General features: G+C 38.3%; 2 protein-coding genes across 2 annotated transcripts in view; both read left to right on the plus strand.

Moving 5' to 3' along the window:
• The window catches only part of LOC105446221 (uncharacterized protein K02A2.6-like), a 4,059-nt gene extending 2,745 nt beyond the window's left edge, over positions 1–1,314 (plus strand). Inside the window, exon 1 of the mRNA XM_011682743.2 lies at positions 1–1,314. This exon is cut by the window's left edge and continues 2,745 nt beyond it. Within this exon, the coding sequence (XP_011681045.2) occupies positions 1–1,314 (1,314 nt within the window).
• Positions 1,315–28,812: 27,498 nt separating this feature from the next.
• On the plus strand, positions 28,813–60,160 carry LOC115921142. Its single transcript, XM_030978271.1, has 6 exons — positions 28,813–29,000; positions 44,888–45,174; positions 49,726–51,440; positions 55,747–55,902; positions 57,457–57,621; positions 59,681–60,160. The coding sequence occupies exons 1-6, from the start codon at positions 28,846–28,848 to the stop codon at positions 59,858–59,860; spliced, it is 2,658 nt and encodes an 885-aa protein (XP_030834131.1). The 5' UTR covers positions 28,813–28,845; the 3' UTR covers positions 59,861–60,160.
• The last annotated feature ends 788 nt before the right edge of the window (positions 60,161–60,948 follow it).

A 60,948-nucleotide genomic window follows, 5' to 3' on the forward strand; every position in this document is an offset into this window, starting at 1 on the left:
CGGAGAGCTACGGACACTGATAGGGTGTTGCCAAAGGTTAGATTCTTTGTTCAGAATGGATGGCCTTGCAGGGACGAGATCTCACCAGAGTTGCAGGTTTGGCTGAGGAAGAAAGATGAGATGACAGTAGAAAGTGGTTGCTTGCTTTGGGGAATTCGTGTGATCAATCCAGATGGTTTGCAGCAACATATTTTGGAAGAGCTCCATAGAGGCCATCAGGGGATGGTGAGGATGAAGAGTCTTGCCAGAATGCATGTCTATTGGCCAGGTCTAGATCAGGATATTGAACGCTTAGTACAGGCTTGTTCATCTTGCCAAGCCATGCAGACCTTACCACCAGCAGCACCGGTGAATCCATGGGCATGGCCATCCCAGCCATGGCATAGAGTGCATGTTGATTTTGCTGGACCATTTCTGGACCAGATGTTTTTGCTAGTCGTAGACGCTCACAGTAAATGGCCAGAGGTCATTCCCATGAGGTCTACAACAGCAGCGAATACCATTCGGGTGTTGAGGTGTTTGTTTTCTAGATATGGCCTTCCCCATGAAGTGGTATCTGATAATGGACCACAATTTGTTGCAGAGGAGTTTGCTGTGTTTTTGAAGAAGAATGGCATCAAGCACATCAAGTCAGCAGTGAAGCACCCAGCTTCGAACGGCGAAGTTGAACGTTTTGTTCAGACCTTTAAGAAGGCTATGAAGAAAGCCAAACCGGATGGGGGTGATGTACAGCTGAAGTTAGCTAGGTTCTTGTTGTCATACAGGACCACTCCTCATGTGGTGACCCAAGAAACACCGTCAAAGATGTTCATGGGACGAGACTTGAGGACACGGCTGAGTCAAGTGAGACCAGATTTAGGCTTAAAACTACAGCAGAAGCGAGCTCCGAAGAAAGAGAGAGTGAGAAGCTTTGAGGTTGGTGAACGAGTGAGAGTGTTAGATTTTCGGATTCATTCTGAAAGATGGTCAGAAGGTATGGTGACCAGAGTCCTTGGTCCAGTGACTTATCAAGTAGTGGTAGATGGTATTCGGTGGAAGAGGCATGTCGACCAGATAAGAAGGATGTCGCAGTGTGTAGATTCAATGGCAGAGCCACTCAGACAAACGGTACCGAACACAGACATATACAATGACAGAGACACCATCACAAGAGCCTTGACAGACGAAGACATACCAAACACACACACATCTCAGTCACCTAAGAAAATACCCCAGACCCAAGACAAAAGTCACACAGAACAACAGCAACACACAGAGCAAAACCTCCGTCGTTCAAAACGTCACATCAGTAAACCAGATAGGTTGGATTTGTAAAAAACTAAAACACACAATGTGTAACAGTTCTTGTTGCATGTCATAATGTTATTGATAAGATGAGATCAGAGTAATATGTTGGGATATGAGGATTATGATCAATACTGTTTGGTAATTTGTACAAATTGTACATTAAAAAAGAAAAGAAATGCATCTGTGATGCATAGTTTGACGTTTTAAGATGAAAAGTAATTTTGTTGTTATGAAATCATCTATGTTTTTTTTTTTTTTATAATACGGAGTCAGAATAAGTATGTTACATAGTCAGATCAGAGCCTAAGGGGTGAATGTTCAGTAAACAGTGTTTATACATTTTCACAGTCAAGGAACCAAGCATAAGTTAAAAAAAAAAAAAAAAAAAAAAGCAACAACAGCAACAAACAAAAAAAAAAAAAAAACTTGTAGGATAAGGATTTTTTTTTTTGTGAAGAAATTCAAACCGCCTCTTTATTTGTTGTTATTGATCGATACCGGATAACGATATATCTATGCAAACTGGCAAATACATGTATACTGGAATATCACATGTGATGATACTGTTACAAAGAAAATTTGAAATTTTGTGCGGAAGGAGAGGAGATGTGGTATAGCGCCACCTTGTGTTAATAAAACGTGCAGAGATATGACTCCCAAACCTGGACCATTGTGTTATCTTTGTTGTGTCCAAAGTGTTCTAAATGATGTACAGACACGACAATTACCAGTCATTCTTTTTGGACAAGATATTCCTCATATTTGTCCGAACGATTTCATACAATGTTTACCTCTTTATCACTATTAATAACGGAATGAGCGTCTGTTTAAGGCGTATGCGCGAGTTTTGTAATACATAGCACATATTGGCAAAAACATGCCTATACAAAATCCATTATAGCTCTTTTGTTGGAAAGGAACCCTCATTTTGTTTTTATATTTAGATAGAGTATAAGTCGGAGATATGATTTCATGTCTCATTTGGCCATTAAGTATATTTTGACATAATCATATTGACCTTGGAACTCAAAATACGAATTAGCATATTATGACATCAGCATATTTACGGAAAATTAATGTATCTCTGCAAATATTGATCCATTTTCTTCTAAATTTTGATATGTTGTAGCTGAGACAATTTTTCACAAGATTATTATCAATATTTGTTCATTTTGATGACGTCATTATGGTGAAAATTGCGATTAAAGGCGACATATGTCAGATTTTCGCTTAATATGCGTGTTATGCCTATGGGAGGTGATTGATACTACATTCCGGTCTAGACTTGTTCATTATGTTGCGTATGTAGTGCGTCGAAATATCAGTTCAATGATTGGTAGGCTCTGCAATCAGGCGAAATTTTGAGCTTGTTTAGTAAATTAATAGTTTAATCATATAACAATTCTCTATCGAATATCTGAAGGGGGCGCTATACCACTTTTAATCATGGTCATCGTCATTAAAAACCAAAAAAGTATGCATTCAATATATCTGCTTAAATTCGTTTATTATCTGTTAAAAATTATATACACTTAAAATATTGTATCAAACCATATTATGTTCATGAAAATGTATGATTTAAAAAAAAAAAAGATGCAGAAACCAATAAATCAAATTAAATCAAATCAAATCAAATATCGTCATTATCGTATTAATGAATATTATCATTAGATCATCATCATCACACTTTCATGATACAAAAATAGCTACGTATCACCTAATTCGTCAAAGTGACGAATTAAAGTCTAGTTTTCTTTGTATTAATGATAAATTTCCTATTTTCTCCTTAAGAATCTTATTTCTCCACACCAGCATCCAAGTTAGATTAATAGTAATATGTTTTTGTGTGGATGCACTTATATAGAGTAATTTTTTCTCCAGTTAAATCATGAAAAATGTGAATTTTAATAAACTATTTAGGCCTATATAAAAATCAATAATTATGAATATACAATATTCAGAAAATAGTATAAATTCTTCAAAGTTCATAAAAGATTTTGTGAAATGTCATGCACGCAAAATGATACAAACCATATAACCTGGGCAGAGGCAGTGGGAAAATCAAGTTTTGGGGAATAAAAAGGGAAATTAATGGGATTAAACTATATAAATCAATTGATAAATAGTGAGGACATGACGTCACAAACTGATAACCATCTTGGCAATTTGTGTTGTGATTCTCATTGTTCCATAGTTTTACATACTTTTTCAAAAATTCATAACTTTCTTATTAGTTATCCGATTTTGCTCAAACTTTTTGTGATTGGTTTGTCAGATTTTTTTGCTTTTATTGAAAGTAACTTATTTTTTTAGTGGACTTGTCCTTTAAACACGTAGCGGACAAGTAGCTCACTAACGCTGATTTAGTTAAGTAGTTAGACTTACAGGCGCGGATCCAGGATTTTCCAATAGGGGGGGGGGGGGGCCGGAAATTTGAAAATTGCGCAGACCATTTTTTCAACTCAACATACCAATACTGACAAGGTCATATTAGAAGCACGATACCGGTAGAATTTTTGACAGTTCATGGGGGGGGGGGGGGGGGCTATAGCCTCTTGCCCGGAAAGTAATTTTCTAGTTTCACAATTCGATAGTTAGCGAAGCGAGCGAGCAACAATAATTTGTGAAAGTGTTATTTATCACCAAAATAAACGAGAAAAGATATCAAAAACTCATATTCGGGCAGCTCGCTGTCCCCCCCCCCCCCCTCCATTACGCGCGAAGCGCGGAAGCTTTGACCCTTCATTAATTGTTACTAGAAAAGGAAGACGATTTGTTGTACCATTCTCGACTCTTAATCCTTGTCTGAATTCAGTTTCCTCCCGCCCGCGCAAAGCGCGGAAGCTTTGGCTTTTCAAAGATTTGGCCTTTCATTAATTATTAGAGAAAGAAGAAGATTTGTTGTACCATTCTCGACTCTTATTACTTGACTGAATTCAGCCCCCCCCCCCTTCCCGCGCGAAGCACGGAAACTTAGGCTTTTCATAGTTTAATGAAATTATTAGAGAAAGACGATTCGTTGTTCCATTTTCGACTCTTAATCCTTCTCTGAATTGAGTGCCCCTCCCGCGCAAAGCGCGGAAGCTTTGACGTTTCATTAAATTATTAGAGAAAAAAGACGATTCGTAACTCTTAATCCTTGTCTGAATTGAGTTCCCCCCCCCCTCCCGCGCGAAACGCGGAAGCTTTGTCGTTTCATTAAATTATAAGGGGAAAGGAGACGATTCTTTGTACCATTCTCGACTCTTAATCCTTGTCTGAATTCAGTTTTTCCCCGCCCGCGCGTAGCGCGTAAGCTTTGACGGTTCATTACATTATTAGAGGAAGAAGACTAATCGTTGTACCATTCTCGTCTCTTAATCCTTGTTTGAATTCAGTTTTTCCCCTCCCGCGCGAAGCGCGGAAGCTTTGACGTTTCATTGAATTATTAGAGAAAGAAGATGATTCGTTGTTCCTGATTCTCGACTCTAAATCCTTGGCTGAATTCAGTTTTTCCCCGCCCGCGCGTAGTGTGTAAACTTCTGACGTTTCATTAAATTATTAGACAAAGAAGACGATTCATTTTACCATTCCTTGTCTGATTTCAGTTGCCCCCCTCCCGAGCGAAGCGCGGAAGCTTTGACATTACATTAAATTATTAGAGAAAGAAGACGATTCGTTGTACCGTACTCGACTTGTCAGATTTTTTTTTTCTTTGTCTGCTCCTTTTTCGTCCTATGTCCTCTTCCTGCCCCTACCGCCCCTGGCTACGCGCCTGCTTTAAAGGGAAACTGAAACAATCATGATTGTGATAGCACACAATTAGGTTAGTAGAAATGAAAGGGAGAAAAGATCTATTACACTAACCATGGATAAATCACGGCCGGGAGCGTCATATCATAGTTTTGTGTTATCGGGCGAGGGCCGGGGCGTAGCAACCAAGCAAGATTTTGCAATGTTGAAATTATGCATTCAAGAAAATTCCGCAATATTTCTTTCTAGCTATATTTCTAAATTTCCTTGGGGACGTGTCTCCCTATCGGGCCCAGGATTGCCGCCCCTGTCCATGATTACTACCAACATGAGTTCAAATACAAACACGAGCGAGTTGGTATGAGCTGAATCCAAATGAAGGGCAAAATAAGAGTAATGAAGCGGCCCAACCGTTAATTTAAAATTTGACTGTTGAGTATATAGCTTCTATTTAAAAGACATCCAAAATATTGTGCCCTTTTCAAATTTATCACTAAAGAGTGATGACCTTTGTAGCGCAGGGGCTGTTTTTTACGTTTAACTTTGAATCCGCGGCTCGAGATTTTATGCGGCCGGCCCGGCCCCCTCTATTCAATAACGTTTGCCAAACCTTCTGGAATGACCCCAAATCTCCCGATTACAGTTCTCCCTTATTCGTCGTTACTGTCACTTAGCGCCATTTCCTTGTCTTTCCCTTTCTCACCGAATCCCCCCCCCCCCCACCCACTTACTATAGAGTACGCACATGTATGTTCCCTCTCTTTGAAAGCACCCCTCTATCTACGGTGTAAGTCAGTACGGGCCGGATTTTTGTGTATTACGTACGGGCCGGACTTTGTTGCGTGAAAAGTAATTACTCTTTATCGGAAATTTTGGGAACGCATATTCGGTCCCTCCGACCCCGGAGTGGGAGGGAGGGGGAGGGGGGGGGGGGGGGAGTTGGGCTTTCTTCTTTATCTTTTCTTTTCTCTTTTCTCTTCTCTTCATTTTTCTTTTCCCTTCTCCTTTCTTTTCTCTTCTCCTTTTTTTCTTCTCCTCTTCTCCTTTTTTTTCTCTTCTTTTCTTCCTCTTTTTTTCTTCCTTTTTTTTTGCACCGCCAATAGGGGGGGGGGGGGGGGCCACGGCCGTTTCGCCCCCCCCCCCTGGATCCGCCACTGGACTTATGACGGTTTCGAGGAGCGGGCCCCTAGTTTTTTGGTACAAAATGTAATCGGTACAAAGTCATTTTGTAACATTGAATTCGGTAAAAATGATTTTGCATCAAAATGAATTCGGTACAAATCATTTTGTAACAAAATAAATTCAGTACATTTTTTAACAAAATGAATTCGGTACAAATTTTGTAACAAAATGGATTCGGTACAAATCATTTTGTAACAAAAATGAATTCGGTAAAAATGATTTTGTAACAAAATGAATTCGGTACAAATCATTTTGTGTTTTTAATAAAATAAATATGGAACGAATCATTTTTTAACAAAATGATTTCGGTACAAATCATTTTGGTACAATTGATTTTGTTACAAATGTTTTTAACAAAATAAAAATAAAATAATAATTGGTTTTAGTTCATTTTCTACCAAAATCAAATCGGTACAAATAATTTTGTAACAAAATTAATACGGTACCGGTACACATTTTGTAACAAAAATGAGGTGATTTTATACAGAAAAACGAGGGTAACACTTGGCGCCCCATAACTTTATACCGAAAAACTAGGCCAACACTTGGCACGCCATAAGCCTACGCCATTTTTGGTCAGAAATGTGGACGTATAAGCCACGCCAACTCGCTTTTGGGTTTGATTCAATGATTAATCTTACTCAATTGTAAGATCTTTCCTCAGTTGTAGTAGATTTAGATTCAATTTTATCTACAACATGCTGTCTTTTTAAACCTGATTAGACTGAAAGTGATACAACGCAAACAAGGTAAGTGACATTCTACTCTAGTCTGTTAACAAAAAATTGTTCCTTGTTCCTGTAAATATGTCTCAGATCCTCATTACGCCGTAGATAACTTCACACAGGCGCGCGCCCGTTGCGACATCATCGGATGCACTTTAATCGATTCATGCACTTGACTTGTATTAGGGTGTCTGATCGCGCACCCGATGTTGTGTGCTAAAATTCTTCCCATAGAGATTACACGCATCCCTATGCAGCCTACGTGCATTGCGCGACCATGCAAAAAAAGTCAATTTTTTTTTTTCAAATCGAGATTCAAACCTTTATCAGTTGTGATCCTGAAGGTGATAATCAATGAATGAGGTGTCATATGAAAGAGCAGGTGAATTCCAATATTTCCAAAGGGGCGTAGCCCCCGAAATTCTAAAAATATCTTGGTCAAAACAGCAATTTAAACATTGTGTCCTGGCTAACTCTGAGGTTTGTCACTTTTGAGATATGACGCCCCGATCGATAAGTAGTCCCAGTCCTAAGGAACAATTCTATGTGATTATATTTTCGCTAGCCCCCAGGGATCACAACTGATAACAGTTTAAAAATACCCTTCTCGCTATTTGGTGGATCAGCTAATTAGGGGGCGTGCGCTCCGCTCAGTCCAAACCATGGTTACATCGCGTAACATCTCCGCGCACGAACGAAACCCCAAATTCAAGTGACTGAAATTATGGTTGGAAATTCCCTCGATAAACCCGGAAGTGAATACACGTTATAGTCAATGGCAATATCGCGGAGACAACGTGCGTTGTCTCCGCGATATTGCCATTGACTATAACGTGCATTCACTTCCGGGTTTATTGTGCGACGAACGCCAACCATACTAGTCAATCGCACATGTCGCGGAGACAGCGTAGCTCAAGCTGCAAGTCGCGGATTGGCTTAGCAGCATGCGTACGATATGCATACGCTTGCATATCGCGCGATACAGCTGTTTGGCTAAATTTAGCAAAACAACATCACTCTGCGTGGACGTCTTTTTCGACGATTTTGACCAAAATGATATGAATATACCAGCGTGTTGGAGGGGCTGTAACTTTTGATAGAAACATCGGTGAGACTTGAAATTTGAAATGTATTATTCTGATAACATTTTTTATTCAAATATCAAACAAAAATGGTGAAAAACGATCCCAAATTGAAAATTGAAAAATCGTTCAGACACCCTACTTGTATTGTGCAGCGGTTTGCCGTGAAACCTGTGAAAAAGTGTAGGCTATAGGCTAGACCGAAAGCTTCAGTCTCTCTAATCGTCGGTTGTTCCACTGAGATTACGTCTGGCTCCACTAGACCTCCGATTATAGATAGAGACTGAAGTCTGGGGACCTCTTTCTGTGAGGCACTGTACGGAACAAATGGTTCGGTTCGACCGGACCGCGATGAATGAGATATGCAACGAGATTTTCACTCTTTACATCCTCATAACTGCTGCAATTATAGAGTAAAGGAGCCGGTAATCGGCCAGCTCCAGTTTTCGGCCGATTGGTTGGATGCAAGGTAAAATCACTCTAAAATACATCGCATAATAGCATAACCCATATCCCACACATACCATACCATGCCAGTGTCACTGAAGAACCACATTTGCAATGGAAAATATATCCTAAAATATCACATTTTAGCGATGTAATCGCCGGTCCTGCTACCCAAATCTGAAAAATCGAGTATCTTACGCGTGTCTGTAAGAAATATGGGTACCATAAAATGAGCTTTATTTCAAGTATTTTTCAGATTTAGACCCCGATTTTGTGCTAGTCGCAAGCTCAAAAGTATCTCATCGCATGTATTAAATCAATGCAGCCGCACACCGCGACGCACACACGATATCTCTGTCTAATTCAGATTCCAACTTCCGATCACCGCTGTGCCTGTCTTCGGCCAGGCGAGCACCAGGGAGCTCCGGCGTGGGATACCTGCTCCGCCCGCTTGTGCTGTACATCAGCGCGGAAACGCACGGCGCGCGCGAGCGCTTCCTATTGACTTTGTACATGCGGCCGTAAACTGAAACGCTCGGCCGATAACTGGCTCCAAAACAGTGAAAATTGAAATGAATATTGTCATGGCAATTCGTGATTTTTTTATGGGATTCTTTTTTTGTTTAAATAATAATATTTGCTTCATGATTTGAACAAGAAATGATAATAAATAGGAAGTAAAGAGTCCTAAAAATAGGATTTTGTCTTAAGTGGCCGAAAACGGGCTCTTTTACTCTAACACAAATTAAAAATAACATATAGGCCTATATAGCTTATTTGACTTACGATAGCTTGCTCATTTAGATCCTAAATTAATGATTAATCCGAGAAAGTCTCGTAGTCAACATTATCCGTCTTGGTGTTAGTTGATGAATATTCATTTTTTCTTTTCGAACGTCCAATAGCTACCGTAGCTCGTACGAGTAAGCCCAGCTTGACCAACGAACTCCCACGAAACGAGTGCTCTGATTGGCCATTTGGCTATGTTTTGGTAGGTTGACCCGGAAATATTTTGGCCGCCGGGTCATATAGCCCTATGTTCCGAGTGCATGAACGTTCGGAGATACAAATTGGATAATTCATATAAGTAAGTCCGTAAATTATCCATTTAATATTGAGTTATCAAATTTTGATAACTGTAATTAGGACAAATGACATACTGACCTAATTTACATCTGATTTAGAAATCAGGAAATTAGATCTAAATAAAGAAAATCGGGGAGAAAATGTCGTGGACGAAAATATGCACATATAGGCCTATAGCCACCCCCACGGTACGAGATCTCTGGGTTGCCATCTGTATTGGGGAATGACAACAAATGTCAGTTTTATTAAATAAATGACCCAAATCAGATGGTTATTGCTGTCTAGCTATAGGCCTACTAATATCAACGTTTATCCAAAAAATACTCCAAAAATAATAAGAAAATTGACACGAAACAGGTAATAAACATAACGAATTTGAACTCATGATCTTTATTTGGACATTTAATGAATCAATATTTAGGCCTAGACCTAGCCCTAGAATCTATCTAGAGACTAGAGTCTAGATCTAGGCCTAGACCCTTTTTTTCTAGTAGGGTAGCGCGCCCAGTATTCGGTCCATTCCCAGTATTCGGTCAGACAGCCGTTTCAACAGCTGTTACAATTTAAAAAATAATTTATGAACCACGAAACTTGCACAAATCAAGCAGCTGAACAACTTTTCTTAGATCTAACTCTCAAAATTAAATCAGATTTAGGGCCCCGGAAAGATCTCCAACTTAGCTCGAAATTGGTCAGTGTCGCACAACTTTCTGCACTTCCGCGTTCTGTTAGCACATGGGCTAACATGCATAGCCATACATGTATGTAGAAGTCTATTGCGAAACAACTACGTGTGCTATCGCCATGAATTTAGTATGTGTGTGAAGAGAATCACTTCCGTGTTCACTCCATCGCAGCGAATTTGCAAATGACGCACCTGCCGTGCAAGAGGTATTAATACGGTGTCTGATCGCGCACCCGATGTTGTGTGCTAAAATACTTTTCATAGAGATTGCACGCGTCCCTATGCAGTCTATGTGCATTGCGCGACCATGAAAATTGGTCAATGATTTTATGAAAAAATTGAAATTGAAACCTTTGGGGCTTGTGAGGTGTCATATGAAAGAGTAGGTTTTTCTCTATATTCCCCAAAGGGGCGCACCCCCGAAATTCTAAAAATATCTTGGTCAAAACAGCGATTTAAATGTTGTTTGCATCCTAGCTCCAAAATTTGCCACTTTCCTGAGCTGCGCCTCCCGGGTTTATGTCCGGCTAGACGTAAGGAAAAAATGTATGCACTTATTTTTTCGCTAGCCCCAAGAGATCACTCGCCCCAACAGTTTAAAAATACCCTTCCCACATTTTTTGAATCAGCTAATTAGGGAGGCGTGAGCTCCGCTCAGTCCAAACCATGGTTACATCGCGTAACATGTGCGCTTACAGTGAATGAAAGTATGGATGGCCGTTCGCACCATAGACCCCCGGAAGTGAATACACGTTATAGTCAATGGCACATATCGCGGAGACAGCGTGGCTCAAGCTGCAATTCACGCTATGCATACGCTTGCACATCGCGCGATACAGCTGTTTGGCTAAATTTAGCAAAACAACATAACTCTGCGTGTTCGCTTTTTCGTCGATTCTGAGCAAAATCCTATGAATATTGCAGCGTTTCGGAGGGGCTGTATCTTTTGATAGAAACATCAGTGAGACTTGAAATTTGAAATGTAGTTTTCTGATTACATTTTTAATTCAAATATCAAACAAAAATGGTGAAAAACGATCCCAAATTAAAAATTGAAAAATCGTTCACACACCCATTTATACAATACCCTTGCCATGCGATATCGCTCGTCCAGTATTCGGTCAATGCATTGACATTCAGTGCTTTATCGCGCAATCGTGTGAAAATAGTGCGCAAATACACTTCACTCCTTGGCAACGGAGATACCACGCACAAGCCTTTTATTAACCGGGCGCCGGGCGATTTTTACCCTACGGTCCCTGACTTTTGGCGCCCGGTAAGACGGGGAAAATGAGTACCGGGCGCCGTTCATTTTTTATTTCTGGCGCCCGGTCTGGGAGAATTAACATTTTCTGTTTCATAAACTTCCACATGTCTAGCACTAAATGTTCACAAATGTGACAAAAACTTACTTGATACAAGTTAAACGTGGACAGAATGAACCCTAACAAATCATTATAATGAGAATCCTAATTAAAATCGCCCAGAAACAATTGCCCAGAAACAATTGCAGCACGAATACGAGCGGCCGCTATTTCCTACTCCTAGCGGAGAACGGAGCACACAATACATGGGATGTACACCACTCAAAGACGAGCGCATTTCCCCAGCCCAGGCCATGCATACACACACAAATGACATCAGTGCTGTACTGCAGTACACACACAGTGTTAGTACAAGAAAGTCTCGATGTAACTTCCAAAAATCCATCCCAAAAGCCAAATTTTGCTGTCAAAAATGCGGAATTGGAGCCATATTTCCAAAGCTCACGGGGGTTAAGCCCAGTTTTAAGAAACAGTTTCATCAAAATAGCGCTAAAAATCAAGAAATCAGCGATTTTGTTACCAGTTTTTTGGCCTATCGCATGCCCTTGTTGTTGTTGTTGTTCGTTTGGTATTATAATGGCTATTAGTCAAATTTGACTATTGTTGCCAATTTCATCGCATCTCTTTCTTTTAATGTCTTGGTAAAATTATTATTTCTTTCTTTCTTTTTCCAATCTCATTTTAATATAATATTAGTCATAGTCTACAAAAAAATAAAAACAAAAAATTATTTCAAATTAAACCACGATCCGCACACAGTTCCAACTCACGCTGGCCCTGTCCTTTCTATGATGCCTTCTTACCAGCCCAGCGAGTTATGTTACGCCGTACGCTTCTCGGTTGATAAACTCAACCTAGGTCACTCTGGCATAGACAAGGGGGCGTCGTGTACCTGTATGTTTAGAGGGTTTATTTATTAGGAGAAAGACAACTGCATAAGCAAAACACTTGTGGGCTTTATTAGTTTATATGAGTTAGTTCATGAGATTATTTATATAGCGCATGACTTTTAACTACTATAATCATTGGGGGGTGACATGCTTTCGAGTAATGATATAGCAAGTTTTAATTGCTTTTTTTTTTTCCCCAGCAGATTTCATGTATCCTTCTCTCTCTCTCTCCTCTCCACTTCCCTAAAGTTGTGTGTATGTATTAAGATATGTTTTTCGATTGGTCAAATAAATAATGTTAAATTGTTTCAATCAATATTTTTTTTAAATTAAAAGAGGCCTAAATAAGATATATAGGTCTATACGATCAAAACTTCAAATAAGACACTAATACAGGTGTAGGCATAAGGTTATACACAAAAAACCTATTTTCTCTTCTATTCAGCTCAAATTGATTGCGGTTTCTGTTTTTCATCTCTTTTTGATTTTACTTTTTACATAATCGCTTCGTTCTAAAAACGAAGCGAGAAATTGCCATTTGTACATGAGAGTCACTGTTTCGTAAACATATCATAATGTCCTCTTCCTTGGAAATATTAACTTCTGACATTAACATGGCCCTTTCTATTATATACTTTGGACATTCTATCAAAAAATGTCTGACCGTTTCTAATGTTGGGCAGCTGTCACAGAAACCTGTGGAGTGGATGCCCAAACGCAAGAGGTCTTGGTTGAGTCCAGACACTCCCAGGCGTAGTCGCCTAAGAATAGTTTCAGTTTTTCTTCCCAATTTACAAGAATATTGTGAGATAACATTTGGCTGAAGGATTTTTAATGCCGATTGGGTATCATTCCACCTTTCTTGCCAATGTAACTTTGAACTGTACAAAATTAAACTTGTCTTTTCAAATAAAGTCAATTTATTATGCATTTCAATTTCCTGAGTTAGAGCTTTTTTTGCGTAGAAGTCTGCCTTTTCATTTCCCACTATCCCACAGTGGCCTGGAATCCATTCCAAAGCGATTTCGATCCCTCTATATTTCAATCGGGTCGTTATTATAAATATTTCTGTGACAAAGGATTCGTCACTAAAATGTTTCAAGGCTGTGAGGGCACTTAAGCAGTCGCTAAAAATGACTGCACCTGTATAGATGTTTGTTTCTTCGATCCATTGAAGGGCAAGAACAATTGCAGCCAACTCGGCTCTATACGATGAGGTAAAATTCGCTAATCTTTTACATTGGTGTACAGAAAAGTGTGGGATATAGAAAGCAGCCGAGCATTGGCCCTTCTCCGGAAACTTAGATCCATCTGTATATATATGCAACTGGTTCGACCATTTTGTATTAATCAATTTTAAGCTTTGTTGCTGTAGTTCATTCGGATGGTCGGCTTTTGAAATCCGAGAGCTCAACTCGGTCGAAACCAGTGGGGGTTCAAAAAGCCATGGCGGAAATGGGGATGGTACGGCAGTTTCTGTCATGAAGTTTTTTATTTTACTCTGGGTTCTATACCCGAAAGGTTTACTAAGAAAGTCTTTTCCCTTTAGATAATCAAATTGCCAACATGGCCCTATGTTTTGTGATAATGGGTGGTTTGGGGATCTTTCGATACTTTGTCTATATTTACTTGACACAATTTGTCTCCTTAGATCCAAGGGAAATTCCCCCATTTCCACTTGTAAGGATTGTAGGGAAGTGAGAGGTAGTCCTCCCGCACAAATCCGTAGCGCCTGGTATTGCACCGAATCAAGTGCCTTTTTTGTGGTGGTAGTAGCGCTATCGTAGGCCTCACATCCATAGTCGAGTAAAGATCTTATGAATGCCCTGTAAACCTTTACGAGGGATTTAGAAGAGCTCCCCCATTTAGTTCCCGTTAAACATCTTAGGATATTCAATTTTCTTTTACATCTCTTTACAACATTTTCCACGTGTGGCTTCCAGGTCAATTTCTTATCAAAAGTTACCCCCAGAAAATGATGAGTATTCTGAAAGGGCACTTTTTTCCCGTCTAATTCTACTTGCGGTGGTGAGAGATTCATTGTACTTTTTGTAAAAAATATAGGGACTGTCTTATCAGCCGAAAGCCGAAATCCCCATCTGCGAAACCTTCGAATGTAATGGTATCTTCAAAAAGGCAAATGAAAATCAAAACACCGGATCTGCTGATGCATTGACTTTATGTACAAAGTTGATTGCAACTCCAGACTTGCCTTGATTCAGCGGCCCTCGTACTCATTGACTAAAATTCTGTGATGTTTTGAATAATGGACTTTTCTGATAAAATAGGTAAATATATTTAACAAATCTTTTTTTTTTAATTTTATTATTATTATTATTATTATTATTATTATTATTATTATTATTATTATTATTATTATTAATATTATTATTATTATTATTATTATTATTTTTTTTTTTTTTTTTTTTAAGTGACAGGTCGGCCGTTCTCAATGATTGAATGCGTTTTTATTCAAAGAAACATGAATGCAATAGCATTTTATAGGGAAAATAACAAAAACGTAAAACAGGCATAATCTTTTTTTTTCACCTAAAATATGTTTTTTCAAGCTGAATAATATGTTTTTTTGAAAGCGACAGGTTGGAAGCTCTGCATTGTCATTATAGATCTGGTTTTTCTTAAATATTTTTTTATAGAAATAATTTAATTCCCCCCTTCCCAACATTTTTAAATTTTTGACATTTAACGGCATGAAAATAGTATTAAACATGAACTACAACAACTACAAATGACAGATTTATCTAAGGTATGAGTGATTTAATATTAGAGTGCTCAAAATTTAAACTAGAAATTAAACTACCGTATGTATAAATAAAAGGTAACGTTTAACAAATAATTTAAAAGAATACGGTACATATTTTCATCAATTTTGGAAACGGCTCCTGGTCCTGGAAAACGGCTCCCGGTTCTCTAAAAAAAATAAGGACCGGGAGCCGCTTTTTCAGATATTTGGCTCCCGGTCTGCTTTGACTTAATAAAAGGCTTGACCACGCACAAATCGCGTGACCGAATTCTATTCTGCGCGACCGAATTCTGGGCAGAAAAAAGCTCCGTCTTCTTTCGGAAGTATTTTGCTTATCATTATTCTATATTTTAAGTGACTAAAAAACCCTGTTAGAGGAATAAATTTCTTTTCTTTTGATGGTTAGATTGTAAAGTAAAAGAGGTAAGAATTCAAAAAATTTCCCATTAAGTGACCAAAAACTGGGCCAGAGCTGCCAACCGTTCCGTTTTTCCCGGAATTATTCTGTTTTTTAATCCCAATTACGTTTTTTTTTCACAAAATATTTTTTTTTTTTTTTTTTTTTTTTTTTTTTATACTTTTTTTAATTTTTTTTAATTTTTTTTTTTACATACCACACGTCAAACAACTGCCCTAATATGTTATTTTGATCACAAATTCAATTGAAAACTAAGTTTGAAACATACTTGAAGAGAAAAGTATTCTCAAAAAGAAGCATTGGAATTGTGAAGTGCGTGGTTGTAAGTTTTGTTTTAATGAATTCCTTTTTTTTGCTTGAAAGTTGAAATTCCTTTTTTTGGCAATCATGATTCCTTTTTTGGTCGCACAAGGTTGGCAGCTCTGCTGGGCACTCTACCATAGTCTACTTCATTTTGGGTAGAGTAAGACCGCCAAACTTCGGACACTTACAATACCGCCCAGAAGTGATTGGGCATGTTTTTGCGGGGCGGGTTTTCCCTGATGGGTATTTCACGATAAAATATCGATGAAATACCGATAGAATCACGATAAAAATCACGATAAAAATCACGATAATTTGCACACTAGTGAATGATTTCCTCTATCGGGGGATGCGTGTAACCCGCCTAACCCCCCGATATTCTATCATGTTTCACGGTGCGCGTATTTGCAACTAGTCACGTCCTCTGCAAGCGCATGTCTTGCTCATGGCGCGCGCTAAGTCTTGATAAGTATAATTTGTACGCGCAATTCCGTATTTGTCTTTGTTTACGTCACAATAGAAAGTATTCACAAGTAAACATTACACACAGTTCAATACCAGAGCTGCCAACTACGGTAGTACGGATTTCCCGTAATTGGTACCGAAATTAACGACCATTAGGGCAGTACGGAATGTTGTCTAAAAGTTACAGATTTTTTTTTTTTGTTTTTTGCGCATATTGATCTATCGTAGCAAGTGCTGTACAGTATGGTGGCCATCCAGCACTCGCTGCATGAGAAAGATGGAAAATTATCAAGTATTCTCTTAATAGAGTGTCGTGATCGAGTGGTTTATGGCGCTTGACTGTAGATGCGAAGGTCGAGGGTTCGAATCCCGACACGGCACTAATATCCTTTGGCAAGATATTTACCTGCACTTGCTACTCTCCACCCAGGTGTTAAATGGGTACCCGGTAGGATGGGAACGTTCATGTGGTTGAACGAGCAAGTGTGCGCCTGTAAAATGGCGACTGGCTGGAATGCTCCCCAGGGAGTGGAAAATGTGCACACATTGTGTGCGGGTAAGCCTGAATCCGATGACCGGGGTATAATATATCTGTAAAGCGCTTAGGTACATCGTTGGATCGGTGTATTGAGCGCTTTATAAAAAACTGGATTATTATTATTATTATTATTAATAGAAGCCAATTTTTCATTGAAAACTTATGTGTTGTGATGAACTGAAAATCAATATTTAGCAACTTTGTGGGAGTAAAATCACAACAAATTTCAGATAATCATGCGCGCATGCGTCCGCTTGCCATTCTTTTAAGATTCATGGCGCCGCATAGGAAATAACTGATTTTGAGCCTTATGGTTACTGATTTTCTGTTCTGGAGGTTGGCAGCTCTGAAATACTAGTAAAAGCCGGCGCTAAATCACTGACACTGGGCGCTAAGCATCGGGTGCTGATGCGGTGAAGCAGCGAGTAGATCTAGATCTAACTATATTAAAGTTGCACAAACTTGCATGATTTGCATTCATTGAAATTGTAATTGTGAGCACAATACCTTTCATTTTCACTGCCATATTTTCTGTTCACCTACTCCAGATATACATATCTCATTCCACAACCATGAAAGTGGTGAATAAATTCAATTCAATTCAATTCAACCTCCACCAAATAAAAAAAATATTCCCAAGATCGTCGCTTCAGAAAACACGCACGCGATCAGATTCTTTCATTTGCCCTATCAGTATCACTGACAAGACTACCGTAAGAAGGGTCTCCACCCCTAAAAATGAAAACGTACAATCATGGACAGTCTTGCCTACTGGTCACGCGTAAAAGTTGCCAGGTGGACTAGTAACCCAGGTTACCAAAACACGCGTAAATAAACATTTTCAGTCAACGGCATTGGATGATTGATAAATAATAAAATCTGTAAAAATGGCATGGATCAATTACTGTAACTGTCTTCGGAGTGTGGATTAGACCAGAGTTGAATTAACAGGAAAACATGTAGGAGAGGGAGGTAGTGTTGAGCTGGAGATAGATGAAGATATTATTCGAGAAGGAAAGGAGTTACATGTAGGCATGAGATATTTATTATTGCTGTCGTTCCGATGCAGGATCCTGCAATACGCGCTGCAGAACGCGTCGGCATGATAATCTTCCGACTGCAGTAGGATGAATTGATTTAATATATATACGCGCAGCGCTGGCAAGCGTTTAAGCCGGTACTACACTGTACATGCGCACGACACAAAATTATATATCGAGTGTCCCGACATTGACATTTCTATATTATAAACAAGTCAGAGTTAAAATAACTTCTACCACAGCTGTGCGTGCATGTTTATAAACATGACATTTACAAATAATTTCTACGTACAATCGTGCGTTTGTTTATAAACATGACAGAGTTAAAATAATTTCTACTACAACTGTTTGGTTGTTTTTAAACATGACCGAGTTTAAAATAATTTCTTCTAAGACCGTGTGTTGTTTATATTACATGGCGGAGTTTAAATAACTTCTACTACAAATTATGTGCTTCTGTTTATGAGCATCACGGAGTTAATATAATTTCTACCACAAATGCATGTGTGTAATTTATTTATAAACATGACATTTACAAATAATTTCTACGTACAATCGTGCGTTAGTTTATAAACATGACAGTTTTTTAACTTCTACTACAAATTCTGTGAGTTTGTTTATAAGCCTCACAGACTTAATATAATTTCTACCACAATTGCATGTGTGTAATATGTTTATAAACATGACATTTAATCATAATTTCTACTACAATCATGCGTTTGTTTATAAACATGATGGAGTTAAAATAATTTCTACTACAACTACCGGTATTTGGTTGTTTTTAAACATGACAGAGTTTATAATTATTTCTTCTAAGACCGTGTGTTTGTTTATAAAAATGACAGAGTAAAATAAATTGTACTACCACATAGTTAAAATAATTTCCACTACAACTGTGCGTTGGTTATAAACGCGACAAAATAATTTCTACTAAATCTACATCCGAACACACATGATGGAGTTATGATAGAATTTCTAGGTCATCACAACTGAACCCAACGCTATATATCCACACACACAAAAACAACCACGTGCGCGTGCTCAGCTCATGTCCAACACACTGCTTGGGCGTACCAGGGATCCCTGGGCGTACGTTGTTGGGCGGTGTTAATTGCAAGCCTGGGCCAATCGATAATCAGCTTTGAGACTAATTTCTTTAAAAGTTTATCCATTCAGAATGTTAAAGGAGTGCTACTGTATATCCAAATCATAATGAAACTGTCTTGGACTCGAAAAGGATCTTCTCATCGGCTAAATAATAATTTGCAAGTTTATTTTTTTAAAGGTACTACTGTATGTCCCTTTTGCAGCCAACCTTAAATTCTGTAGAACTTTGCAGGAATTATGAATATATCATGTATGTCCTATCTGTGAAATTTAAACGTTAGCAGTGTCCTCATATTCAAATTATGCAAGGAAACCCGTTTACTTGCTAGACTTCACTGTCAGACACTATTGAGTGACTGACTGGCTTTTTTTCTTCTCTGGTAATAACATCAGGCAAAAAATTAAGTTTTTCATTTCGGGGGCTCCATTTCAAATTTTTGGGAAATTTTCGGGGGCTACTTTTTCAACTTTCGGGGGCTCTTTTTTCCATTTCGGGGGCTCTTTTTTCTGGGGCTACTTTTTCATTAATTCAGAAAAGGATAGGCGTAGGGGGTCTACAGTTTGTTGAGATTTGTTTAGTAGGCTAAGGTTTCGGGCTTAATTCCTGCTTCATAATTGCCTATTAAAAAAGAAACCCCTTTTTCCAGTTCAATAACTAAGTTTTCATGCATTGATTTGATGCAAGAACTGTAACATAATAGACCCCAGATTGTGATTATTTCTGGCCATGAATTTTGATAATCATTTTTCACAAGAAAATCAGACAGTCATTTAAAAACGTAGACATTAGTAATACTTTTACTAATTCTAAGCTCAGGTTTCGTACATCTATTCACGATACTATATTAAAATCGCGGCAATAATGATGCAAACCAACAGATAACAATTTCAAAGTGTCAAATCTCTTCGACTCAAGCTCAGCTAGCGAGCTAACTCCGGGAAGCTCCGACACGTACACCGGCGCCCCAGCGGCGCCGCCAGTGTTGGAGCTTCACGGAGTTACAAGCGAGCTAGCTCAGCTCACCTCAACTCACACACCGCACAGCGGCAATGCACTGTATTGTATGCGTGTCAGTCACAGGATTTTGTCTGATTTTCTTTACTTTGAAGAAATGATTATCAAAATTACGAAAACATGGCGAGAATATCACAAAATAGGCTTTAATTTCATACCTCTATTTATGGAAACTTTATAAAATTGCGGCAATCGTGAATTCGTGATGGAAATTGATTGCAGTTTTAGCGATGTTTAGTGGTCTAGGTTCAGCTAATATTGATCTACCAAAACAAATCGACTGCTAAAAAACTCGACCCCTTTGCTCCGTCTCGATCTATCTCGCAACTGCGAAAATGTACGTGTTTTGCCGTACTTGCGTGCGACATGGTAAGCCAGGTAAGGTATTTACAAGGAGATTCAGCGCACGGACCAAGAAATGCACACAATGAATACGAAGCTAGAAGAGAGCGAGCGGCCCGCTCGTAATCTTTAAGTTACGGGGGCGATTTGAGATCATTTCACTTTTTGATGTCGCCCCCGAAATCGGATTATGAGCCTATTTCGGGGGCTGTTTATGGTGTTTCTGGGGCGAATCCGCCCTCCGCCCCCATGTATTTTTTTGGCTGAATAACATACATGAAAAGAGTTGTAAAGGGTACATGAGCATTTGTCTACATCAATAACCCACTTCTTGTGATGGCCAAGATTAAACTGATTAAATCTTTGCGCAGCATAAAACGTATGACCATTCGGTACAATTGTCTGAAAATCAAGACTATTACTTTTGGGCTCTATAGCCCTAAAGTCGATTTGACAACTAATAGTCATTATTTTCCTACTTGAACACATTTTCAAGCCCCACCTTTTTTAGGGAAGTTTTAAAGAAGTATTATCTTTCAAATGCAGTTGGAATTTAACTTTTTCATTTTTTTGGCCTGCAAATGGGACATAGTACCTTTAAAGCAAATGTTTGCTTGTTTTCAGTTGTCATTTATTCTCCTGAGGTATTCCAAGTAGTATGAAATCTGAATTGGCAGACTATACAAGCCCTTTCAGTTTCAGCTGGCTGGGGCGTGTCATATATCTTAGATAAGAACTGTCAAAACATGTCTGGGAAATGTAATCACGTACTGTAACCCTCTTACTTTTATCAGGGCTTGTAATAAATGGATTCCGCATCTAAGAGGGCCCTTTGAAGCAGTCCGTTGCACCGAGAGTCTTTTTTCCCCCTATCATAATCCCGTTAATCCCCCACCCGGACCGCACAGCTCGTAAATCTCACTCCCGAAACTGAGTGACATAGGGCTCGCGAAATGCATTGTTGGAAATACACATCGGCTGCTATCGACAAAAATGGCGGCGTACAGTAGGGAAGAGTATTTGGTAGGCGACGATTTAGACTTTCTGACTGATTTTGAGGAAGATTTTCTTGAGCCTGGTGTATGGGAAGTTGGAGACCAATACAAGTTATGCACGTGTAAAATTCCATCAGCGGGAAATCTTATTCGTTGCAGCGAACCAGAATGTACGGTTAAATGGTTTCATCGTGAATGCGTAGCCGTAGGCCGCTCCATGTAAATAGGCAGCATTTGAATACATGAATAGTCAATACACTCACAACATACAGTACAAATGCACATAATCATCCCGATGCGGTTGATCGGCAAGTTTGACAGTAGACTCACAATTTTAATTTTTAAATTATTCTTTCTAACATCAGAAAGTTGAACAAATTGTATTTTAATGCTCTTTAGGTGTCATCAATCGTCACTATAGTACTGCCTTTGAATGAAATCAGTTGAGTTTTGTACAGTGGTGTTTGAAATGTTGAGAATCAATAGCACAACTTTCAATACACGGCCAGGGTAGAAATGCAGCTATGTGTGTTTCCACCAACAACATCCAGCATGTACAGCCCAGCGAGCACGGCGGCTTTCGCGTCGCCGGCCCGTACTCGGGGTGAAAAGTGGTGATGAATTGACAACTTCTAACCCTCATTAAACCAAATGCGCAATTATACAACACAGTTTCATTTAGTTATTTTAAGAGATAAACTTATGGACTACCTTCCTAGCTATGTAAAAATTTCGGAAACTTTCGGAAAATGTCAATAATTAGAAGAGAACGTGATGATGATGAGAAACTTGCATTCACTCTAACTCACGATTTCCTTGGTCGATTTCGCTGGTTCAGATGGCTACGTCTTCAGAAGAGTTATCCGAGCACAGCGAAAGCATTTGATAACCAATAGCAGGTTGCCTTGTGCCATAAGTTGTCGATTTTGTATTTTTGTCTGTTATAGCTATATACATCTTCAATGAGTATGACGTCATTTTCTCGGTGACTCGCATGGCTTCAAAGCCTTTTTTTTACGACCAAGTGTTTGGAGAGCTTAGGGAAGCAGGCCGCGTTGCGTAACACTTCGTAACATTTGGATCGCCAGAGGGCATCTGTGGTCTGATAAGGGCGGCTGTTGATGGATTTGATGGCTGAAGAGGGTTACATTACTTGTTGTTAAGCCAAGTTAATCTTGAATATCTTTCCCTCGGGAAATTCTTTCGAGACGGAATCTCCATTGTCTCACCTCCCTGCTTTTATGACAATGAGATTGCCTACAAGTATTAGGCTTGCTCTGTGCGTGGAGTGGTATGCGACAAATTTCTTCCAGCAAAGAGCCATCCAGGTCGGGGGGGGGGGGGGGGGTATTTTGATGTGAAATATTTTCAATCAAAAGTCGCCACCATGTTCTACCTCATTTTCTTTTTCTTTCGCAATTTTTGGAATCCTTTCGTATAAATATATATTTTAAGTCATGACCTTTTTATATACACCTGTAGGTATGCAAATTTTATATTTTTGACGCAACCTCAAAGGGCGAGTTAAAAGCACACAGCTATGATTACAATTTGGCAAATTCAAATTCATAATTACTATCATTTCATCTACAACTAGTTCATCTAATAAACAAGGAATTACACCCCAAGAGTCTGTTGGCCATTCCGATAGGCCATGATTTATTGTCGAATATGGAGACTTTTTGCGATCGGGCGTGGGGGGGGGGGAACTGAACTGAATTCAGACAAGGGTTAATAGTAGAGAACGGTACAACGAATCGTTTTCTTTCTCTTATAATTTATTGAAATGTCAAAGCTTCCGTGCGGGAGGGGGGGGGGGGGGTACTGAATTTAGACAAGGATTAAGAGTCCAAATGTTACAACAAATCGTCGTCTTTCTCTAATAATTTAATGAAATGTCAAAGCTTCCGCGCCGGAGGGGGGGGGGGGGTACTGAATTCAGACAAGGATTAAGAGTCGAGAATGGTAATACGAATCATCTTCTTTCTCTAATAACTTAAGGAAATGTCAAAGCTTCCGCATGGGACGGGGGGGGGGGGGGGGGGGGGGAGGGGGGCTGAATTCAGACAAGGATTAAGACAGAGCTGCCAACTAGTACGGATTTCCCGTAATTGGTACGGAAATTAACGACCATTACGGAATGTTGTTTAAAATTACGGATTTTTTTTTTTTTTTTTTTTAAATATTTTTTTCCCCCCCCCCCCCATTTTCCTGGAAGACTGTGTTGTGATGATATGAAACTCATTATTTAACAACTTTGTGTGAGTAAAATCACAAAAAATTTCAGATAATCATGTGTCTGTGCATTGTTGGCGTGCCGTTTTTATTAGAGTCATAGCGCCGCATAGGAAATTACTGATTTATACCCAAAATTACTGATTTTGAGCCTTGTGATTACTGATTTTCTGTTCTGGAGGTTGGCAGCTCTGTTAAGAGTCAAGAACGGTACAACGAATCGTCTTCTTTCTCTAGTAATTTAATGAAATGTCAAAGCTTCCGCACGGGACGGGGGGGGGGGGGGGGGGGCTGAATTCAGACAAGGATTAAGAGTCAAGAACGGTACAACAAATCGACTTCTTTCTCTAATAATTTCATGAAATGTCAAAGCTTCCGCACGGGACGGGGGGGGGGGGGGGGGGGGGGCTGAATTCAAACAAGGATTAAGAGTCAAGAACGGTACAACGAATCGACTTCTTTCTCTCATAATTTCATGAAATGTCAAAGCTTCCGCGCGGGACGGGGGGGGGGCTGAATTCAGACAAGGATTAAGAGTCAAGAACGGTACAACGAATCGTCTTCTTTCTCTAATAATTTCATGAAATGTCAAAGCTTCCTCACGGGACGGGGGGGGGGGGGGGGGGGGGGGGGGGACTAAATTCAGACAAGGATTAAGAGTCAAGAACGGTACAACGAATCAACTTCTTTCTCTAATAATTTAAAGGTAAAGACCAGTAATGGTCATGCGATTGCATTGTGAAAGAAACGTTGTGGAATCGATCAGAAAAGGTTGATCATCTAGCATCTAGCATCTGCAAGGTTCTGGAATCATCAAAATGATAAGAAATTTGGCCCATTCTTCGTAAAGTTACAAGCACTATACACAGAAAGATGTATATGGGACTACCCTATCTCTCTCACCAGACCATGAGAGAAATAAATTTACCAAATATATGAATTAGTAGGCGGTTTCCCGGCAAATTTTTATCATCATGTATTAGTCAAAACATATTCTTTCACATGATTGGTAATGAGAGCTTCCATTTCATTTTTTGAAATTGGGGCGTTGCCAATACTGGTCTTTACCTTTAATGAAATGTCAAAGCTTCCACGCTTCGCGTTGGAGGGGAGGGGGGGGGGGACTGAATTTAGATAAGCATTAATAGACGAGAACGGTACAACGAATCGTCTTCTTTCTCTAATAATTTCCGAAATGCCATATTTCCGCCTTGGATGGGGGGGGGGGGGGGGGGGGGGCTGAATTTAGATAAGCATTAATAGTCGAGAAATCGCCTTTTTTCTCCAGTAATTTAAGGAAATGTCATATCTTCCGCGCAAGGGGGGGGGGGGTGGGGCTGAATTCAGACAAGGATTAATAATTGAGAACGGTATACAACGAATCGTCTTCTTTCTCTAGTAATTTAATGAAACGTCAAAGCTTCCGCACGGAACGGGGGAGGGGGGGGGGGCTGTATTTAGACAAGGATTAAGAGTCAAGAACGGTACTACGAATCGTCTTCTTTCTCTAAAAATTTCATGAAATGTCAAAGCTTCCGCACGGGGGGGGGGGGGGGGGGGGGGGGGGGGGGGGGGGGAGGGTGGGGCTGAATTCAGACAAGGATTAATAGACAGTGGGCCCAATGGTCAATATCCCCTCAGAAATGTGATTCTGTGACCTACATTTAGGGTGGGGATGAAAATGGTGTCATATAGAAGCCTTTATGGTCAGGAATAACATATTCTTTTTCACACGCGCAAATATTGCGCATTTGCGAAAAACACAGTGAAAACGTTAACGCCCTCTATTGGTGAAATCTGTGATTTCTTGTACAAATTCTATATTAAACATGTTAACATGTCCAGTGGAATTCAACTGATTAAATAAAACTGAATTAAATAAATCAATCTATTTGAGGTTAATAATGCTTGAAAAGAGTCTTTTTATAAATAAAAACAATAAAAACAAAATGTAAAATATAAAGAAATATTTATTGTAATTTATGCAAATAAGGTCATAAAATTCACATTTTTACCCATAAATCATAAATTATTCATATTCAAACATTTTTTTTCACTACATATATTTCTGAGTCCATTTGGAATAATAATACAACAACAAAATTTGGAAAAGCCAGGTTATTCCTTATGTTATCTATTGTTTTTATAATTTCTCAAGTATTTCTGTGCTTTTTTATCTTATTTTTTGTTGTTGTTGTTTTATTTCATTTCTAACTATATTTCAACTTCTTTGACCCCCAAAACAAACACCGAAAGTATAAACGAGACCAAATAACTAATGTTTTATCTCTTTTCAGGAAAAATTATATACCCGTATTTGCCGGCGTAAAGGCCGCACCCCCGTATAGGCCGCACCCCCAACTATGACATTTCGTAGAGGAAAAAAAAAAAACTACAAAAAAAAAAAAAAAAAAAAAAAAAACCGGACCAAACAAAATGATCGTAATTTTTCTTGTAGAACACTCTTTTTTTTTTACAAACTATACCAAATTCATCAATATTCTTATAAATCAACAAGAAGTTAACCTCTAAAATGATCATAATTTAGCAGATCTTCATCGACATTTAAGCTAGTACTGTATCGTACGCAGATTTGGTATCCTACAATACCCTTTCCTCGATGTGCGGTGTAATCCGAAATAGCATTTTTCGACCTGCGCAGTTGCGTTGTGCGGCAGCTACCTCCGTAAGTAACGGCCTGTCCCTTTGTTTACTTTTTGGCGATGCAATGGTATGGACTTAGATCTAGATCTATCGGCAGATTTTATTAGAAAAATAAGTTTTTTCGTCTTCATGTCAACTATGCAACATAAACTTGTCGGTAAGTTGTGTGGAGTTATTCTAGAATTGTCCTGTACCGTTGTCTAGTCATGCTACCGTTCCTATAGTCCCATACGTGCAGATGGACGTTATGTTTTGACCGCTGAATTTTGTTGTTGTTGCGTATACGCCGCACCCCGACTTTTTGATTTTTTCTCACCCGAAAATTCTGCGGCCTTTACGCCGGAAAATACGGGTATATCTAATTTCATTAAAAATTTGTAGGGGTTTTACTCGACTTAATATTTGAGTGTATTCTAGGTGCATCAATGAGCCAGGGCTTCTTAAGAAGTGCTAGAAAACCAAGCAATAGTTTTAACCACTGTTACATCGATTTATTATGCCCTAAAAGTTACTACTAAGAGTAAATGACAACGTAACGTATGTTTTAATCGTAGTAACGTAGGTTTCAAAAGGGAGGTTGTTCCATAGAATGATGATACATGGCAGATTTATTTTGTAAATTGTAGATTGATGTTTATTATAAGCTAGTAACCGAGTTCCTTTCCTTATTAGAGGTGTAATTTTGTTAATAATTAGCTGTATAAATGTAGATCTGTAGATCAAACTATTAATCACTTCAGGTAATATTTATGATTAGTTCAAATTTATTTTCTTTAAATCCTATGAGATAGGAAAGTCCTTGTAAGGGTTGTATATTTTATGAAAACTATACCGTTTTTTTACATTAAAGCACTCCAGTAGTACTAACAATCTGATTGAATTGTAATTGATTGAATTTAGTTTATTACAAAATTCATAGGCTGATAAATATACACGTACATGTATGTCATTGTAACGTAAGTTTCAAATGACAGTAACGTAGGTTTCAGGATTCATTACCGAGTTTTGAATACCGGATAGTGATTTTACCCCCAGCCAATTAACCTTTCGTGTTTTCAAGATTTATGCGGGATGTGTGTCTGTTTATTAAATATATTTATTTTGTTTTTCTTTCATGCTTATCTTTACAAACTTTACTACATCTTATTGTTGACATTTTAACACTGGATTATTGAATGCCAACATTTAAAACGCAATTAAGATCTAAATTTATCGACTTAAAAATCACTTAGTGTTACTATTATAGGGTTTTTCTATTTCATTGAATCATTTTGAGAATGCATTTTACTCTTTCAATCTTTTCCATGCATACAATAGTACATGTACGCCAGTATATTGTCAGACTTTGAAAACATGTAATTTACGTTACCTGTTACGAAACCTACGTTACCGCGATTGGTGACACAATTGAAATACCAACATGGTGTCCATTCTTAAACTCAATGACTGAAATTAAAAACTGATCATGAAAGGACTTCATGAATGTTAAAAGCATATCTCTGACTTTAAGATATATTGTTCAAAGTAAAAAGATACGATTTGTGATTTTGTCTATCATATTTCAATGTACATACATGTACTGATGTTTTGAAAATTTTGATTTTCCAAAGTGATTTCGTAATAAAACTGAATGAACTTAATTGATGACCTGCATTAAATTCGGGCACTATGTTGCATATTTTAAAAGTAACATACACTTACCATTCAATAGAAATATCTTTTACCACAACATTTGAAAAAGTGTATCGTTCGGTAACGTAAGTTTCACACTCGAAAATACATGTCATAACGAGAACTTGCATATTAAGCCAATCAGCAAACATCACATGCCAACAATTGCAGGATATTGACTTGACCATGTATGCATTCTTTTCATAATAAAATGATATGTTTTGAGCAAAGTTTATTTTTTTCGTATTCTGACTTTCTAATTGCGCCGATATAGTGGTTTTGAGCCTACATACAGTAAAATAACTATACCACTATGGTACAGGACATGTGCGGTGTAATACGAAATTGCGAATTCGGCTGGATGTGCACTTGCGCAGTTGCATTGCGCGGCAGCTACATTTGTAGCTCCGTAACGGTCGTTCCCTTTCTTTTACTTTTTAGCGATGCAATCGCACAAACTTAGATCTAGATCTACCACTACCAGTAGATTTCTTTAGAAAAATAAGTGAAGCTTATTTTAGTCTTCATGTCAACGATGCAACATAAAATTGTCGGTAAGATGTGTGGAGTTATTCTAGAAAAGTCCTCTACCATTGTATAGTCATTGTAGTCCTATATGTATGAATGGGCGTGCTGTTTTGACTGCATAGGCTGCACCCAGACTTTTGAAAATACTGCGGCCTTTACGGCGGCAAATAAGGTATCCTTAACACAGGCAAATGACATATGAATGCAATGTAATTATTGTCATCGGGTTCACTGTCGGAGATCCAACCTTTCATTTTTGTCATTGTTTTATGTACGTAATGTATATATTTCTGCATATTGATTTCAGGCATTGCCATCCATGTCGTATCACCAGTTTCCAGAGGACTACATTTCTGTGAGAGTGAGAAGGACATGTGACACCATGGATGGATTTTGCCTTCTCTATCTGCTCCTGATCCTCTTGATGAGATCTGGCGACGTTGAAACCAATCCAGGTCCTAACACGGCAGTAAGGTATGCATATACATGTATATTAGTAGCGCCTTCATGGGTTAACAATGAAGTCGGGTTCTGGGCCCGTTTCATAAACCTAAATCGATAACAAGTTTAAAGATAAAGTTGAGTTCTGGTCATGCGATTGCATTGTGAAAGAAAAGGTGTGGAATGGATCAGAAAAGTTGATCATGTACAGTATTGCTCGAAATAAAGTAGACAGATTACCGCCGGGTCTCGCGGGAATCAATCAAAGATTGAGTCCCGCGGTACTCCCGCGGTAACTCTTCCCTGTGCGGTACACAAATGGCGGTAATTACCACGAAAATGTACCACGAGATTTTCAAGAAAATCTCGTAATGAACCATCACGTAAGTCACTCCCTTTGTCATGTATCAAACGGAAAGGATTCGCACGTCGCTTTGCCATAATTGTTTAATCACTTAAACGATGAATGACGCCGGGAGAAATGCTTTCATTCCTTATATTTCTGTCGACGGCTAAGGTTGTGATCGCGCCGCGCGAAAACGTGGGCTTATAAAAATTAGCTGACCAGTTGATGCTCGCCGGCGGGCGGTGTCTCCAATCGCCTCGATCAGCTCAGTTACTAATGTTGGAGTTGGAGAAGCATAACCGTCCGTAGGTCATAACATGATCGCACTCCGAAATGCTCTATCTTTCATGGTCTCAAACGGCCTTTGTCATTTCTTGATAGCACTGTCCATGAGTTTGCATTGAAAATCATGTTTCTTTAAAAAAAAAAAAAAAAATGATTTGTAAAGATTGCCGATAAGCCAATTCAATTTCTTTCGCATGCCAAAGCACAACGAACTCTCCTAAAATTAGGCTCACTACCCCCCAAAAAGAAAGAACAAAAATTAGTGCTCATCCCCTCCCCCCTCCCCCGAAATATCGATCGGCGCGATTTTCATATTTCAACCTCCTCTATTGGAAAATCCTGGATCCACCCCTGATTACATCACCAAAGTCAAAGCAAGGAACCTAAATGAGGCCCAACAAAAATTTGCCACAGACCGCAAACAGCATTTTCACAAACCTGGATTTTTTAAAATTCAAAAGCAACACGATCTCGATCAGCCAATGTACCTCATGGCCCAAATACAGGTACATGTAGTTGACGTTTGATATGTACTGCGCGCGCTCAGGAATTCCCCGAATTATAATCTTGGCCATGAGTTATTTTGGAAAACCTCTCTCGATGACAATGTATCTCCATTTTATGACATTCAGTTTGCATGCAAGCAAAATACAATTACTTTTGAGTTGGGAAACTCTTTTATTCGACATAAAACCAGGGAGGTTAGTTCTTTTGTTGCCAAATTTATTGCAAAAGAGTTATTAATAAGATTATTTCAAAGTTATATCACATCTAATATGGGTTTATGAAATTAAAATATGGATAAATATGGCTGTTATTTCAGTGAAAATGACGAGCATGATGTGAGATTTTCAGGAAAGGTGAAAAGGACGGGAGAGAGGAAGAGAAATGTATAACTAAGATAAAGGCGAGGGAGGGGAGACGAGGTGGAGAGAGATGGGGAGGGAAAGACAAAGAAAGAGGGTAGGGGGTACAGAGATAGACAGCTATGGGATGTTTACATTCAAACCAGGCGTGTGTTTGGGTTGGGTTACTTAAACCTCTCTAATACCCCATTCACAGTGGCCTCAAACACCGCGACAGCAGCGGGACTGTCCCGCTGCTGTCGCGGTGTTGTCTTCAGTGTGAAGGCTCGGACCCGTTATAAACTATCGCGGGATAACACCGCCTCGCGATAACGCCGCGACAAACTATCGCTAGGTTCGCCTAGCTACAGCAGCGGGACAGTCCCGCTGCTGTCGCGGTGTTTACTCAGTGTGAAGGCTCTCCGCTATAACACCGCGACAAACACGTGTGATTTGTTTACTTACCTATCACTGACCTCTTTTCTCCAGCAATGGGGAACATAAAGTCAAATAGAAATAAAGTAACCAGTGGATTCAAATTGATTTTATTATTATGTAGATATTATAATTGTCCAAATAAAAATATTTCACACTTCAAAAAATTAAAATATTCTGACTGGAAGCAATAAAAATGCTAGTTTTTTAAAAAGTAATATGATCGAGGATACAAAAAGCAAGAGTGTGTAAAGTACAGCTAGCGCGCGCAATTTCAAGCAATCGAAAACCCCGCGCTGAAGTATTTCCGGTCATATCGGGGTCACTCGCGGGTCATGAGCCATGCATACACGTGTTTGTTACGGAGGTAATAAAAATCACCCGCTGCAGCGTGAATGGGTACATGATATTTATCCCGCTGCTGCAGCGGGATAACTTTTCTACTGTGAATGCATTTGTAGCGGTGTTATGGCGGTGTCGCCGCTCCGCTACAACGCCGCTACAAATTTCAAAACCACTGTGAATGGGGTATAATAAAAAGACTAAAAGAATACAAAATATTGGTTTCCTCAATAGTGCCGTTAGTCAGGCGCCATGTTCGGTAGAGTTCAGCACTATTTTACCCGAACTTTGGTTCGGTTCGGGATTGACTAATATAAATAGCAAGACCAAGAATTCGGGATTAAAGGTAATACAAAGTTTTGGTATGGGGTCATGAATTTGGTTCAAATGAACATATTGGAAGCATATACGATCCTACAATATTCATGGATCGTTGTCGCGGTCGAAATCGACTCTAAAGTTATGAAATTGTAAATAATAAACACTTTATGTTGAAAAGCTCCCTCTCAAGGTCAAGATATTAATTAAGCTATAAAACAATGTTTATTGACTAAAATTGACTGATTAGCTATTCTCGTTCGGAAATTATATACCACAACTACATAGTCTGAGATTTTCATGGTCGCAGCTACCATTGTACGGCCGTAGGAGCTATTTGAAATTTATTAAAATTTACCGGGAGCACCGGTAAATCTTTATATTCATTTTTTCTCGAAAGCAGAAGTGTTTTAGAGGCTAAAATTTCTGGTGTTTTTAATACATCCACAGGGGCATCCAAATATATTAAAATTGTAAAGAATCACTATCTACCCATTTTTCAAAATTTCCCAAAACTTTGTAATACCTTTAAGTAATATATTAGCAAGACTAAGAAAAGATCGCAGATATAATTCACCCTAAACTTGATTTACTATGCTCGCGTGGCCCATGTCACATTCCACCAGTCTTCAACCAGCAAGTCCCCAGAGAAACAAATTTATCTCTTATCTTCTTGACATAATTAAATCATTTAACAACTCGACTCTTATCTCAATCTCTTCTGTGTGACTTGATGACAGAGAAAGTGTATGTTACGCAATGTACGGTCTCTACGTACCCAGGCAGGGAGAAAATTTTGGTTCCCACGATAGGACATGACTTCTTGGAGCCTTGCCAACATAACAGCGTGCGTGATTATGCGCTCATGAATATTGATGAGTACGGATATGCTGAAAAAACTGCTATGCAGAGCTGAAATCATGAGAACGAATGTGTGTAAATATTCAAACATACTAAAAATAAGATAGTTGCGGTGTGAGAAACAAGAGAAAGAAGTAGAAGCATAAAAATAACAACGTCAATGTCTCCTCTTCCCCCCATCTACTTCCTCTCTCTATTATCCTTTACTCTTAACGAGTCTCCTCTTCTCCCCATCTATTTCCTCTAGTATCTTTTATTCTTAACGAGTCTCCTCTTCTCCCCATCTATTTCCTCTCTCTAGTTATTCTTCCTCGGGTCTCCTCTTCTCCCCATCTATTTCCCCTCTCTATAGTATCATTTATTCCTACCCAGTCTCTTCTCATCCCGATCTATTTCCTTCTCTCTACCTTTATTCCTACCCAGTCTCTTCTTCTCTCCATGTATTTCCTCTCTCTTTAGTATCCTTTATTCTTACCCAGTCTCTTCTTCTCTCCATCTATTTCCTTCTATTTAGTATCCTTTATCCAGTCTCTTCTTCTCTCCATCTTTTTCCTCTCTCTATAGTGTCCTTTATTCATACCCATTCTCCTCTTATAATTGTGATTAAGTTATGATAAAACATTTAAAATTGTCGGTTTCGTTTTTTTTTTTTTCCTGGGAGGCACTGTATAGGCCGATTGCGTATCTTAAATGTGGTGTCATGTCAATCAACACCAAAGTTCTAAAACACCGCGAAGTGTAACGCACCTTTGTTCGGAGAGCGCCGACTCGGGACATGGCGGGAATGTAATAAATATGTCATTATTTTGCAAGCCGTTGTTGTGACTGGATAACGATACAGAGTAATGCCACGTGGCATGAGAACATCATTGTTCAATTATTAGAGCGTACGGACCATTTAGATTGGAAATTAACAAAATTTAGGAAGCATTGGCGGATTCAGGATTTTCCAATAGAGGGGTGGGGGGGGGGGGCAACGGGGGCCTTTCCTCCCTGGCAAAAAACACTGACGGCCCCCACCCCTGCCCAAACAAGCTTTAAAATAAGATGGTAACCACACAGTTACTTTTTTTTCTCAAGAAGGGGGGAGGGAGGGGCTGTTGAGTAAAAACATGATTATAGTTGTAGTGCTCACACTAACCCCCCCCCCTCGAGCAACAAGAAAAAAATGTTTAAATTTCCGCCCCCCCCCCACCTCAATTGGAAAACCCTGGATCCGCCACTGCTTGCTTTACTATTTTCACCATCTCTCATATATCCTCTCTCATTCTACCTTAACGTATCATTTACTCAGTCCTCTGATCTTTCAACAGCCTCCATCTCTCTCTTGCATCCTCTTTCTTCCTCTAATTTTGATCATCTATTTCACCCGCTTTTTCATGCAAAACGTTTACTTCATTCTTTCCCAATCTTTCTTCTACTCTTTTCACCACCTCTCATATCCGAAATAATCCATAATGGCAAACGATGTTAGTAGGATTTACATCGTAACACAAAGGATAAATCAACGATGTACATGAAGTTTTCTCTCAATTTCCCAATCGATATTTTCTCGGCGTCATGATAAACATACGACACGTCCAAACACATTGTTCCTGTCCTATAATTGACGTGAAACTTGCATCAGAAAATGTGCCCAAACCCAAGATTTTATCGAGCACTATATGCAATCAGTATTTAATCCGTTAATGCCATTAAATACCATTAAGGGGACCTTTAGAATTGGTTCATAAAAGGTGTATTGTTTCTCTAATCTCTCAGCCAGCGCCCTCGTCATCGGGCTCTTTGAAATAAGGGGACCTTTAGAATTTGTTCATAAAAGATTTCTTGAAGTCCGGTTTCTTTCAGGCTCAGCTCACATTTTGATGTGTAAGGGGTTCTCTCTCTCTCTCTTCAGATGAACTGAACTGTATTGTTCCCATTCCAATACAATTTACATATACTTACGAACCAAGTCATAATTGTCTGGCGGCCGCCAGATAATTCTATCTTTCCTTATCATGATTATGTTATTTTCCTTCTATCTTCTTCACTTTCTACCTTTCCTTATGGTATTCTTTGTTTTTATCCTACCACCTTCTTCTCTTTCTATTTTCTGTATGTTACTCTTTGCTTTTATACTTCTATCATTTCCTCTTTCTATTTTCATTTTGAAATTCTTTGTTTTCCTTTCTATCTTCTGTTCTTTCCTGTTATTATTCTTTGTTTCTATCTTTCTATCTTCTCTTTCTATCTCTCATGTTATTCTTTGTTTTATGTCTCTTTCTATCTGCATCATAACGTGAGGATTCTCGAGGAAATATAGCTAGATTATCTGGCGGCCGCAAGATAATTCTTTCCATATGTTATGTTGCTTTATTTCTATCGTCTTCTCTTTCTAATGGCTGAGTGCAAATGAGGTATTGCCTGGGTTATCGGGCTACACATGAAGAGAAAATATTAACAAAATTATCCATTTTCAATGTTTAGGCAAGATTCAAAGCACTAGCTGACATTAGAAGGCGGACGTGGTTTATTTAAAAACGCTCAAGAAAAGCCTGAAATACAGGCGCGGATCCAGGGGAAGGAGCGTGCTTGGCCCCCTCCCCTCCCCGCCGAAATAAAAGAGAAAGAGAGAATGAGAATAAGGGAAATAAAGAAGAGAGGAAGAAAAAAGAAAGGGGGAAGGAGATCCTCTATTGTAACTATTTTTGTTTATACAACTCGTGAAATATATTGACCTGTTCCGTTTTGTTTGTTTTAAAATTAATCAAGTTTATTTGTAAACACTAGATCCAGCGGGAGGGGGGGGGGGGTTAATATGATGTACATTTTGTTCCCATAATAACGGGAGACGGTTAATCCCATGAATACAAGAAAGAGGGTGGAGGGGAGCCAATAACAAATACCAAATAAATAGCAACAAACGAACAAACAATAAATGAATCAGAAAATATTACGAAATCGGTGAGATGGCCTCAGACCTCCAATTATCACCTTATTAATCAATCAAAAATGATACCCCCTTCTATCTTTCACTCTATATCACCGATTGCGCTCTTATTCCTCCTTTTCTAATATTCCTCTCTTCCTTCATTCCTTCCTTTCCTTTTATTATTTGTCCTTTATACTTTTCTATTATCTTTTGTTGTCTTCTACTATTTCTCCCCGTCTATGTCTCTCTCTACAGTTATTTAGGATCTCTTTAGTCTTATGGGGGGGGGGGCCGTCTCGGCCTCCTGAATTCATTTTAATGTTCGTTTCTTTTCAGGTACCTTTTTCCAGTTTCGGAATTATGGACCCTATTTCATTTTCGGATTATGAACCCTATTGCATTTTTCGGAAATACGAACCTTCGGACAACCACCCCCCCCCCCCCCCCCAGGAACGATAACCCCCATGGGCTTTAACATCCGAGGACAAATATCCCCCCCCCCCCCGGAACAAATATCCACGGAGGAGAATTAGCTCCCCTAGGACAAATATGCCCCAAGGACAAATATGCCCCAAGGACAAATATACGCCCCCCCCCCCCCGTTCATTGAAGGGGAAGTCCACCCTGATGATAATTTGCATTTTTTTTCGGGGGGGGGGGGTGAAAATCAAAGGGGGTAATTTTCCGAGGGGGAGGGGATAATTGCCTTGGCCGGGGGTGTTCGTCCTATAACCCTTTTATTTATATCAAGTCTCCTCTTCCTCCCATGTAGATTTCCTCTCCCACGAATCCTTTATTCTTATCCAGTTTCTGATTCTTCCCATCTATTTCCTTGTATACTTTATTCCTTTACAGTCGCCTCTTCGTTCCATATATTTCCTATCTCTGATATCATTTAATCTTTAATATCTACATGTATTTCCCTTCCTTTTATCCTTTATTCTTTGATTCGTCATCTGAAGACATCACCCTTCATGGATGTTTACAAGTCCCGTCCAACATTGATTGATTAACAAGTAAATGACATGAGGTCACTGTCCTCCACACCTCTACCTAACCCCGTCTTTCTACTTCCCTCTCTGCCCTCTCCCCCCTCTCTCTCTCTCTCTATCTCTCTCTCCCTCCTGCACGTGATTACATTTCCCAGACATGTTTTGACAGTTCTTATCTAAGAAATATGACACGCCCCAGCCAGCTGAAACTGAAAGGGCTTGCATAGTCTGCCAATTCAGACGCCATACCATAAATGACAACTGAAAACGAGCAAATAATTATTTGCTTTTAAAAAATAAAGTTGCAAATTATTATATAGCCAATGAGAAGAGTTAACTTTTCATCTGAAAATCACCATTTAGAGATAGAACGAGATTGTACGAATCGTTGTTGTAGTGGTTTTAAAAATGGAATTATTGTGTCCGAAACTAGACTTAGCTTTTATACCATCGGTGGTTCCAACAACGTGTGTAAGGGAATTAATCTTTCGGATAACCATGGATGTCCCTGGGATAACTTTCATCTGATTTTCGGATTTATAGTTAAACATGGATATTTTAAAAGTGGGACACGTCATAGAATCAGGTAAGTATGCAATCATTGATCAATCTGTAGCTAAACAAATTGCAGCTGCGTGATTATGCTTAGTTAAGTCGTTTGTATTTTCAAACCAGAATGAGCAAAGCGATGTGGGAATACTTTATAACTCATGTCCTATGTAGTTATCAAACTTGCGTGCCTCGCGTATCGACCTACATTCATCCCTTTGTTTCATTGTGTTTGGTTACTAGGTTACACGCTGGGGTAGTTTAAGTTTATCAGACCATTATAATGTTCAATGTATTTGTGGCTGCTTTTACCTCTTGAAATAAAGGCTCTTCGTTATTCAAATATTCAACAATTGTTCTGAAATAATGATGGTATGGTGAAATCCTACCCAAACTCGTTTATTCTCATTATCAATGAACATTTTTTTTCAGCTAATTACAAACGATGCCTAGTTGGCTAACAACCATCATGTGCAGTACGTGCGAACTTGTGGAATCAAGTCAGTCAATCGGCAATTTCCATTCATTACAGATCAAAAAATTGAAATCCCCATACATCTCTCACTCACATTAACACACACATTTTTATTTATGTTTTGAGGATAGACTAAACATACAAGAATCTCGTGTTCTACGAGACTGCGGACTCCCAAATGTGGTACATTACCGCGGGACATTATGGTAGGTGGGAGTACCGCGGTAACCAGTTGGGTGGCGGTACTCAATAAATTACCGTGGTAATTTGCTCCCGCGCGGTACACGGCGGTACGGTGTCTACTTTATTTCGAGCAATACTGTAGCATGTACATGTAAGTATTGGTGGGTACTGCAAGTAGGCCTGAGTCATGTCGGGATTCTCATAAACCGGGTCCCGACGGCCTTGCACCGATCGGGACCCGGTGTCCCGAAATCAGCTCGCAGGATTTGTCACTTGCCTCTAAAAAAAGCGCATATCATCAGTATGTCCCTTAAAAGTGACCTTTTTTTATCAATCAAATTAATAAACACATGCATACCTCGGCTCAGATCGGTATATTCTTCTATTTGACATTATTTTCATCCATGATTGGCGATGTTTAGTGCCATTTTCGTGCCTCTAAAAGTAAAAAAACTGGGGCAGAAATGGAAAGACAACATTCGAGCCGCCATTTTGATTTATGCAGGTTGAATAAATCTGGTCAAAAAATATGAATGTTATAATAATAAAACGGATTTCTAAAATTTCTTCTGTATAATATACCGATCATATAATATTTTTAAGACAAAATAAATATTTATCTCTTATTTTAAACATCGCATGCTTTTTTTTTAAAGCTGAAAATTACTTGGTAATCAAGAGTTTCGATACGGATAGCCGTTGCAAGGCAAGTTGAGACTAGCCCCTAAAAAATGCGCAGTGCTCCTCGTAATTAGCTGTAATGCGTGCCAGAACGAACCCAAACAAAGACGTGATCGTAACGAGAAAAAAAAATCATTAAAAACTACGAGAGCACAATTGGAAAGACAACTACTGCTCAAAATTACCATAATCAGATAGATAACTTGGACAAAGAATTCAATAATCGCCCAAGAAATGCCACAGAAATTGTGATAATCGAGGAGTTACTGGGTACATTTTTATCGCAAGGAGCCTGCTGCAAATACTTGAATCCTTTGTTATACTGCTTTTTACCGTAGAGGGCGGTATTTGCCTCGTATAGCCTCGTGTTCAATTTATACATGTGTAATTCGGATATTGCAGCAGGCCCTTCCGATAATGATTGTACCTATAGTAACTCCTTAAATATCACTATTTATGTGTCTTTTCTTAGACAACTATTGTTTTCTTCCTCCAAGTTATGTATCTACTTACGATAATTTTGAGTAGTTGTCTTTTCAATTGTGCTCTCGTAGTTTTTAATGTTTTTTTTCTCGTTACGATCACGTCTTTGTTTGGGTTCGTTCTGGCACGCATTACAGCTAACGAGGAGCACTGCGCAGTTTTCCGAGACTAGTCTGAACTTGCCTTGCAACAGCTATCCGTATCGAAACTTCTTGTGATTACCAAGTAATTTTCAGCTTTTAAAAGAAGCATGCGGTGTTCAAAATCAAAGAAAAAATATATATTTTTGTCTTTTAAAAATTATTCAATCGGTATGTTGTAAAGAAGTACTTTTTAGAAAGCCGTTTTGTTATTCAAACATTAATGTTTCTTTCAACCTGATTTATTAATCCTGCCGAGAGACCCGGCCAGTACAGTAACTAGCTAGCAGCTGGCAACAACAACCCCATGGGCCGGGCGAACTGCATTGCTACCCATATTTATATCACTTATCAGCAGTTCGGATTGATTCAGGATGAGCTAGAATATGATTATGGTAACCATTAAATACTTAAGTTTTAAGGTGGATTGATTTTAGTGGTGTGCAAAACTGCAATTTCTTACATATTTCGTTATTTTTTTGGAGCGTCGGTTCTCAAAAAACGAAACCGGGACCCGACGGCAACGGTCGGGTCCCGGTGTGATCGACCGTACCGACTCAAGCCTAACTGCAAGGTTCTGGAGTCATCAAAATCAAAATAAATTTGGCCCAGTCTTGGTAAAGTAACAAGCACTGTACACAGAAAGATGTATAAGGGACTACACATGGTGTCAGGCCCCTACTTACCTTGATTTCCTTATCTTTCTTTGCTCATTACTCAGCCAGTATACATTTTCTACCAAAATTGTTTGGCAAAAGACATTTATTTGTAATCTTGAACATTCAGTGTAAGTTTCGTTTGATTCTGTGAGAATTCATTTTCTTTTTTAACCAGCACTCAAGTTTATCTTTAAATAGCTGTTATTACATGTAGCTACTGGAATTGTGGCATTTGATCGGCTGAGAGCAGATTTTTCATATAAATTTAGCATTTGTGATTGATAACAAGTTAGATGAAACGGGGACCTACATGTACATGTATTGTACTCACGCGATTGCATTGTGAAAGAAAAAATGTGGAAGCGATTGGAAAGGTTTTACTGGACACTGAAATTCTTATTTGGGACTGCACAAACATGTGGCAGGAAAGTAAGGTCCACAACAAAATATATATATATTTTTTTAAATGAGGGCATTTGAAGAGCTGTCTTTCTCAGATTTTTTAAGATTGTTTTCCTTATCTTTCCTAGAACTCAACCTTCGTAATTATTTTGGCAAATCATCATGTTATCAAAAAACATAGTGATTACAACATGTACATAGATTATGTATGATAAAATAATTCATTATACATGTATACCTCACTTTCGAAATCAAGCCTTCTGATTGGTCAAAATTGGAGTCGTGATTTTAGTCATTCCTGTAAAATGCCAAAACCGGTCAATAGTCTTTTGAAAAAAGCTTTTTAAAAGACTAAATTGACCACCGTATTTGCTGGCGTAAAGGCCGCAGTATTTTTGGCAGAGAAAATATCAAAAAGTCGGGGTGCAGCCTTTACGCAGACCTGCCAACCAGTACAATTTAGTCGTATTTAGTACGATTTTTAGAAGCAAATACGACAGTACGATTTTCCTTAATAAAATACGATTTTCAAAAAAACAAAAATTTATTTATTTATTATTATTATTTTTTTTTAAATTAATATTTTATGTGTGCGTCCACCATTTTAAATGGCAAAATTTCCATTCTGTCCTGTAAAGTATCCTACAAGTATCGGCAATTTGGGGATGTTCATTGGTTCATCGAACACACCAGTCATGACAAAATCATGCATATTCAACCAATGATCAATAAAAAAAAATTCTTCCTGTAGGTAGAAACTGTAAGAGGCATTGATCTGCGTAACAATCCGTGTTTATTTTCAAGAATACAGTTTTTGAACTCCAGAGGTTGGCAGGTCTGTTTACGGCGAAAGAGTAAAAAAAAAAAAAAAACTCAAGTCAAAACCAGCACAAATTTGCACATATGAGACTATGAATGGTACAATAACTATACCACTATGGTAAAGGACATTTTAACACATCTTACCGACAATTTTATCTTGCATTTTTGTCATCATCATTGTTTAGAGTCCATTTGTTCCACTTTGTGGGGTTGGACATTTCATTTCTTTGATGGCCGCCTTCCAAGCTTTCCTGTCTGAGGGATCCACACGGCCGACACCCGATGTTTTGGCATCCTCTTCGATGGCTTCCCTCCAGGTTTTCCTGGTTCTCCCATGAGGTCTTCTTCCAGTGACCGAGAAGTTTAGAGCCCTCTGGAGCCAGTGAGTTGCCTCTCTTCTCGCCACATGTCCAAACCATCTAAGTCTATTCATCCTCATAACCTGTGCCACCCCCATCAATCCCATTGATTGAAGGAGGACTTTGTTCTTCTTTCTCTCGTGAAGTGATACCCTGTGCATCCACCTCACCATCCTCATCTCAGCTTTCTCCATTCGCTGTACACTGGATGATTTCATTGCCCATGTTTCGCTCCCGTACGTCATGCATTTTCTAACACAGGCATCATACACCTTCCCTTTCACTCTTAACGGGGTCGCCCTTGAGGTGAGGAAAGGAGAGAGTTCACGAAACTTTTTCCAAGCACTTTGGATTCTTGCAGTCACAGCTGCTGTTTCTCCTCCTCTGACAGCCAACATGTCTCCCAGGTAGCAGAACTTATCCACCTTATCATATGTCGTTCCATGGAGATCCAGACCTGTCACATTGTCACTGGTACATTTCTGTGAGATTGTACCTAAGCACCTCTTACAGATGAATGTCTTACTTGCTGCTTGCAGGCTACCATGTATTCCACTGCATCTGCGATGGACCCAGCTCCTGCATTTGGTGCATCTGATTGAGTTGGCTCCAACACCTGTATAGCAAACTCCACAGGGGTACTCTCCTGTTTTCTCTGTCTCACCTGCATCAGCAGAAGACACCATGACCTTGGACTTTCCAACATTCACTTTCAGACCCTTTCCTTCTAGGGCTGCTTGCCATGAAGACATTCTAGCTATCAGTTCTTGTTCGCTCTTAGCCATCAGCACCAAATCATCTGCGTAGAGCAGTTCCCATGGAAAGCTTTCCCAGATGTCCTTTGAGATGACATCCATTACGATGATGAAGAGGAGAGGACTGAGCACTGAGCACTGAGCCTTGGTGAACTCCTACTTTGACATCAAAGCTTTTGCTGTCACCACACGATGTTTGGATGTGTGTCTTTGCTTCTGCAAATAATGCCATGACTGCTCGTACATGTACGAGCCACTCCTCAACACCTGCCATCCTCAACGCCCAACGCCCATCTGACAACCTCCCTTGGTACTCGGTCAAAGACCTTCTCTAGGTCGACAAATGCAAATGTCATGAATACGAAAATAAATTGCTAAACCAACATTTGCCGATAGATCTTGATCTAAGTTCGTGCCAATGCATTGCAAAAGTAAAGGAAGGGACCATTTAACGGAGCTGCCGCGAAGCATCCATCACTTCATCCATCCGAAGTCGCAATTTTTTTTCTCCATTTCATGCAGTTTCGCATTACACCGTACATTGTGGTAGGGGTATATATCGGACACCAAATCTGCCCGCGATCACTTTTTGAGCTAAACTTCGGTAAAATAAGAATATTGATGAATTTGGTATCAGTTTTTAAAAAAAAAATAGTGTTTTACAAGAAAATTACTATTACTGTATTTTGTTTTGTCTGTTTTTTGTTTTGTTTCCTTTTTTTCTTCCCTCTTTGAAATGTCAAAGTTGGGGTGCGGCCTATGTGGCGCTGCGGCCCTATCGCTGGCAAATACGGTAGGTCTCGATAGCGTAAACAAACTTGATTACCATGATTGGTAAGATGCACATGTATTCTATGACCCTTTTCGGTATATAAAAGTTATAATGACTGCTTTAATATTCAAGGCTGTTGTTAATAGGCTCCCGGGGAGGTTACATGATTGTATAAAAACAACTACGTTTCTCATAGCAGGCATTATTACTATAATAATCTATATTATAATTTGAGTAAGGAAATCCATTGAAATCTAAAAACTTTTAATGTATTGCACGCCTCCGGCAGAAAAAATGCCAAGTGTCATTCGTTATGACTGCAGATTGTTCTAAAGGCTGGGATTTTTAAAATAAGTTGTTCGAAATTTCAAAATTAAATATAAAAACTCAAATAGTTCATGAAAGAGGATGGCAACAGATATCGGTACTTGCGCTGAACAGCGAATGTACTCTCTTAAAATTGAAATTGAGGATAATAAAATTAGCGATACCTTCAGCATGTACATGTATAAAGGAAGGTTCCGAGGGAGAAAATTTCTGTACTATTTCTGTACTAGGTCTATGAGATTTCGTCTCTGCAACTTTTTCACCAATAACTGAAATAAGCAACAAGTACCGTTGCGTTTGCTGGTGCCTTGATCTACGTGGAAAGCGAACACGAAAGCTGTGATTGCTCTCGCTGTATCTTGTATTGTCACTGACACTCTCCCTGGTTGATCTGATCATGTGAAAATTCCCAGTTGTGGAAATAAGTGAAATTACAAAGATATTTTGATTTTCTGGGACAGGATAAGATTTTGTTACATCTGTAGTGACCAAATGTCACGATTTTTAACTTTTGCATTAATTTGTACGTGTTTAAAGACTACAGGTATGTCCCAACCGGTTCTGTTTGGTTCGTTAATATATTCTATTGTTATGTAGATTTTTCATTGTTAAATACAGCGCGTAAACTGTGCATATTAATTTTGTGGGTAAGAGCACACATTTTTTTTTTTTTTGGGGGGGGTCCAGTTTTTAAGAAAAAATTTCGCAACGACTCAGCCAACCGCTGGGGGAGGGGGGGGGGGTCATTCTAATTAACCACTATCGAACGAACCACAATGGAAATAACCGCGTTCAATTTTTTTTTTTCTTGTCAATAATTAACTTGGGGGCTTACTCAAGGGTAAATGCGCTACTTTTACTAGTATAGACGGCATCAGATCACCTAAAAATAAGAATGGGTTTATTATTGTAAATGTATTAGGTGCACACGATTTGGAAGCGTCATAGTGTAGTGGTTCTGACTCTCGTATTTCAATCATAAGGTCGTGAGTTCCTTCAGCAAGAAATTCATCCACATGTTGTGCTGCACTCCACTCAGGTGGAGTTAATGGGGACCTGGTAGGAATTTATTTCTTGAAACGCAGAGCGTGTGACAGCTGCTCTGCTAAAGCCATGCAGCTTAATTATGCTGCATTATTGTAGAACGCTTAGAGACTTCCGATAAAGTAAGTGTTAGGCGCTATAAAGGCACATATCATTATCATTATGTTTAGGATAGCATTCACCAACTTCTTTTGTTTTGTTTATCCAATCCACCATTGTGTCAACGCTTCAAGTACGTCCTTTCAAAACCTTACACGCTCACACAAAGCGTGCGAAAGGCCGCCAAAACGATAATACCGGCACTAGTAGTAAAAATAATGGTGATGATAATAACAGGGAAAAAATTAATATTTATTTTTCGGGGGCTACTTTTCAAGCTTGCATGCATGAAAATAACAATCTAAAATTTGTTTTGCATTGAACTCTATGCAAATTTACAGGGGCTCTTTTCTGATTTTCGGGGGCTATTTTGGGCATTTCGGGGGCTAATTCGCCCCGAGCCCCCGTGTATTTTTTTCACTGGATAATAATGATAATAATCATCATTATTATTATCAATTCTAGTAATGATGATACATGTACAGGTATGTAAACATTATCATCATTATTACAAGTACATGAACATGTAGTATTAATCCTCTTCTTCTTATCATCATCATTATTGAATTTACTGCCAGACTGCTTTTTTTGGAATAATTACCCTTGCCAGAACAATACCGCCCTCAGCTGCAATATATTTCAAATTTATGTTAATATCACAGGCATTACGGTATATTCTGATATCCCTAGGCTGTTATATATTGCATGCTTGAGCACGTACATGTATGTAATATTACAAGTTTTTGAGTGTCACATGATAGCTTCTCAGCCAAAAGAATGCTCTCTAACTAATATCCTATCATACACAATTGATTTATTATTCATTTTACAGTACTGTCAGTGAAAAGGAGTTCCTGAAGCTGGCCCAGGCTATCTCTCCATCTTACTACAATTATGTAGGGATATCTCTAGGGATCCCCCATGCTCAGCTACAAGCAATCCTGAGTGAGAAGTTGATGAACTACACCAATGCATTTTTGCATGTATTCATGAAATGGAATGTCATGCAGCCTCCACAGTCAAACAAACGGCGGATTTTGGCAGACAAACTTCGAGAGATTGATTTGGGTGGCATATCAGACAGATTACTCAATGAACCTCCAATTCCAGACAGCACAGGTAAACAGATACTAATTTTTGCTACACCAGAAGACATAGAAAACCATGCATAAAAGTGAATCCAGTTTTTACCATTGAGATAGTGAGTGCTTTGTGTTCTTTACATTTGGCACAATTTACAGAAGTGCCAAATTTTATCAGGCCACATGCATGTTTTTCGTCGGCGAGGATATAGTAACGCTGCCGTCTGTCCTTCCGTCCATTCGTCCGTCCGTTCGTAACAAATTTGGTTTCCGATCGATAAGTTCAGTAATGTTTGATGGATTTTAATGAAATTTGATATGAGGGTACATGATATCAAAATACTGGCTAAGTTCGATTTCGGAGTATGTAGGTCAAAGGTCAAAGCTCATTAAATATGCAAACTGGTTTCCATTCGATAACTTGAGTAATGTTTGACAAATTTTAATGAAAGTTGATATGAAGGTTCATGGTATCAAAATACAGGCTAAGTTCGATTTGGGAGTATGTACATGTACATGTATGTCGAAGGCCATAGCTCATTAAATATGTGAATCGGGTTTCCATTTGATAACTTGAGTAATGTTTTATAAGAATTTTAATGAAAGTTGATATGAAGGTTCATGGTATCAAAACACAGCCTAAGTTCAATTTGGGAGTATGTAGGTCAAAGGTCATGGCTCATTAATTATGGGAATCTGGTTTCCATTCGATAACTTGAGTAATGTTTGACAAATTTTAATGAAATTTAATATGAAGGTACATGGTATCAAAATACATGTACAGCCAACATGTAAGTTCGATTTCTAAGTATGTAGGTCAAAGGTGAAAGGTCATACCTCATTAAATATGCAAAAACACCTAATTATATATGAGGCCAGTCACCACGAAATGAGTCCAGTGTCGCATTACCGTATTTGCCGGCGATAAGGCCGCAGCGCCGCATAGGCCGCACCCCAACTTTGACATTTCAAAGAGGAAAAAAAAAAGAGAGAAAAAAAAAATAAATAACCAACGGACAAAACAAAATAATCGTAATTTTCTCGTAAAACACTATTTTTTTTTAACAAACTGATACCAAATTCATCAATATTCTTATAATTTACCGGAAGTTTAGCTCAAAAAGTGATCGCGGGAAGATTTGGTGTCCGACTACCACAATGTACGGTGTAATGCGAAACTGCATGAAATGGAAAACAAAATGGCCACTTCGGATGGATGCTTCGCGGCAGCTCTGTTAAATAGTCCCTTCCTTTACTTTTGCAATGCATTGGCACAAATTTAGATCAAGATCTATCAGCAAATGTTGGTTTAGCAATTTATTTTCGTATTCATGTCAACAATGCAAGATAAAATTGTCGGTAAGATGTGTTGAAATGTCCTGTACCATAGTGGTATAGTTATTGTACCGTTCGTAGTCCCATATGTGCAAATTCGTGCTGGTTTTGAATTGATTTTTTTTTTTTTTTACTCTTTCGGCGTAAAGGCCGCACCCTGACTTTTTTATATTTTCTCTTCCAAAAATACTGCGGCCTTTACGCCGGCACATACGGTAGGCTCAATCGTAGTAATAGCGATGTATAGTGTGTATGTACTGAAAATTGACCCACCTACCACATTCAAGATTTTTCCAAAAATCGACTTATTAATGTCTTGTAGTTTATGTCCCCAGAGCTTAGGTCACGAAAATATCTCCTAACATTTTTTGGCAAATAATATAGGCTATGTAATCTGAAATTATCACAAAAATGATGCATTTCTCAAAACTGGGTAATCCCATTGTTTATAAAGTCCAATTAGGTTTTTGTTCATATTTCTGGATATGATTTATCAATTTTAATGTGTGACCCTTTAATTTAAAGCTTACTTAATGTAGATTCATATAATACTTAAAAACAGGAATACAAATTTTGACCAACTGGACTCATTTCGTGGTGACAGGCCCCATATGTGAAAATGTGGTTAACTTCCTTGCCTAGTAATATAATAGTTTAGTCCAATGGAGGTAAATTGTTCTGGATGCTATGCTTTGCGCTGACTTGTTTACTAATTTAACTTTAGTCCATGCTAAAGATGCTGTATGTCCCTTTTGCAGCCAACATCAAATTCTGTAGAACTTTGCAGGAATTATGAATAAGTCATGTATGTCCTATCTGAAATTTCAACGTTAGCAGTGTCGTAATATTCACATTATGCAAGGAAACCTGTTTACTTGCTAGACTTTACTGTCAGACAATGTTGAGTGACTAATACTGGCTTTTTTCTTCTTTGGTAATAACATACATAAAATGAGCATTTGTCTACATCAATAACCCACTTATTCTAATTGTCAAAATTAAACTGATTGAATCTTTTCGCAGCATAAAACGTACAACCATTTGGTACAATGGTCTGAAAATCAGACTATTACTTACTGGGTCTATAGCTCTTAAGTCGATTCGACAACTAATAGTTGTTATTTTCCCCCTTGAAGACATTTTCAAGCCCCTCTTTTTTTTAGAGAAGTTCAAATTAGTATTATCTTTCAAATGCCGTAGGAATTTAACTTTTTCATTTTGTTGGCCTGCAAATGGGACATAGTACCTTTAATCCTAGTTAGTTTCTCAACACCAATATATACATGTAGTACAAGTACTTTGAGTGACAGCAGAATTTGATGTATGTCAGCTTTCTTTACATGCACACGTTCGACAAACAAATTATATCTCATCATTGTGAGGTTACTCATTTAAAAAATGGAATGACACATTGATTGCTCCACAGATCTCTTGCTCTTAATAGATGTGCTTAAATAAAATTAAAAATTGCATACTTTATATGGATTATATTAATTCCAATATTGCATTATCAATCCAGAGATGCCAACCAGTAGGATTAAATCGTATTTAGTGCGATAATAAGAGTGAAATATGATATGATATCACCTCAATACGATTTTTCATCCTTAAAAAAAATATTAAAATATATTAAAAAGCCCTTAAAAAACGTGGAATCGCATAGAAACATGTACATGTACAAGTATTGCCCCGCAACCCCAACAAAAACTTTGCCTTACAATGTTCTCATGAAATTTTAATGAAAGGGCAAACATTTAACTTGACTGCTCTTACCAGTATACCATTTTTGTGATATTTTACTGGCCCAGGGCCAACGCGCCAGTGCTAGTGTCAAGTTTTCGTGAAAATCTGATTTTTTAGGATACTCAGTCTGTTTTTTTGTATCAAGATTTTGGCATCTCTTCCAATCATCTCTATTTGCCAAACTATAATTACACTCTCCATTCAACTTAAGTGAATTATATACATGTCCCTTTGTTCTCAATATACATGTACCTCACACCCATATGACAATAGGCATACTTTGAACCTTGAACCATTATTTCTTGTAGCACTGATCATACTTTATTCAACAATGTATTCTTCCTATGAATTTGGTTAAGTCATATACGGTATCATATAATCTTTATTTTTTCACATCCATTACCCACTTTCGTTATCCCACCATCAATATTGTTTGATATAAGGTGTACCTACTGTTTTTATGAACGTATTTACTATTGTCTTTTGTGCAGCATCCTTATGTTATTACCTTATAAATTGCACTCAATTCAGCCGCTAGGCTGCAATGAGTGCAATGTTTTTTTTTATATCACAATAAATAGATAAATATTCTTTTGCGTCATTTCATTATGATAACTGTAATTATGCATCCGCCCAGTCGCCCACCCAAGGTGGTGCTGGAGAACATATGTTTTGGGCGTTATTTCGATATCTCAAGAACTTGAGGTATAAATTTCAAACTTGATGTTATCACGCATCACCAAAGTGAGATGAAGCGATTAGATTTTGGGATAAGTAGGTCAAAGGCCATGAGGGTCAAATTGAATTCATTTTTAGGGTTCAGCTCTTAAGCCCCATTATTGCAATGTCTCAAGAATGGTTTGAGCCATGAATTCCACATTTGGTGTCAGTATGCTTCCCCATATTGAGACATACTGATTATGGTTTGGGTTAATAAGGTCAAAGGTCAACAAAATGAATGATTATCACCATATCAACAACTACTTTAATCTATTTTAGCTGAAATTTATTTAAAAAAAAGGAAAGACATATAGGTATGTGTCACCATAGGGAGACAAGTTATCAGATGTTGGATTGTCTGGTCAAAGGTCAAAGGTTGTATAGATCAATCAACATGTATTCATATTTTATATACAGGTATTCTCATTGTGATATTTAAAGATCAATTCTAATCCTGATCTTACCTTAATTTAGGCAGAGGTATAATGAAGATGCAGTCATATTTGTCTTTTTTCCCTTCAAAATAAGATGTGTGCTTGGCAGGGAAACTCTGCATTGCTGAAATGTCCTAAGAAAAATTATTCCAGGGATATGATTTTAAGTGCCCTTAAAATTGAATGAAGTCGCATAAATTCAGACAAACATGTAGGACTTTGTATCTTTAAGTACATGCACGTACTCCTAGTCGTAGGTCACATTATTAGCCTCAGGCAATTACAATTCTTTCAGATGTAGCAAAATATGTTTGTGTATAATCATGTGAATATATGCATTATTTATGTATTTTTAGGAAGGCCATCAAGACTGCTCGAATCACAGACCAAACCTCCCTCAGCTGAATCTCTGACCAAACTACTTTCTCCTGAACTTGTTGAGCGGTGTGCAAATGATTTCAAGTTCAAGTACAGGTCAACTCTGTGTAAGATCAGAGCTGATCCTCTCAATCCTGCTTCCTCTGTGCAGTTTGATGACATGTATACTAATCTCTTCTTATTAGAAGAACATGGGACAGAGAAGCGAGTGCTAGATTACAATGATATCCTTGATCTCAAAGTCAATGGAGAGTTCCCAAAGCGGATCATGGTTCAGGGAGAGGCAGGGGCTGGAAAAACTACATTCTGTGCCAAGATTGCCTGGGACTGGATTCAAGGGATGTATTTCAGTGACTTTGTGTGGGTCTTGATTGTTCCTCTACGTGAATTTAAGCATCACTCTATTGGCAAGATTGCAAAGTCTTATCTGGCCAAAAACAATCCAGCAACGGTTTCTCAGATTACTGAGTATATCCGTTCAAATCCTGACAAGGTATTCATCGCATTCGATGGGCTAGATGAAGTCAGTGGCAAAATCATGGAGACAAAATCTTGCGAATCCCAGCCTACTGATGAAATGCAACTTCAGACATCACAGCCAAGTGTCACCTCCTCAGAGACAGGTGGAAGCCCATCTGAGACTGGTGATATTGGACTTGTAGATATTCTTTGTTCAGATCAACTTGCCTCTTGCCCAGTCTTGGTGACCACTCGCCCATGGAGAGCAGTAGAGATTAGATCAAATGGTGATCTAATGAAGCTCTACACATTCATGCATGTTCAGGGTTTCAGGAGAGAGAATTTGTCGGTTTACATTCACAAATACTTTCCAAAGAATGATGATAAAGCAAATCAGCTTATCCAGTTCACTAATGATAATGATGTCATATCTGAAAACATGGCCCACTTTCCTATATATGTAGCCATGTTGTGTCTTATGTGGAAAGAACTTGATGAGCAAAAGCTAAAGGAAATGAAATCACTGACATCTTTTTCTCAGATATTCAAAGAAATGATTGCCTTTCTAAAAGAACATTATGCTCAGAAAGAAGTGAAGAAAGTAGGCAGCCCCTCACTTATTGCCTATTTGAAACAAATTGATGAGCTCCTTGGACCGATTGGCAAACAGGCCCTCAATGGTCTGCTAGAAAATACATTGGTTTTTGGTGAAGATGATTTTGAAATATGCCCAGAATCCATGGACACTGCCTGTAGGGCTGGGATTTTGTCTCAGGAGGACAGAATTACAGATAGCATAGACATACATCAGAGGAATTCTCATGTGCAATCGGCAGTCTTCTTCCCTCACAAACTGTTTCAGGATTACATGGCGGGAGTCCATCTTGCTTCCCTGTATGAATTAGATCACAATGAATTCAACAGGCTGATTGAGGAAGCAGTGCTACCAAGGAAAGAGGAGTTTAGGTATCTCCTGTACTTCACTGTGTCACAAAACCAAAGCATTGCAACGCATGTAATGAAGTCTATGCTCCAGGGACCATACATGAACAGATGGGCTCCACGGCCACAGGAACAGCTAGATTTCATTGTTGATGTAGCCTTTGAGAGTCAGGACCCAGCTGTAGCAGCCTTGGTGAAAGACAGGGTTTCATCAAAGGAGATTGAGCTGACAGTGGACACATTTGTGACGGCACACACTGTAGCAGGTTATGCATTCATTAGACCACATGTGGTAAGTTTAATCATTTTAAACAAAATCAGTTCAAACATTTTTGCACAAGTTTTTATGCCTCCGTTACGAAGTAGCCGGAGGCATTACCGTATGTTTTTGGGTTGTCCGTCCGTATGTCCCGTTCTCATTCCACCAGTACTTTGCCAGGGGGTGGGGGGATGCTGCAGGACCCCATACATGTAAGTTCCCTGACCCAATTTATTTTGCCAATTAGAGGACACACGTTTCTGACCAAACTCTAGTTATTCTTTAATTTCCGACAGTTATCATAATGCCTTCTCACGATTTTCAAGGGCAAATTATGAAAAAGAATGTGTTAAGGCTGTGCATAACCGTGTAATGAGGTACTCGAGTACACTCCCAGGCTTATAGGCGAATACTTGGACGCCATTTTTTTTTGTTATCAGGTGGGCTGTATCTAATACAGACCACCTTATAATTTTGTTAAAATTGCCTTTATCAGGTGGGCTGTATAACGTACAGACCACCTTATAATTTCGTTAGAATTGCCTTTATTTATTATTATTATTAAATATTTTTCTTATTTCTAACCACTTTTTTGTGAACAAAATAACACGAAAATGGCTCAATCAAATGCCTTGAAATTTGGCACACATATGTATAGGCATATGTACGAAGCACAATAACGTTTTCAACATTGACCTTCACTGATGACGTCATCTAGGCGCCATTTTGTAAAATTTTACGAAAATCAACTCATGATCATATCTTCATAACCAAAAGGTATTTCTCATTCATATTTATTATGATCAAGGTCAATATCCGTCCGGTCAATTTCAGGTCAAATAACGCGCGCGTGCGCGTACGTCCGCGCGTAAATGCGCGCGCAAAATTTTAAAATGCTCAAAATCGTCTCAAAATCATTTTGCATACGTTTAAGGCCATTCTAAGCATTTTATAAAAAATTGCTCACACGCGCATGCGCGCGCGTTTTCGCGCGTAAAACTTTTACACAACATAGAATCGCCATTTTTTTTCTTTCATAATATTCCACATATTTTTACAAACAAATTGATACCATGTTTGTCTCTTAATGACTATTAATAACGGAATGATCGACCGTTTAACATAAATTTCAGTGCGCGCGAGCTCTTGTAATACATAGCATATATGGGCAAAAACATGCCTATACAAAATCCATTGTAGCTCTTTAGGCTGCAAGGTGACCCCAATTTTGTTTTCATATTTTGATAGAAAATAAATTGGAGATATGATTTCATGTTTCATTTGACCCTCAATTAACTCATGACGTCATCATAATGACCTCTGAACTCAAAATTTCAATTTGCATATTATGATGTCAGCATATTTTTTTTAAATTGACTGTATCTCTAAAAATATTGATCAATTTTCTTCCAAATTTTGATATGTTCTACCTGAGACAATGTTCTACAAATATGGCTGCCATAAATTTTCATTTTGACAAAGGCATCAGGACGTATTTGTGCGATTAAAGGAGGCATGTCAATTTTTCACTTTTTGCGTGTATTCTCTAAGGGACATGAGTTTTTCTCAAAACTGGATTCTACATTTCCGTCTTTCGCGAGCAATATCTCTGTCGTTTTAGCTTTGTTTACGCTGAACTTCGAGTATGTTGTAGCTGAGACAATATGCTATCTCAAATGTGCCCTTTATTTTGTCTTAAATTTTAGTTGGACCAGCCCACCTATACTTGTTCCAAACAAGTATTACAAATCTAGTTATTATTTTTTTTTTGAACCATTTTTTTGTGAACAAGATAACTTTGAAATGGTTCAACCAAATATCTTGAAATTTGGCACACATATGTATAGGCATATGGACAAAACAAGGTAAGGTTTTCAATCTTGACCTTGACTGATGACGTCATCTAGGCGCCATTTTGTGAATTTTTCTGAAAATCAACTTATGATCATATCTTCGTAACCAAAAGTTATTTCTCATTCATATTTATCATGATTGAGGTCAATATCAGTCCGGTTAATTTCAGGTCAAAAAACGCGCGCATGCGCGGTTGTCCGCGCGTCTGTACGCGCGCAAAAATTTCAAATGCCCAAATTCGTCTCAAATTTATTTTGCATACGTTTCAGGTCATTTTAAGCATTTTATAAAAAAATCGCGCACACGCGCATGCGCGCGCGTTTTCGCGCGTTACACCATTACACAATATATTTTGATAGAGAATGAGTCGGAAATATGATTTAATGTCTCATTTGGCTATTAAAAATATTTTGACATCATCATAATGGCCTTCGAACTAAAAATAGGAATTTGCATATTATGACGTCAGCATATTTATGGAGAATTGATTGTATCTCTGTATATATTAATCGATTTTCTTCAAAATTTCGATATGTTGTAGCTAAGATAATTCTCTACAAGTTCAATTATAACCATTTTTTATTTTGATGACGTCATCAGAGTGAAAATTTCGATTAAAGGCCTCATGTCAGAAATTTCACAATTTGCGTGTTATGACTATAGAAGGTGAATTTCGTTCACGTAATGAATCTACGTGATATTATAGTATTAATGACTGCTTTGAGAGAAATAGTTGTTTTATTACGCTCAAGGGAAGGTTAGAATTGTGCTATTGTAACCTTCCCGAGAGCGTAATAAAACAACTATTTCTCGAATATTAAAGCAGTCATTAATACTTTTATATGCCGAAAAAAAATAGACTAAAAAATGAAAAATGAAAAATATTTATCATTTTGTCGAAGACGGGATTCGAACCCTTGCGTGCAACAAGTGGTGTATCGAAAACCAACGCTTAGACCACTCGGCTATGGCCCGCCGTTAACATGCTTGGCAGTTTTCTCCAATATATACATTAAAATGGATTGAAACCGGCTTCGCGTGTGATGAATGCTTCGCAAAAGCTCCATATACGGACTCTTCTTTTACTTTTGCAATGCATATTGGCACGAACTTAGATCAAGATCTATCGGCAGATGTTGTTTTTTTGTTTTTGGAAGTTTATTTTCGTCTTCATGTCAACAATGCAAGATAAAATTGTCGGTAAGATCGATCGAGATTCAATTGTATTGAAATTACCGACCAATCCTTCGCACACATACGGCATCCTCCATCGCTCAAACCATTTTTTAACATGTAAACCTATGGGGTAACCATGGAGGCTGACCAACTTTTTTTAATAACCATGGTTATTAAAAATATTGAAATGTTTTATGCATGGTTACCGAGAATTTTACAGGAACAGTTGAAGTTTATGAATGCAATTCGACCAATCAGATGGCTGGATTTCTTAAGTGAGGTATATAATGTTTATTAAAAATTTATAAGCAGTTTCTCGCTTATTTTTGCTCTATTTTTAGTTGACCAAGCCCACCTATACTTGTTCCAACCAAGTATTATATGTCTAGTTTTTAATTCATTTTTTAAATTTTATTTAATTTTTTTTTTTTTGAGGTGAGTTGACAGTGATTTAGCTGGGAAACAATTTTACCCACAGTACCATGTCGGCGGCGGGCGCTCTCCCTGGCATGGGTAAGCGTCGGCCTGGACAGTGCCAGGCGCGGGCAAAAAAAAAAAATGGCGGCCGACTATTCGAGTACGAGAAATCGTACTCGAGTAGTTGTCAACAGTGCGAGTACTTGAGTATTCGAGTACTCGTCGCAGCCTTAGAATGTGTGTAAATATTTAAACATACTGAAAATAGATGGTTGGATGTGTGAGAGACAAGAGCAAGTGGTAGAAGCATCAACATGCTCTGGTTGATGAGTGTGAAGTATGGAAACTGGTCACGAATACTTACTGACAGGACTACAATTTAAAAAAAAATTAATCAAAATTTACTGTTGCTCCCAGAAATTTTGATAAATTTCAAATAGCGCATACGGTCATACAATTGTAGCTGCGACCATGAAAATCTCAGATTATTTAGTTGTGGTATATACATGTAATTTCAAAACAGGAATAGTCAAACGGTAGATTTTAGTCAAGAAACATTGTGATTGTTTTATAGCTAATTTAATATCTTGACCTGGAGAGGGAGCTATACAACATAAAGAGTTTATTATTTACAATTTCATCACTTTAGACTCAATTTCAACCGCGACAACGGAGCACTGAATACCTGTATTGTAGATCGCATATGCTACCACTTTGTTCATTTGAACCAAATTCATGACCCCATACAAAAACTTTGTATTACCTTGAATCTCCATAGTTCTAGCAGCACATCTAGGGCAACCACTCATGTAGGCTACACATGTATGGCTAATATCCGAGTAAACATTCATATTTTATATCCCATCAGTAATCACTTTGTCATTTTATCCAGGTTGAACTCCATATCGAGAGAGATTGTGGACCTATTATGTCACTTGATGTGGCAGAGATAATATGGTCCATGCCATCCTTGAAGAAAGTTTCTCTACTCGGTGCATTCCATCATTGTTTTTTTCAAACACTTGCAAAGAAAGGAACAGAATCAAAGGTGAGCAGTTCATCCACAATTATGATGTACACATGTATGTGTGAGTGTTTAGTTTCATTTCATTCCATTAGCATCTCTTACATTTTCTAATCCACATTTTACATAGTTGAGTTTTTGTTTCGGACCGCAAATGCCTTCAAAGTGTATTCTTAGGCATGAGATATTTATTATTCCTATCGTTCCGCCGCAGGATCCTGCAATACATGCTGCAGAACGATCGGCGGAATGCGGCGTCCTGCTGAGTGACAAGAGTACAAATATTATACAACACTGCGCCAGAACACATTGATTTATTATATCCGCGCAGCGCTTGCAAGCCGGTAAACTGTACATGCGCACGACACAAACTTAATATCGAGTGTCCCGACATTGACATTTCTATATTATAAACAAGTCAGAGTTAAAATAACTTCTACAACAGCTGTGCGTGTGTTTATAAACATGACATTTAAAAATATTTTCTACTACAATCAAGTGTTTGTTTATAAACATGATAGAGTTAAAATAATTTCTACTACAAATGACGTCACACTTCACCACTCTACACAGTTTTTTAGGTTGCCAAATGGCAGTTTAGGTGGTCACAGTGGATAGGGTTTACAGAGGTTTGTGTAATGCGTAGACATATTACAAAACATACGCGCGAGGGCTTATGCACGCTTTGACGCCTGTGAGCAGCGGGAAAAAAAAATTGGGGCTCCATATTAATTTTTTTTTACATTTTTGGTGGCTACTTTTTCAACTTTTGGGGGCTACTCTTTTCAAGGGCTACTTTTGTATTAATTTGTTGAGTTTATGTAGTAGGCTTACTGACTTCTATTCGAGTACAAGAAATCGTAGTTGTCAACAGTGCGAGTATTCAAGAACTGGTCGCAGTCTTCTATCATTGATTAAGGTTTCAGGCTTCCTGCTTCATATTTATCCATTAATTACCCATTCAAAAAGAAAGCATTTATCTACTTTAAAAAAAAAGGTTTTTGTGCATCGATTTGATGCAAGAACTGTAAATTTACAAGAATTTACATACGCACAACATCGTAAGCTATGGATTTTGTTATTTATGATCAAATTTGTTGTATACGATTATCCACTGAGATTCAGCAAGCTAGCTCACATGCGCTGGGACCAAGAAAATACATACCATGATTATGAAGCTAGCTAGGAGAGAGAGCGGTCGCTCGTAGTCGTGGGACATTACCGCAAGTGTTTGAATTATATTGCTGGGGTGTTTTGGGGGTTGCCAACTGGGCAGCCAAGACTGGACTTTTAGGTTGGTCAATGGCACCCGGGCAACCACTAATTTAGAGCCCTGCTGAACTCGAGAAGAAGAAGGAGAAAACCACTTAAATAAATACTTTTTATATTTTTCCATATTTTGACGTACCGGTACAAGAATTAAATTGTTTTGGTTGAGAATGTGGATATTAATACAGCAGTATTATGCATGCAGTTGGTGATAAATATAAGAATGCAATTAAAAATTTGGTACTAGTACATAAATATAAGCATGTACATGTTAGATGAGTTACCTAACTATATTGACAAACCATACAGGTCCGGACTCTCAAGCTTCATGGTGTCAAGTGTCCCACACCAGCCTCATCACGTTACCTAGCAGAAGCACTGTGTTCTTTTCCAAAACTGACTGACCTGACACTTGGAATGGTTCTAAATGAGGAGTTCTACTCTACATTCAGAGCAAAGGCATCATCTATACAGGTGTGTGTCCTAATGTAATTGTCATGGAAAGGGTCATTGATAGACAGAAACAGCAGTAACACCCTTTTTTAAAGACCATTCACTTGATATATTTGAATAGTCATGAAATTTGGAATGAAAGCACACTACACAAATGCTGATTCAGTTGAAATTCAAGTGTGTTTAAGATTGACATTTTTTTGATAAATAATCAATTTCTGCATGTATTTGGAGAGGGTCATGAAAGAAGAAAGAGTAGTAATAATTATATGATGCACATGTATACATCGTTTTTTTTCTTGCAAAACACCCTTATGTTTTTAAGAGGATTCACAGAATATTTTGGAATAGTCATGAAATATGGAATGAAAGGAAACTCTGTTCACATTATGTATTGTAATTTGCAGGTTTATTTTGAATTTGTTGTTTTGTTAAATATGTAATTGTTTATCATTGTATTTTGTTTGTATAGTGCTTAGAGACTTCAGTAGTCAGCTTAATGAGCACCGTTTTTATTATTTTATTATTATTATGCATGTGCTGATTCAGTTGAAATTCAAGTATGGAAAAGATTTACATTGTTTGAATAAATAATCAATATCCAACATTTTCCAAGTTTGATTGGTAGGAAAGATAAGTTGAATCGTTTTTTAAGAGCCAGTTATAATAAAGACTTGAATTTACCAAACTGTGCCACAGCAACAAACCTCCTGAATCAGGGGTCTTGTGCACATGAAATTCAGAGTTATGAATACCTTTAATACACTAGTAGCAAAGGTATATTTCTGGGTATTATTAATATCAGTGTTATTGGGAGTAGGACTTATCAATGCAAACAGGTTGGAAGCCCGATAAAGAATACATATATAATTTTTATGCCTCCGCCACCGAAGGTGGTGCCGGAGGCATCATGTTTTCGGGTTGTCCGTCCGTACGTCCGTCGCGTTTGACCGTTATCACAATATCTCAAGAACCGTTTAAGATTTAAACTTAAGACTCGGGAATAGTATTTATCACCATAGGAAGACGATCTGATTAGATTTTGGAGTACGTAGGTCAAAGGTCACAGGTCACAGAGGTCAACTTATGAAATTCCTTGTATTGAGTTTGTTAGCGCGATATCTCAAGAACCATTTGAGATTTAAACTTCAAACTTAAGGATAGTATGTATCACCATAGGAAGACGATCTGATTAGATTTTGGAGCACGTATGTCAAAGGTCAAGGGTCACAGAGGTCAACTTATGAAATTCCATACATTGAGATTGTTATCATGATATCTCAAGAACCACTGGAGATTTAAACTTCAAACTTAGTGATAGTGTGTATCACCATAGGAAGACAATCTGATTAGATTTTGGAGCACGTAGGTCAAAGGTCAAAGGCCACAGCGCACATTATGAATGCAAAAACAGCTTGTGATCGCGTTATCTCAAGAACCGATTGATGGATTCATGCCAAAATTAGGTCATGTTTGTTACTTGCAGAGCCAATGAACTGAGTAGATTCTTGGTTCATAAGGTCAAAGGTCAAAGGTCATGGGCCCATTATGTATGCAAAAATAGCTTGTGAACGCATTCTCATTAGAACTGACAGATGGATTACTATTTAACTCAGAACATCTTGCAGAGCCAATGAACTGAGTAGATTTTATGGTCATGAGGTCAAAGATCAAAGGGTCATATATATGTATATGAGAAATTGCTTGTAATCACAATATTCTGAGAACCTGTCAATGGATTACCATTGAACGTGAATTCAATTTTTTTTTTTCTGTTTTGGTTTGTAAAATTGCTCTATAACGGAGGCATCATTTTCGACTGCGCGCAGTCGAATTCCATCTAGTTTTGTTATCACTCTTACTAAATCATACTCTTTATGGAAATCTTGTGTGTGTTGTTTTAGTACACAAGAATCAAATTTTGGAAATAAAATCTATTTTGTTGAGCATTAATGTTATCATGAATGCAAAGATGTAATTAATAGAATTTATGTGAAATATTAGAATACAATGAGAAATAAGTAAATAAAACATATGCATGTAAAGACGTGCTGCTTAACTGTATTTACAAATGATGCAGGTCCAGACTCTCAAGCTTCTTATTGACCAGTGTCCAACACCAGCCTCATCACATCACCTTGCAGAAGCACTGGGTTCTATGCCATACCTGACTGACCTGACACTTGGAAGGATTCTCAATGAGGAGTTCTACTCTACATTGAAAGCAAAGGCATCGTCCATACAGGTATGTTTGTCCTAATGTAAATGTCATGGAGGGTCATTGAAAGAAAGAAACAGCAGTAACGGTTATATGATGCATACATATATGTTTTTTTCTTCCAAACACCATTTTTTTAAAGGCCATTAACTTGATATATATTGGAATAGTCATGAAACGTGGAATGAAAGCACACTTCACAAATGCTGATTTACCTATTATTTGCTATTTTATCCAAACTACGCCTCCATCGAGAACTCTTTAAAAACGTCACATTCGCGCATGCCCCACCCCCCGTACATCGCCTTCCCATATGATTCATGTGCGCCACGCACGTCCGCCATTCACCCTCTTTCTATTCTCGCCTACCGGAGAGACATCGTATATAGCCGAGTCACATTTAAAATCAAGGATTCTGTCCTTTTTTCGATAAGCTTAGCTCTTTTTCGCATTGAATTCCGTCCTCATTTTAATTGCTATTAATTTGGTGGGGCGGGTTCCCAAGTCACATTTTTATTTTTGCGGAAATTTAAGTATCATTTCTGCACCGCATATTTCCTTTTTCATCACTGTAAATTACAGGCTTCGGTATGCCGCTGGTTAGGGCGTTGGGTCCTGGCGTTACGGCCTTTGGTTTTGGGATTGCCTACGTGTAGGTTTGGCGATTAATAGTAAGATTAAACGAGAACTTACGTTCGAAGTTTGATCGTTACTTTATGAATAATTAGAGGGAAGAGTATATATGAGAACCCGCATGCACAGATCATTTTATGAAGCAATCGTGGCTACTATTGGAAAATGGACCTGAAGAAAATAGAAGCTGACGAGAACTGTCTTAAGTCAACCTTTTATGATAAAGGGAGGGAGAGGTGGGCATATATACTCTTCCCTCTAATTATTCATAAAATAACGATCTAACTTTGAATGTAAGTTCTTGTTTAATCTTACTATTTTACTTCATAATTCTTGTTCGAGAATATATGATAGTTCAAAGATCAGTAGTCACGATGCTGTAGTAACAGTGTGCACCAATACACATTTGTTACTGACCTGTGGGCACCGTAACAATGATGTGGCTACCTGACCCATCATGGAACGTTTATGAAGGTGAAGTACCTGCCTTCAGTGAT

Source organism: Strongylocentrotus purpuratus, unplaced genomic scaffold (assembly GCF_000002235.5).
Source record: "Strongylocentrotus purpuratus isolate Spur 01 unplaced genomic scaffold, Spur_5.0 spur5_scaffold_1, whole genome shotgun sequence".
Taxonomy (NCBI): Eukaryota; Metazoa; Echinodermata; class Echinoidea; order Camarodonta; family Strongylocentrotidae; genus Strongylocentrotus; species Strongylocentrotus purpuratus.

Bases quoted from the DNA above. Each gene is read 5' to 3' on its own strand.
- LOC115921142 (XM_030978271.1), top strand. From the start codon at position 28,846: ATGTCGTATCACCAGTTTCCAGAGGACTACATTTCTGTGAGAGTGAGA. The intron at 29,001-44,887 runs GTATGCATATAC...TTCATTTTACAG, and splicing joins GGTCCTAACACGGCAGTAAG to TACTGTCAGTGAAAAGGAGT. The intron at 55,903-57,456 runs GTGAGCAGTTCA...CAAACCATACAG, and splicing joins AGAAAGGAACAGAATCAAAG to GTCCGGACTCTCAAGCTTCA.